We start from the raw sequence: 69,485 nt of genomic DNA on the forward strand, positions 1-69,485 counted from the left end.
ACATGGTGGCAACTGACTCCTATTCATCAGCCACGTGCTAATACAGTGGGAAGATCAAAATACATTCCATGCTAGTGCTATCATTACTACGCAACACTGGAGTAACTAATATGATCACTCGATTTTTCACTAAATGATGATAGGGTAGTAGCTCCATGTTTTATGTCATCTCATGACTTTCAGATGAGATAAAAGGCTTTGACGGCATCTGTAGATTTTCAAACCTCCATGTTAACATGTTTACCACCTTCGACATTGATGGTCGGTTTCTTGGGTTCCATTGAATGCACCATAGTGCCACAATGGCCAGTTTTATCAACTTTTCTTTCTCCTCTCCTATCATTTCCCTATCAAGTACCAAGTCCTGCCCGGTGATTACTTTCTCAAAGATCCACTTTGGGAGGTAGACCTCATTTTAGCTCTCAACACTTGGGTCCGGTGGCCGAGGCGGCTTTATAAGAGGGGGTGGGGGCGGTAGGGATGACCGGTGGTGGTGGCGGGTTGAGTGGGCGGCCCGGCGAGGCAGCGGCTCGCCGCCGGCGGTCGAGTAGACAACCATGGGCCAGGACTAGGGTGGGGACGCAGCAGCTCAACGGCAGTGGCGGGTTGCAGGGCGTCGTCTCCGGCGGCGGCTGCCGCCAGGGACAAGGAAGGTTGACGGTGGTGGGGCGTGGGCTGTTGTGGGCCTTTTGTAATGAGACTGCACGCAGTCGCGCGTGTGGATGTGAATAGCGAGGTTCCTATACATCTTTCGGAAGATTTTTTTTCTTCCCCACCTTTCAGTGTTTGAGATTCGTGCAAGCAATCTTGTCCTTGGATCTTTATCTATCACCTCCTCAACCCTAGCTCCTGCCACTGCCTCCTTCCTTTCCCCGTGCGCTGCAACCGGCCACCTCCGCCGCCGCGCCGCACCACCACCGGCCCTTCCCTGCCCATGCCGCCGCTCCTGCAGCCTGCAGGCGCGCCCCTATAGCCAGCCGTGCGCCGCCGCCTCTCCCGCGGCAGGCTGCGCGCGCCCTTGCAGCGCCGCCGCCGCACCCGCAGCCAGCCTCGCGCCACCGCGGCTGCCCTTGCTGCCGGCTGCCGCGCTGGAGCGCCGCCGTGGCCTCGCCGCGCAACCCTGCGCAGGCGCGACGCCGAGGGAAAAGATGTGGCAAATTTTGAAAAAAAAATTGTTGATCTAGGTTTTGATAAATGTTGAATCTATTCTCTTAAGATGTTGAAATAGTTTATAAAAAATATTGAAGGTAGTGTATGTGTTTCTGAAACATGTTGAATATACTATTTTTAGATGATGATCGATTTTTCATAAAATTTTAAATTCAATTTTTTTAAATTGTTGAATTCAGATTTCTAATGTGAGCCCATACAATATTTCTATTGTTACTGGATCTTAGTGGGCTTTATAGATGGAGAACTTATCTACCTTCCGGAAGAGTCCCTTCGAATAGCCCCCGGATGGCCCCGTTGCCATCCCAGAGCAAGGGCAACAAATTCCGGCACGTACACGCGTACATGGTGCTGATCTGCTGCCGTTCAGGGAGCGGGAAATGGGCTGGCCGGCCAAGCGGCACGACGACGGCACAGAAGCAATCGCAGCCTCTTGTATTGTTCCCTGACTCCTCCCTCCTTGCGCCCCCCCCCCCCCCCCCCCCAAGAAAAGCTAACTACCTCTATATTCTCTCCCTTTTTGTTTCCTTTGCGACGACCAGGAACTTTGTATCGATCCAAGAAACAGGCAGTAAAGGAAACAAGAAGAGAAAGAAAGAAACAGGCAGTAAATAATGCTACCAAATTCATAACCGACTAATCATCATCATTGAAAAAATAATATAAATCATCTTTGGACAAAGTGATAGGCTAATTGTACAAGTCTCCTTGACATATACCACCTCCCGCGACCAAAAAAAATGTTGACGTTCATGCATGATTATTAGCGGGAAAAAAAACCGTTCTGCTTGTGCAAAATGTCAGGCTTTTCTGGCCGGATCGGAGGGGGTAGTACTGTTCCTGGACTTGCCGTGCCGTGTCATGCATGTCGTCCATGCGCTAGCTTCTTCTAGAGACCTACAAGACGCGCGGTGGCCCTGCGCCGGCGGCTGGCGGGTCGAGGAGGCGGTGGTAGCCCCGCGGCGCGTGCGGCGGCGGCGGCGCGGCGGGGTGGTTGTGGACGCCGTCGTAGGTGGTGATGACGAAGCGCGCGTCGTCCCGCGCCCGCTCCACCCGCTTCTTCACCTGGCAACCCTCCCTCGAGCACCGGTAGTAGTTCCTGCACCCACCACCATGCGTCCATCACTGATCAGCACCTAGGAGTCGCGGGTGCTCTAGACTCTTCACTCTAGCAGTCTAGCCTCTAGCACGTAGTCGATCGGATCGGATCCGTACCTCGGGTTGGGGCTGTTCTTGACCATCTTCTTGCCGTACTTGCGCCACCGGTACCCGTCGTCCAGCACGTCCACGTCCGACCGCGTCTTGAACGCGATCTTCTTCTTCCCGTCCTCCCTCGCCGCTGGTACGGGGAGGCTCCCGGCGCCGCCGGCGCTAGTAGTGAAACATCTGAAACTTTCAGCAGGAGCAATACTTTATAGCAGGAATTAATAATATATAACTGAAAAGTTTCTAATAACTCTTACTTGCCGTGCCCCTCTGAGCTGAGCGCTGACGCGTCCGGCAGGCTCTGCTTGCCGGGCTCACCTTCTTCACTGCTGCTTCCGGCTATACCACTCACGCTGTAGTCAGTTTCGGCTTGGAGCGCGTCAAAGAGCAGTGGCGCCGGCTGCTCCGCATGGAACGCCGCTGGCTCCGTCGGGTGGTGGTAGAACTCTACGCCGATGTCGAAGGAGAGGAAGCTCGACGCGGCGGCGGCGGCTGCTGCTGCCCTGTCTTCGTCGCCGCCGCCGCCGTGGTCGTCCACGAACTCGCCGCCGCCGATCCAGTGCTCCGCGGGGCTCAGCGAGAGCAGAGATTCGTAAGAAGACATGGCGCGCCACACCCACACAAAGCGATCGAGATCGACCACTCTGGGTGACGGTCACCCCGTTGGCTAGCCGCCGCACAGCGTGGCCGAGCACCGGTGGGCTCTTCTATTATCGGGTCCCATGCTATCTTCAAAGTCAAGAACGCACGCGCGCGCGACCCTGTTCCCGAGTGAGTTCCAACGGGCCGGCCGTCCGGGTGACGCGCGCGCCAGCGCCAGCGGTGCGCACGCGACCCGGACTTTTTTTTCGCCGGGAAGGGAACCCCCGCAGCACGCCACGCGACAGGGCCGCGCGGCGGGCTCCGGTTCGCCGGCCTCGGGATCTGGGGCTAAGTTCCAGGCGGCGCCGATCGAGTTGGTGGTGGTGTCCTGTGCTGTGCGATGTCGGAGCGAACACGGACGAGAGCTCCAGCTGCCCAAGGTTGGGTTGGGTCGAGGTCGCCGTGGACCACCGGCCGACGACTTTGACGGTAGACGACGACGGACGCTTGAAGGCAGGCTGGTCCTCCCGAGTCTTGACGGCCGGCGCCCGGCGGGGCGGGAGCCACGGAGGCCGGCTGGCCCCGTGCACCCGGCGGGTCAACGGGGACAGCGACCTCGCTCGCTCGCGCGCTGGTTCCTCCGGGCCCGGCGCTGCCAGCTGGAGGAGATCGGAGTGTGGGCGTGCTCCCGCCGCACACGCTGCATGCCTTGACGATTCGTGGAAACTTGGCAGCGCGCAGCATAAGCCTCCTGCTACAGGATGAGTGGGGGCGTGCTCGCCCGGTAGCAGGAGTAGAGAGATTGTCACTTGGGAAGCTTGCTGACTCGTGCGCGTGGTGACTCGGTAACGTCAGCCTGCATCCACGTCAGCGCGCATCACTCCGATGATCAAATCAGACATTGTACTGGTATTGGAGTTGACGGTCAAATCAGAAGAACTTAAATGTTAAGGGAGGAAACTGTCAAACTGAAGTTGCTCAAAAGATTCTTGCCGCACGGGCGTCCTGCATCCGTGGCCTCTCGGATTTTTGCCGCTTCGGTTTGCTCTCCTGCCAATGCAAGCTGCCGCACGCGCTGGCTGCGCCTCCCGACAGCTTCTACGGTCCTGGAGACACTACCCTGAGCTGGAGTTCAGTGCCAGAACGGTGCCATTGGATGGACGACACACCTGTGCACGGGGCCAAGTGGCCAAAGATGTCATCAGGAGGATTGATGCCGCTCCACAGAACCGCACTGGCATTTGTGTGAAGAGGCTCAGGTTCGAGCTTCAGTTTCTCCGCAAGGTGCGTGCCGGTACTATCAACCGTTGGCTCGATGCAGCTGCAACCCTTGGGGTCCATGAGCTCACCCTGGATCTTCCCCTTGGTGATGCCAAGCTGAGATACAGATTCCCATGTGAACTTTTCTTCGATGAGAATGGATGCTCAATTCAGTCTCTCCGCCTCTCCGCGTGTTCCTTCTCCCCTGGACATGGATCTTGTTCCTTCGGAAGCTTGAGGAGAGTGGGTTTCAGCTGGGTGCGCATCACCACGGAAGAGTCATGGCTCTTTCTTTCCAATTCTCCTGCGCTGGAGCGTCTGGAGCTTGAGTACTGTCATGAGATAGCTTGCCTGAGGATACCTTCCACGCTGCAGCTGCTCAGTTCGCTGCGGGTGCGGCACTGCAAGGTGCTGCAGTCAGTAGAGACCGACGCTCCAAATCTCTCCATCTTTCATTACCAAGGGCCCATAATACAGTTCTCACTTGGAGAGGCACTGCATCTGAAGGACGTGAACATGTCGATTTACCCCTGCTTCAATTTGTTCGACTATGTTCTTAAGGAGCTCCCAAAACTTGGCCCAGATCTTGAAACTTTGTCCCTTATGTCTGCTGATGAGATCGGCTACATGTATCCGCTCAAAATCGTGCTGCGTGAAGAATTCACTCACCTCAAGCACCTGGAACTTGGGATTGTTGGATGGGCTTTCACTCTCAGTTCCGTTTCCTGGTTACTTCACTCAACGCTTCTCCAGCGCTGGAGACACTCACCTTGCACGTATGGCGTTTTCTCACAAAGCGGAATTATTTACTTTCACCCTTCGTTGTATTTGTCTCCTCACATTGATTTTTCTGCAGGTGGAGGAGTCTCCCGTGAAGATGCGTCTTGCAGACATTGATCCTTCAAAACCAGTAAAACTTCCGAGGCTTGTGAAGGCCACCGGCTTTTGCCCCGTACAGGACCTAGTTGAGCTAAGCAACTATATCCTCAACACCGTGGCATCGCAACAAAGTGCCTTGAATTTGGTGCCCCTCAATGTTTGATGGATCCAGCCCACGGTGCGGGATATGGATAGTTTATTTGGCTTGAAGAGTTTTGGTTTACAAGAGAAAACTAAAATAGAAATAAAATGGAATGCAAACCCATTCAACTATACAGAGTGCAACAATACAAAGGAAGCCATGACAAGAATAAACATTATATTTTAAAATAGAGGTTAGTAAGAGATTTACTTAATAGCTCACAACATATGTAGCCTTTGAGTTAGGCGCGTACAGTAGGATATAAATAAAGTGTGGGCAATCGAATCATATTGATTGACCAAACAAACTACTATTTCATCTAATCATAGATGTAAATCCTACTAGAACATGGACAATCTCTAATACAACCTTTTGCTAGCAAATATCTGTAAAAGTATGTTTTTTTTTTGTCTCCAGGGCGCTAATGGTCCACAGTCCACACCACACCACACCACACACTCGTTTTCACCAAAATTAGAACGCCCGGGGAACGAATAGCTAGGAGACTCATCGCAACGCAAGCGCTAGTGAAACCACCGGAACTTTCAGCAGTAGCAGAGGATTTGAGAGGATTCGAATATTTAGGACCCTAGTACTTGACAGCAGGAACAATAACCGACAATTTCTATCACCTGTCGTGCACCCCTGAGCTGATCGCAGATGCATTCACCCGGCTCACCTTCACAGCCACATATTGCCATTTGGCTGACTCGGAGCATGACGCCGTGGTGAGACACGATGACATCAGCCCGCGCCCGAATGATCTTAATCGTTGAGAAGAAACGCTGAGAAAGTATTTGCATGTAAATACACGTAATCTATCATTCCCCAGAAATCCATTGCAAATCGTATCTTACCCCAGGCCTCTTCTGTACTTCCGCGCCATACAGATTGTATTCAATAGCTCAACAACAAAACTGTGACGGCATAGCCTCCAGTAAAAAAAAGGAACAAAATTTTTCTGCTGGAACTCATGCAGCGAAGAACTGGCATTGCAAAAATGAAGGCTGTACAATTCAATTTTCCCTTTGTTGCTGATTTAGCAGGTTTGAGACAAAACGTAGCGAAACTACCTCATCCACCTGCCCATCTTCATGGCCATTATCTTCCTCCTCTTGTGCTCCCGGTGCTTATCTGCGATACGCTTCTTTCGCTTGGCATGCCGCTCCGGGTCCACAGCTGCAATAATCTTCTGTGCCCGCTTTCTACTGTCCCGCTTCTGTTTCAGGCCCTTATGAACGCTACGGTAGACTTCGGCGAATTTCTCAGGACCAAGCAGATCACGTAGCTTGCCCTGCACCCCCTCGGCCAGTTGCTTGACTTCATCTGAAACCATAACAGCAATATGGTACTCAGATAAGCTCAGACATATGGCAAGCTCTAGGCATTGAACATGTCCATACTATGCAACTTCTATATGCTGAAAATGAATAATATCACTGGGGAAAAAAAGACAAATGTTCATACCACTAACAACTTTCCCAGCCAATCCTTCAGAAACTTTATACAATGGGGCCAAGAGGTGATCAGCATAGGTTAATGATTCTTCAGAACCAAGAGCTGATGAAATCATACGGAAGCAATTGAACACGATCTTTGTCTACACATGGATAGCGAAAAGTTACCACATACAGAGGAACATACAGGCAAAACAACTGACTTATCTGATGGAATGGAGCTTACCTGTGTATCCTGCATTTGCATTGCAATTTTTCCCATCCTCTTTAGGATTGAAGAAACTAACAAAGATGTAGGCTCTTCACTACTGTCAAGACTTGATACAGATACATCAGTAGTTGTTGAAGTACAAAGAAGAAACATATTCTTTGCTTTTGTTGCACCAAGTAATTCAAAACCCTCAAGGAAGGCACCATGATCAGAAGAACTAATGTTAGACCAAAACTGATGTGTCGAGGTCGATTGCCTAATCGACATATGCAAGTTGCAGATCGAATATGCAAGATTCTGTACAATCAGATTATTTGCCGTAGTATCACTCAGTTCAGTCCTCAATTGTTTCAAGAAAGAAACAGCTATTATGAATAGCCTGCTTGGTTGAACTAGCAACCACGATGTAGCAACCAATTTCTGCTCTCGTTTCCTTTTCTCCACCGTAGCAAAATACGATGCTACCAGAGAGCTTGAAATACTACGCAACATCGAATGAGGATGGATAAGCAACTTGCATACTATTATCCATATTTCCTGCAAGTTATAACCATGTCACAAACTTGAGAGCGCAGGACACATCACCAGTTCAAAACAAATAAATCCAAGATCATAAGTACTAATAAGTAAATAGTCAAAAAGTGCCTCAATTGTAGAAATCATATTAAATGGGTAAATGACATGGCTGTGAATGCAAAAAAGACACAATATGATTGTTCGATGGCACTGAACATATTGAGGGTTGTTTTAATTTATGTGGAATCACATATCAAAGTTTGAAAAATCACCAGTAATTACTATAACACATGAACCAACAGGTGTGGCTTCTGAACTCCAATTCCGCACCCCCATCCCCAAAAAGAAAAATATCCTTTATATAATTACAAGGAAAGAAACAGGGCTGCCAAATTATTCCAGGAAACAATCAAACAATAAAGCTATCACAAATTGAAAAACATAGTAGATCTAGATCAGAAAACAAAATACATACTACATGTGCAATGAGAAATAGTAGGGCAAAACATTAATCATACCTCCATGTGCTGCTCAAAATATAACTCTGGAAAGCGAAGAAGTAACCTCTCCATCATGGCAACAGAGTCGTAAGCCTCTTTCCACAGTGGCGGGACACATTCATCAGATAAGCCTGATTGTAATATTCCAGAAGCAATGGCAGATGATTCCATTATTGTTTTAGCAACAGCCAGAATACTTTTAAGGTGTTTGCCCATTCGTAATGTATGGTCGTCAATAACTAAACCAATGACCTGTCAAGTACAAGAACCACTTCTATAGTTGGTGCAAAATGAGAATAGTAGTTGTAACATAAGCATGTACGGATTAAGGGAAGTACTTCAACGCCACCTAAACATAAAAGCAAATTGCAACCACCCACCCACTAGTCCACTGCTAACTGTACGTGTGTACAACAAATCCTTTTTTGTGAAATGAAATTTACTACTTGTGAAAATATAGCAATTACTGAATGGTAACCTGGGCTGAAGGACTCCACAAACTTTGCTTTTCACCAGTGTACCACGAAAGCGAATACTCAAAAATGGAATTCTTTCCCTGATCACCAATGCGTCCAAACAGCTTTTGGATCGCTCTAAGGATCATTGAGGACACATTCTGATGCTGTTCATTGGCTAAAGCAACCACAAGATGAAGAAAAAAAGTTTGACCCTGGTCATCAACAATCCTCTGAGGAAATCTGGTAAGAATATCATGGAGCATTTCAAGCACTGCTTCTCTTCCTGAAGGATGCTCGTAACTGCAATTTTCAAGAGTGTTAGCATACAGAGTAGATGGTGCTAAAGGTAAGTAGCCATATATATCCATACCTTAAGTTCGCCAGGAAAAAGTCAATATGTTGCTGTAAGCGCTTCTCAGATAATGGGTAGTTCAGAAAGAACTGTAGCAGAATTTGAATGCATTGCTGCCGTATAGATTCAGTTAGCGTTGTTACCATTAACTCTCCGATCTTAACTACAATATCATATATTTCATGGCAAACCAACTTCCGCCTGACTATTGCCTTCAGAAGTGATAAAGCAACGGGGGAAGGATTTGTCTGAAGATCAACAAACATAGGGGTATGGACAAGCATCTGGAGCTGATTATCTGAAAGTGAAATCCTAAATCCTCTAAGTAGATCAGCAAGTAGCTTCAAACAAGATGTGACCAAATGACCATTAGAGTTTCCAGCTCTCTGTGCAATGTCCATAAGCACATTTTTTATAATATTTGCATTGTCCCTGAGGGATGGCAAAGGAAGCTTCACCAACAAGGCAAGACATCTAAAAGCAACTGAGAGGACACTTTCATATTTGGAATTCAAACATTCTCCCAAAAGGTCTACAAAGGGATCCAGCATCTTCAGGAGTTGCTCATCTTCCTTATCTAGTTTGATGCTCTTCAGACGATTACGCAGCAAGTCAAGTGCAAACTTGGTAAGTACATAAGAATTCTGTGATCCACTCTCACCTAGGCCAGGGAAGTTCATTCCTACAGAACTGTCTTGACCAGGACCAGATTGTGTATTCTCTTTGCTTTCAGATTCACTTCCTGTAGTAGGATCTTTAATAAGCCAGTACACAATGGTGAACAAGTTCGATGTTTCAGTAGATGGATTGCACTCAATCCCTAAGGCTATATTGTGCAACATCATCTCAAGTTTTGTTTTCAACTTTGGAGTAAGTTGCTTCTGAAGATGTGAAGAAACAGGTGAGATTAGCTTCTTCAGCGAATGTTGACTGAATGTAATACTTTGAGCAATCAGCTTAAGAGTCTCAAATGACATTCTCTTCTTTGTCTCTTTCATTTTGGAAGCAATCTTTTCAACTTCCTTTTGTTCTGCAACGTCTCCAAATAAGTCACTGTCCACAACTGCCAAAAGATCTTCTAAACAGTAGTCAAGCCTACCATTCATATCAGCAGTTATATTTTTTGACAGTAAATAATGAAGTGTGTAGCCCAGAACATGTAACTCAAAGCCCCTTTTCAGTATAGCTCTCAATATCTTGACCACAAACTGCAAATACCCAATCCCAAGTTCCTTCAAAGAAGCAGCTAAAGCAGACCTAGCTTCATCACGTATGCTTTCAAGACGATTCTTGAGGAAGTTACAAATTCGATGAATGATGCTTGAAAGTTGTGACTCGAAATAATCCACAGGTAGCAACTTCAGTATTTTCAGTGCTACCAGGTTTATATTGACATTGACTTTCTCAGGATCTGCTCCCAATAACTTTTGCACTTGTGGAAACACTACCTTTCGCAGGTAGTCTTGCTTATCAGAAGAGACTTTAGTTAAAGAGAATGTAATTGAAGAATCAGTATCTTCACCTGTAGCATCAGAATTTCCCAAGACATCATTTGCAGGCTTCATGAAGTGGAATGCATCCAACACTGAGCAAATCAACCTCAATATGATCTTCTGCTTATCAGGCTTAAGGTTCAATTCTCGGAAGCATCTAGTCAGTATTGTTCTATAGTGCTCCCATTGGACTTTGGCAGCAACAGCAGATAGTGTATCCAAACATACATCTCTGACTTGTTCGCCCTTCCCAGCTTTTACATCAGAAAACATATTGAAAAATAGTGGAACAAAGACTCTCATAGTGATATCCTAAAATGAAAGCACAAGAAGTAACGTTAGTGAATAAACAAACAGGGAATAGAAGAAAATCAGCCCATTGGAAGCACTGAAACACAACTTAACATCAAGTTAATAGTAGTACGAAACAGAGTTCATATGAACTATAAAATCACAACATTCAAACAAAAGAACATGATTTTCCGCAAAAACAAGAAACAACAGTGGAAACAAAGACGCTATGGCCCTGTTCGCACAGCTCCAGCTCCAAGAATTTTGAAGCTGATCATCCCTAGCTCCAGAACGGAAATTCATTTGTGCACTGGGGTTCAGGGGTACCCGTTACACAATTATAGGTAACCAAACCAACATGTTGCAATGTTTCAAAAAAAAACCCAGGCATGTAGAATATACAAAGTTACATAAACCTGCAAAAATGCAATCTCAAATTCATCTTTGATGTAGAGATTCAAAACACACTAGGTTTATGATTGGTACATGATGAACAATGCCAGATTGATTGCTTGTCTTGTTTCTTGATATATAGGATGAATTTGAAACTGAATTGTTGCAGCTATACATATCTTTATGTGCAATACACCACAACATGATAAATTCACAATTAAGGAGAGCCGCACCCCTGGATGTGAAATCTGCACTAGCTCCAGAAATTCCTAGAGCTGGAGCTGTGAGCAACTGCGCATATAGAAGGATTAAGGGTGTGTTTGGCATGGTCCCAACTCCAAAAAAACTCATGGAGTTTTTGGAGCTGCTCATACCCAGCTCCAGAAATTCGTGGAGCTAGAGCTGTAAATAAATCAAGAGTCTTTTTGCTGAGTCATTATACTTTTGTTTTAGATTTAAAATAAAAATATAAAATGATCTATTTTACAAACTTCAGCTCCAGCATGGATCTCAGAGCTGGAGCCATGCCAAACAGGCCCTAAGTTGAGCAATTTTATTAATATTTCAAATTAAATACATCTGTTTAAAGCACTTTATTTTATCCTACAAACTCCAAATCCTGCATGGATCTCAGAGCTGGAGCCGTGCCAAACAGGCCCTGTAACCCAAACAGAGAGATATTTGTTTTTCTTTCTAAAAAATGTAGACACTTTGAACAAAGTCATCTTATAGGTGTCGAGTGCTTACTGGATGGCCATAACACATTAACATTCCTGTAGTCAACAACTACCATATTACCTTTGGACCACTTGTTAATACAATATTGGAAGACAGAATCCTACTGCCTGATAAGACAAAACTTCTTTCTGCTTGTGATTATAGGTCCGCTTACACGGTTTCAAAGAAAAGCAGGTCTGCCACTCTTATAAGGTCTTAGAGTAGAGGGATAAAAATAGGGTTACTGCATATCTTTAGCATTTTCATATAAAAATTTGTGAAGCCATATTAGTCCGACGAAGTAAAGAGACAAGGTAACTAATTACCAAAACGCAATAAACTTCTACTCCCTCCGTTCCAAATTATAGGTCATTTTGGCTTTTCTAGGTGCATAGTTTTTGCTGTGTATCTAGACATAGTGTATATCTAGGTGCATAACAAAAACTATGTACTTAGAAATGCCAAAATGACCTATAATTTGTAACGGAGGAAGTAAGTTGCATCACAGGTCCACAAAACAAGGACTTGAATTTTCAATTCAACTTAACTAATGATCAGTCTTCAGAAATTTATTTCATTCTATGCTCGTATCAGTCTGGCATCAAGTAGAGTATTATCTAACTTTTACCTCCGAAAAGTTGTTTTCCTTGATTCCCTGTCTGAAAAGTGACAATGCTTTTGATCTTTTACCTGCCTGCATTAGTAAATATAAATTAAGTTTTACAGTCCTTTCTCTGGCCTTTGGGATAACTGAATAAGTAAATTTACCTGCAAATGAGTTACGTTGTGGAAAAAATCCTCTTCCATATCCTCCTTACAGAGAGGCCTAAATGAGCTTAAGGATGCTAAATGATTAAAATTGAAGACCATCTCCCGAAGTAAAATAATCCATTCCTGAATACAACATCACTTTCAGCCTTTCGACCAATAATATCATAGGATAGGTATGGAAAAGAATAAATACATACGCACCTTTTGAATTGACACATCTTTGGTCATTGCTACTCCCATATTGTGCAGATATGTTTTTTCTAGTATCTTCTCAATATAGCTCATTGTGCAAATGTTTCTGGTGTTGTTCTCTCCAGATTTATCATCAGCAGTTTCAATAGAGTATTTGGACTCATCATTATTCATGACTGATGCAGAAAAATCCAGGAACGATTGCAGAGCCCTGGATGCACTTTGCCGAAAAATCAACTCTTCAGATGACATATCATACACGCAATGGGATAATATGGCACCCACATGCTCTTCTGTCAAGCCAAGAAACAACTGTGGCTTAACCTTATCATAGGCATTAAGTCTTGTGTCATAATCTAGTTCACCAAGTTCTGATGTCGAAACTGCGTTAAGATCTCGTATGAACCCAGCCTGTTAAAAATGCCAATTACCAAATAAGATAATTTGAAATAGGAACAGGCAAAGTATCAAAGTTGACATCAAAAATAGAGCAACAATTACCAGAAATGACATTGAAGATTCATGCAACGACAGCCCATCATAGATATCACAGATGCATAGCCGCTGTTCCAATCCAACAGTCGCGAGTAATGGGTTCAGTGCGTTTAGAACTTTTGCAGATACCTTGCATCTTAGATTTGGAACTATTCCCCTCACAACACGTAGTGCTTCCAAACACTCATCTACAATATAAAAGACCCATGGAAGATCATGTCAAGGTTGCTGGAAATTTGAAAATGAAATTAAAAAAAGAATAATCATTTACTATGCATGCATAATGTGCACAAAAATTTACTAAAACAAGGCTCACCAGAGTTCAAATCCTTCTTGCTGAAAAATGGAAGAATCAGGTCTATAAAATTCTCTGCAGCTGAGGGGTCTGTGATGTAACTTAGCAATAATTTGAACAATCTAAGTTCACGTTGCCCAAGCCATGTACCAGATTTCCTGTAAATATTGAGAGTGCAGGACATTAAGTCAAACTTTCAAAGTCCCAAACTATGCTCCTAAATGTGCAGTGAACACCGTCAGGAGAGATTGCCCCACCACAACAGAGGCAGTGTTGAAAACAGAGAATATAGCCCAAGCAGTTAAGAGTTACAAGAAAAATGATGCGCTTGCTTTACGAAACATACATCTATGAAAATGTCTTTGAAGTCCTAACTCTTAATAAGATATGTTTAACCACCATAATAGATGATAAAAACATTACAAAAGTTATAACTACAGTATGATTCATTTGTTGTTTTAGGATGTAGACACAACTTAGATCCATAACTCTGACAATTACTTTTTCTATGCATGGAAACAGATAAAATACTTATGAGATATAAACATTTTTAATAATGATTCTCATGTGAAAAATTTACAGGCTCCCTCTGTTTCATTATGTCTGTCCATGGCCCACCATGTGCACTAGCAACGAAAACACTACTCCCTCCAGTCATCAAAAGCTGATGTTTCAGACAAACAATATGACCTACTCCCTGCGTACCAAAAAGAGTGTTCTTTTAGGCTTGTCCTAAGTCAAACTATCTTAAGTTTGACCAAATTTATAGACAAAGGTATTGATATTTATGATGCAAATTAGATATAGTATGAAAATATATCTCGCAATGAATCAGATGATACTTATTTGGTATCAAGTATTGATAGTTTTTTGTATGAACTTGGTCAAACTTAAAATGGTTTGACTTAGAACAAACCTAAAAGAACACTTATTTTGGGAAAGAGGGGGTACATGCAAGTAAATACATTGTCTGAAACGTCAAATTTTATTGACTGGAGATAGTGTTTCCAAGAGAAAGTCAGTGTGAAATGACCATCCATAAGCATATTAAATAACATGGTACAACTAATCTTCCACCTTCAAGGCATTTAATTAGCAGTAGAGAGTGGAACAAATTACAGCAGCTTGACATTTGATTTTCAATGGACCTATTCTACAACGTAGTCCCCCAAAGCCATGGCAAATATAGTGAAACGGAGGGTGCACTTTGTATCGAGGTGGCTAAAGGTTTGCATTCCAGGACAAAATCTAATTTGCAGAGGTAGTACTATTAAAGAAATGGTGTGAGGAACCTGTTAAGCTCTTTGCGATGATTAACAAAATCATGAAGACTATGGATAAGAACATCCATATGTGGAACAAGAATTTTCTTCACTGAATGGTCATTTTGCTGCTCCAAATCAATATCCAACCTCAATAGATTCTCAATGAACTCAAGTGCATAGGAGGTGATGGATCCTGAAGCTGTCTTCACAGTTAAAATAGAAAAAATAGCTGGCACAAGATTATTTGATCCCAATAGTGGTGCTAATGTTGGGCTCCGACTCATAGCCATGAAGCAAGCAAATAATGAACTTGGCTTCTCGCTACTGGAAGCCTCTTGTGTGAAGCAGTTAATCAGAGGTTTTACAGAAGAGAAGAAAATATTCCAGAAGTTTTCTCCAAAGTCATGGCCTTCATAGTGACTAAGTGCTGAGGAGACAATTTTAATACATAAAGACCTCAGATCCTTCAACTGCTTGATCGATACACTTGCCTGAAACAGAATGAGGTTGCTGATGCAGTTAGTTCAGATGAGATATCAACACTTTGCCAATAAAATGCATAATAGCTATAAGAAGAAATAATGACATCAGTTTTTTTTCTATCCTATAATATCAGATGACCTGGTTGGTTCAGTAACTTGGCATTCCGAGCTTGATTACCAGAGTACCACATAGCTATTTTGGGAGGTCTTTGAAAGGACACAACATATGGATCCAAGTGAAACTGAAAGAACACGTAAAGGTGATAATATGACATACCTCCATATGGTCTACTGCATGGATTTCTTTACGGCATTCATCTGTATCTGCAGAATTGCCCACTTCCATGTTTGTCAAACAATCATTATCATGGCCATTTGATTGATTGCAATGATATTTCCCAGCACTATCACTTCTAAGATTCCGCATGCAACTCTCCAGCAAGCGAGCAACAATGGTTAATAAAACATTAAGGAATGGACTAATGTGTGCCATATCAAAAGTACCAAAAATTTCTTCAACCAAATGAAGAAAACCGTTTGACTTCTTCAATGTAAAGTTCTCTATACAAATTTCTGTTGAAGCTCCAACAATGTCAGAGACATTTCCAAGTAGGTTGTCAGACTGAGAACCAAAAATTTTAAGCTGAAGGCTGTTGGGGATCAAGGACTTCAGAAGTAACGAGAAAAAGAGCTGAAGTTCATTTGAATCAAACTGCAAAAGGAAACGAAGAATTGCCTTTCGATGATTGACACCTGCGTGCTGGCATAATGGAAAAAATAATGAAAAAGTCAGACAGCAGACAAGCAGCAAATGATACACTTCCTCAAGTCGTTAAAGAATAATGTTTCAGAGTTCAGCACACAGACTAAGGGACAATTAAGTGGCTGAATTTGTCTTAATTAAGCGCACATATCCACAAAATATTAATCTGAGCAGCTAATCCATGTTGCATAAATGGGCTAACAGCCAGTACTAGTAGTACAACGACACTATTGCAACCAATACCAGAGCCCAACTTGAATGCAAATTAAGAAGGCATGGATGCAGGTACACTTAAGAAGGGGGGAAAGCAGCCTTGAGACTGGGAGCACCATTCTTTCATGGGCTTTTGCATCAGGCCTCAAACGTCTTTTATTTTCGAATGATCGGCTCGAGGGAGTAAATAGCGTTATGGTATATAGATAAGCAGAAAGTAACACAAACCTTGCGAGAACCAAGTAGCTTCAACTTTCTTACTTTCGGTGCCAACACACGGATAACCAGAGGAACAACACTACTTCTATGGTCTTTCAGAATTGACAAGGAGTCATGTGAAACAGTCCACGTGGTCATCTCTTCACGAAGAGTTTTAATGTCAATCAGATTTTTAAGGTTTTGACTGTACGGGATCAAGAATTCATCCTTCCAGTTTAACAGGCAATCCAGTGCTTTTGCTTGTATGTCAGGATCACTGTCATCAAGGACCCTGGGAATAAATTGTCAATTAATACACAATTTATCACACAAAAAAGCTTAATTCACCTCCAGGCTGCAACAACAAATATATAATTCATTCGCTAACCTTTTAGTTAGTACTTCATGGAGAACCTTGCTCTGATATAACGACCGTGCATTGTGCATTAACTTCAATAAGTTCAACCATTCTTTTAGAATCGCTTTCCATTGCTTGCCTTTACATTTTTCAGGCATATATGAATCAGCACTGCAGAAATTCGAAGTTGAAAAAATGTATCAACATGGAACGAACTTCCTAATAGGTCTAAACTGCAGAAATAACACAGTGTATCGACTAAATACCTAAAGATGCTCCCATCATCATAACCCATAAATTTTAGAAATAGTGGTACAAGATGTCGAGATCGGGACTCAGCAACATCAGGAATCCTTTGGAGGGACTGAAGCAACAATGTAGCCATGGTCTCAACCGGTGTGCAATCGAAGTCCATAGCAAGATACAAGCTGAAGCAGTCAAAAATAGCTGCAATACCAAACATGAAGTAAGAAACTACAGTACAAATGGAATATACAGAACCACAGGAGGGTGGACACAAGATTGTACGTATACATCATCCACCCTTTCTGCTTCATATCTGTTGCTTTCCGTGATAACTACCAAGCATTTTAGGCCAATTACAAGGAAATCACAAATATGTGGAAGTCAACAAATTAACAGTTCATGATGTAAATCATGTTGCACAAAGAGACTACATTCTCAATGCATGCAAAACACTAAGTTAGAGAGTATACACAACTAGACAAAATTCAGTATCCTCAAATAGACCATCAGGTGTCAACTAAAAGCATATCATGCCAGAACTTCGTCGTCAAAACCATAGCTTATCTGACAATGGGACAACAGCTTGGCAATAATATAACTGCAGCACATCCTACAAACACAACCTTCAGAATCTGGTACAAATCCCCATTAAGTGTCAAGAACTTCTAAAGAGGACTAGTTGTACTACTGCACAGGAGATGAAGACATCAACTCAATGCACAAATGCATGCATGTAGAGAATGAACGAATACACAAACGGTAACGACTGAGGTGTTTTGGGTAAGGGCACTAAAGTATTGGTTTATAGTAGAACAGTGCCAAAAAGAACATTAGATAAATGCTTGATACATACACTGTGGTTGGCTTGCAGGTTCCAGCTTCTCCTGATTCTTCACAGTCAGGCCTTTTGATTGGTGAATTGCAACAAACTGAACAAACTGACTCCACACAAGCTCTTTGTGTTTTCTAACAAGGACAGCAAGACAATCCAGCGTTGGTGGCCACAGTTCACTAAATCTATTGTATAATATGCCAATAATACCATGTAAGAGAGAAAATATGTAATCATCATGAACCATCTTGGAAGATAGACTCATTTGTATCCGAGAAATGAAGATAGCGATTTTCCGGCTAGTAGATACTGAAATTGGAGTTGACTCGACAGTGAGAAGGGTATCCAAAACCTGATATAAAGGAAAACATTAGACCAACACCAGCAAAATAGCAAGTAAAAACATTAGCTGAAAAGACATACATTAGCGTATTTAGCAACAGTTTCCTCTCCAGAATCTTCTATTTTTTGTCTCTTGTGTGGTCGCTCTTCATTTGTGCCTAGACGTTGATCCATCTTCACAAAATATGATAGGATTCTCAATGTTAAAATCCGAACATCCTTGTTTGGACTGCTCAAGTTGACAGCAAAGATAGATAACAGATCCAAGAGCTTTTGTGGATCAAATTCCTCTGTCACTTCCAGGGATGCTACTCTGTTCACAGAAGCATAAAGGAAAAAAAATGAAGAATTTCCAGAATCAAACAAATTAAGAAGACAAGAATTAAACTGGCGAGTAAAAAATATATGTAGCTTTACCCTTGTAGGGAATCCAAATATTCGGCTACAGCAGACAGTACTTGTGGGCATGTACTGTGACTCTTGGCAAGCGATATGAAAAAACTTAATTCTGAATTTCTATTTGCATTAACCACTAAAAGTTCATGGTATGACGACAACGCTGCACCAAGTAGACTTCTCCAGGTAGTCTTTGGAAGACCATTCATGTTCTCTGCATGTTGATCAATAGAATTTATGCCTGTTAGAAAGGGCAGCTATGGTGCTTATTGTAAGAAACTAAAGAAATCTTCAAGCAAATCACCTTCTCCTACTTCAATCAGCCGATCAAAGTTGCAGATTAACTTCTTCAGCAATGACAAACTATCTTGATGTCCACCATTTATGTTAGGATAGCAGCAAATAGATCCCCACAGTATAGCAGCTTCCTCTTCACTGACCTGATTACTTGATCGATTGCCATTTTTGACTGTATCGTTTAACAACTCTATCCAGACAGAGAATTTTGATTCAAAGAACTTGCACACTTTTTCCACTGAATCCAGATGATTTGCATCAGTGCTATGAAGCATTATTTGCTTCTTTGATTCTTTAAAGAAATGCAGAAGGATAAAGAGAACATCCTCCGGTGAACTTGCAAGAAAATTTCCCATTGCACTACAAGGCATAAAATTGCATGGTCAAACCTTTTGCATGTGAATTTTCTACTGTACATTATATTGTAAGAAATAGAAGAAAACATATCACATACCTCAATATCTGGCTTTCAAAATGTTGTATAATTTGTGGACCTTTTACCAAAAGTTTCTTTACAAAGACTATCACACTGAACGCACAATTGAAATCAGTGTTAGGTGTTAGATCACTACCATTTGGTCAAAAGAGAAATGACCAGGAGTTATCAAAGTAAACAAATACGACCAGCAAGAACATTTTACCTCAGATTTGTTAGTTCAAACACTGGGGCATAAAAGGGTGATACGATGGATAAATTGCTAGAGAAGATTGGAACATCCAGAACACAAAGCAGAAAGTCCAAAATACTTCCAAGAACTTCAGATGAAGAAGCTTCTACTAGGTTGCTACCAGGCAACACATATCTACTAACCAGCAACTCAAGAAGTTTAATCATCTTCACCTTATCTGGCAAAAGATAAAAGAATTCACTAATTATCTAATCTGAACTAGCAATGAATTCAGGCAGCGAAAGCATATTGATGATGAAATGGTAAATCTGACCGAACACATTGTTTTGCTTCTTTTGTAAAGCAAATGCAAGAAAATCAATCAAGCACTTCAAATGCTCCAAACAGCCATCCTTAAGACAGTTGTTGATTTCTTCAAATAAACAAGTATATATCAATGGCAGTTCTTTTGGATCCACTTCATCGCATAATCTTTGAATCAGCCCTGTCATTACCTCATGAATAGTAGAAGACCCTGCATTTTGCACTATGAAGTGGTTACATTATTGAAGAACAGCAAGAAAGTACAAAAATGAACAGCTGTCAATATAGATTTTGACCGCCGGCTATGCTAAAAAAAATGATGTTAGGCCTCACATTATGGTTATGAAACATAATACAGATTTTTGTCTGAAATGATTATGCAAAAAAAAAATGATGTTAAGCCCTGCATTATTGTTACAAAAGATAGAGAAGCCTAAAGTCAGTTATGAATTATGGCAATGCCCTGATGAATTCAGCTAAACCATAACACATAACAAAGTGGGACAATGAAGACAAGCAATAGATAGAACATATGGATCGTAAGGGAAGTGCAACTGATGTACAAGAAAATCATAATAGTACATGTCATTGGTAGAAGGTTATCTAACCATCAGGGAATTTATCATGGATAGTGGTAAAAGTTGACTTGCTCAACAAGAACTTCAAGACTTTCCCAGCTCTTGAGTGGAGCTTTGTGGAAGTTCCTTTCATGACATGCCACAGCAAAGATATCACCCCGTCTGTCCTTACAGGTGATGATTTCTTAGCAGCCTCAAGTAGAAGTTTCATTAAACCTAAGAGGGAAACATGGATCTGAGCGTTAATTCGTCCATACATCAGTATTTTGAGAATTTGCCACTCAATGTTCGCCTGCTTGGTATATACTTCAGCAAAGGAACATAGTGAGAGAAAAAAATACCTTGTGCTAGCTGATTATTAGGTGCATTCCTCAGCAAAAATGAAACAGATTCAGCCATAAATGCTCTAACATAATCCTTCGGGAAGTATCTCAGCGCTGATGTGGTCCTTCAACAATGATAAATAAGTTGGCAACCAGTTAGATGGCTGAAGTTGGATATCAACAAATGCAACTGGTTTTATGGGCTAACAACAAATGCAAGTGGTTTATCAGATCATGGAGCAGAGGCCATTAAATGAGGTTTGAACCAATAGCATACGAAGACCTCACTTTTAAGTTTTAAAGATGCAAACTCACCTTAGAACTTGGACAATATCTTTCACTAGATACTTTTGCAAGTACATCATTATATATGACCAAGATGTGAAAACCTGAAAAACAACAGAACATATGACTTCTGCTACTAAACAACTGCAAACAAGACTTATGAACCACACTGAGCAGACCAACCTGCTCCAGGATTTCAGGGTCACGATCGCCTCCATCATTAAGAAGAGCTAACATGGCATTAGCATGTCTTCCTAGAAAACTGTAATCAATAAAACAGGCAAGAAGGTCAAAAAAAGGTGTATTAAGGACCTCCAAGACCTTTCATAGTGTATGAAAAACGAAGTCTCATAGTCAATTTTTGCAGCAGAACAATAGAGATTGCATTCCTCTTAGGTTGATTTAATCTAGGCCGTAGTAGAGAAAAACTAGGTCAAGGTAATCATGTTTGCAAAAAAACACAAAACCAAGCTAGCAATAATGACCAGGGTCTACACAACAGTATGATGCAGCCTACACAACAGTATAACGCTACAGACTAACAACCATGCTGAGTAACTGTAATTGATTTAACTAGAACTCACGGCAAAAAATCTTCTAGGATGTCCCTGGAGAGAGCTGTGATCAACCTGCATGTCAAAAAGGAATCCTTTAGACATCCAATAGTGGCTAAATCAGTAACAAACCACAGACCAAACATCTATTCAACATTAAACTCAAAGTAGCATTCCACTAGTGACCTAGTGAGATTGAAATTCCGATCCTACAAGTTATAGCGTATTGGAGCCCATTACTTGACGGAAGCAAAATAAATTAGTTAAAAAAAGGTTAAATTCAGGTTAATTGTGATTTCTTTTCAACCAAAAGAAATAAATAATTCAAAATTACGGATCACAAGAGTGCAAATAAAGATAATTAATCCAGTAGAATACCAATGAAACTATTGCATGTATGTAATCAAATAGTTGTCAATAAACTGAGACCCAACTACCTGTAACTCTCTACCAAAAAAGAAACTGCGGAGAGCTAATAAGGATCACCTATTATTAAGGTGGCTTAAAACTGGCTATCTTTAACTCATACAGGTTGTATGCAGATCCAACAAAACATCTATAATTAAGTACAGACACAGGCTATAAACATGCAGTTTCCATTTACTGTCCAACAGAACAATCAAGGATACCAATTCATTCATGTATAGAAAGTTTTGGCAGATGATCAGATATGAAGCATTACAAACTTGAGTCCATTTCCAATTTATTTTCTTATTATCTTATGAAGACAATATTTTCAAAATTGTGGAACACAGTATCGAACACAAACCCCAAACACCAGCAATCATGCATCATTCACATATGTGTGACCCAAACCAAACAAATAAGGAAAGGGAATGATAGCATAGCATTTTAAGTGCCACAAAGAGAAAGTAATTTCATTCAACTAAGTGCATAACTCCACGATAAACTTACATGAGTATTGGCTCCAGGGACAATCTTGCACTCATGTTCACTCTCAGTAGAAGAGCAGAAAAGAGCTTTTCACGGTGCAATACAATTTGAGGTAAGGTCTGCACCAATGGTATCATCTCCTCGTAAAATGAGATAAAATCCTCTGCGGTATTGAGCTCCTGGATTAACATGAAAAATGGAACAAAATTAGAAGTGGCAGTAATTGTCTATAACTATCCATTTGCAATAAAAAGAACTAAATTTCCATAGGGCCTAGATATAAGTCTATAACCCAAAACCCCTTCTAGATGTGCTCCTGTTGGGCACAAGCCATGCCCCCATGTCGTGCTTGGCCTACATCAAGGCCGAACCTCCATCAGTAGCCCAAGCAAGCCCAGCTAGGGCATCTGTTAGCACCAGAAAACTAGCAACAATTCAACTTAGAAGCCCTTACAGATATGTTCCAACCCAGCCCACATCGCGCCTCTGCTGAAAGTGCTCAGCCTATACCATGCATTCAGCTCCATCACTAGACCGAACGAGATGCGCTCGTGCATGTGTTGGACCTTCTGAACCATCATATCCTTGGCGCAATGCCATTCCTCACAGCGCACAACTCATGGTCATGTTACAATCAACTCTGGACTGGGGGTGGCATATCCACAATCTGCTCTATAGCAATTAAAGGAACCATGGAAAGGAACCTACACCGACTTCATAAATTGATGGTGACATGGGAGATGAACTCTGATTCTAGAAGTGTAGATTTGAAAAGGAATGGGAAAAGGAATTCTTTTGCTGAATCTGTTGCATTGCCTTACAAAACAGTATTACAATGTTGTAGAAATATATTCCGAAATGGATCATAAAAGAATAGCTAGTAAAAAAGTGCCTACTTTCCCATCTAACTCCTAACAGACTCCTTATGTCTATAAGGAAACATACTTACATATTCAGCTCAATCTTTTCAATTTTCAAAAAATAGCATCTCCTCTAAGCTCTATTCATGAGTTAATGGCCCTTGCCCAATTAGCCCCTCTATACCATGCATCGAGCATGATGATAACCATTGAACTGTAACATGCCAAGCGCAAGCCTAAAGTGAAGCAATGGTGGTGCCTGATTTAGCAGGTGGTGCAACGCAATAACAGTGGTGGGAGCAGTCAATGTAGAATTCCAATTGAGAGTGATGCACTCACCCAAGCCATGCATAGTAGTGGACGGTGGACCAAGACACAAGCCAGGAGAAACCTAGAAAACCATGGTGCTGGATATTGGCCAGAAAGGTGACAGGGGCATGATGCAGCTTAAGCATGGCAATGGAGGGTGATGGTAGAAAGAGACCAGCTCTAACAGGGTTGGGAAAAGTTGAGCCAATCAATATTTTGGGAGGGGGGTTGGCAGCAGGGAGTGGTTGAAACTTGTACGTTTTTTCATGCTTCTAGAGTTCCTACAGCACAAGATTGAACCTGTGTAGTTTGCTGGCATTGAAAGGCTTAAGTGAAAAAATGTTAGGTGAAAGCAAGAAGTTGGGGCATTAAAGCGTGTAAGATCATTTTCTATCCAAGCCTATGCATGAGAAATAAACTAACAAATCTAAAATTCTTGGGTAGACCCCCAACATTCTAGGTTTCTCTATCACAACCTTGGACTCTGCTAATTCAATCAGAAAAATAAGCAATTTAGATGGAACTAAGGTTCCATTTCACCCTGAGTGGAATTTTAAAAAGCACTTGTTTCTATTTTCTTGGATGTAATCCTGACTAGATTACACAATATAACGCACAGGACAGCATCAGCAAACAAGAGTTAAGGCGCCAATTTAAACGCTTTCTGATGCTTTAAGCACCAAATTAAGCTCCCCTGTTGATTCAAAAGTGGATTTTAAGGATAGAAAACTTGGAATAAACGAAGCAAGCGAAGGAGAAATCGCATACCCTCCACTCCACGAGGGCGTCGATGAAGAAGGACGAGCCGCTGGAGGGCTCAGCCTTCACCGCGTGGAGGCTGCGGTACACATCGATGTCGATCTCCTCCACCCGCTGCGAGAAGGTCTTGAACTGCACAAGCAAACATGGAGCCCATCAGCACCCGCAGAACCCGTCCGCGAGCTCGATTCGGTGTCAGCGAAACAGGCGTCGGGGGAGACGCCTACCGAGAAGCGCTTGCGGCTTGACGGGCACGTGTTGAGGCACTTCACCGCCGCGTACGACGGGGTCGCCATGGCCGCCGGCGAGGTGGGGGCGGCGGCTCTAGCGGGGGTGGTAGCTAGGAGGGGCCCGGGCAGAACATATGCGGGGGGCTCGCGGGTTTAAGCGAGGCGCAGTTTTGTTTGCGGCCTAGGGTTTTGAGGGAGGCGGTGGCGGTCTGGCGAATGGTTGGGACTGGGAGGAGGAAGACGCTTGTGACGGTTACGCGGGCCTTTTCAGGGTGGGCTTTTGCGAATGGGCTCGGAACCGACTTTGATCCGAGGCCCGTTTTGCTTGCCTTTTGCTTTTGGTTTTTCTGCTGCGCCCCCTCTTCTCTTCTGCCAGTATACCAGAATCTGGTAATTTCCAATCTCAAAAAAAAAGTCTGGTAATTTCCTGCTGCATTCCAAATAAAAAAATTGTACTAGAATCTATATGTTATAATTCTAATTTAAGGTTAAAATATCAATAAAACTCATGTTATGTGTTACTAAGTCAGAGCTGGATAGATATCTGTCAAAGGAAATCTCCGGCCGGGTGGCGGAATACACCCGCCTAATCCTAGTCTAGGATGAGTTTGGGGGAAGTCAAGGTACACTAGATCAAGAAGTGGATGAACACGAAAAGCACATGGTTCAGGCCGCCGGAGCGTAAAACCCTACGTCCACCTTATGTTGTATTGCTTGTGAGACTTCAAGGGCGTGAGTGTGTGTACTTGAGTGAACCTGTGTTCCAACGAGCGTGCTCCCCCTTTTATAGGCTCAAGGGGAGCGCGTACACTGCGCGGGGCCCCGACAGGTGAGCCTGGCTGCATATTAAATAACGTATACATTGGAGCCTTTATGCCATAGATTCGGAAATCTTTCTCTCCAGCTCCTCTCTGTAGTCCTCGATCAGGAAGCTGATGTGCATATCTTCTGCCAGGGTATGGCCGAGTGCCGCCTTACCGGCACAGTACCTACTATCAGTGTCATGCACAGTGTAAGTCGTGCTGACACTGGGTTCCTTCCCGCTGACGGGTGGAGGAGCCGGGTTAACCTGCCGTGTTGTAGCTTCCGTGCACACTGTAGCAGCGCACGCCGCAGCCCTCCTGCAGCAGATCATAATTACCCTCAGCTCACGCGCGCGGCGCTGTGACGTGACAACACGCCGCCCGCCCGGTCATCCACAGGCATAGGGCGAGGCTACGGATACTCTCACACCCTTCGGGCTGGACACCCTAGCAGGAGGTACTTTTTTGTGCGTATGTACAGACAATCTCTATGCTTGTAATAAATGGACAATTTCCTAAGCCCTATTGACTTTTGCACTCCACCTACCTGTGAATCCTGATCGGCACCTATCTTGAAACTGCACAAGATCTTTGGCTGAACAAACTCTGTTTTCATCGAAAACCAAGACTTGCAATTTACACTGACTGGTGCATCAAAAGATTCAAAACGGCGACGGCAAAGCCAGAAGCAAAATCTGCCGATGGTCATCCGAAACATCTGCCATAAGCAACGTATGCATCGGGTAGCCTCTCTGGCGAAAACACTGACCCAATTTGAAATTCAGATTAACTAAGGCAACAATCTATAACTAAGCCACGTAGGTAATCCACATTTCGTCCACTGTTCTGGTTGCGTTATGGTCAACAGAACAAGGCTAAACAACAGTGTGCCAGGTTTACGTACGCAAGTACTTGCACTGAACCACGATATAGCAATGCATGCCTTTAGGTCACAAACATCGCCAAAATTCAGGGTCGTTAATTAAACGAGATGAAGTGTGAAATCTGGGTAAAGCATATAAAGTTAATAAAGAGCACAAAACAAAACTCGCCGTGTCACAATAGCGAACTGAATGATATTGGGAGCAGCAGTAAGCTGGTGACTAGAAAAACTGCTATGCTGTTCAGAAGAAACTGTCAGAACTCATGTTTTCACATATTCATGTTAGCATACAGAATCCGTTTAGAAAGTTCAAAGAAAAGTACAGGACAGAGACCTGACAGTTGCTTCTGAAGAACAGAAAAATTGTGGCAAGAAAGCAGATCACAAGATGTCAGAAACTGAATGAAGATTTTCAGCTGCTATACCTGCAAAATTGTCCTACTGAAGGATCACATTTTATACTAAAGCAGCAAGCAACCTGAACAGGATTAACATGAGACAATCACAAAGTGTACCAAAGGGCATAAAGAAATTGGTGCCAACTTGAAAGAATATCAGAAATTCAGTGGAGGTTTTCAGTTGCGATACTTGCAAAACATGGGAGCCCTCCCATACAACTGCAATTAGCATGTATTAACAAGACCAAATGTTTCAGACCTACTCAGTACGACGAACTAAAGAGGAGAGGCCGGACGCAATGCACAATAGCATCCGAACATCATAGCCACGATTGATGCCATAAATCGTCAGGTCAATGGAGCCACCAGGTTGGGGGAGCGTTGTCAGACGTGGTCGGGTAGAGACCCTCAGGCCATGGCGCGGTGGCAACCTCATCCATGTCGTACCTGCCCGTGTCAGTGAAGGAGTAGAGCCTCCTGTCGCCATGCAATGGCCCGGAGACCATGTGTTCCTCGTCGAGGTAGTAGATCATGGAGTCCTGGAACCCCTCGTAGTCAGCGACCTCGAAGGACCTGGAGCAGCCCCGCCCCAGGAACAACATCTGGCCATCCAGCTCCTGGCCGAGATTCACCCAGGTCGCGCGAGGACGCGGGACGTCGGCCGTTGCTGGTGCCGTGACAAGGAGCCCAAAGACCCGGAGCGTCAGTGTGCCATCGTCGTAGATGTATCTGACCACCATAAGCAGGCGGCCCCGGGACCCGACGAGGTAGCGGTTCATCATGCCGTGGCCCTGCACGAAGACGAGGTCCTCGGCGTAGTCCTCGCGCAGCTGCATATCGTAGTCCACGAGGGCAAAGCTCACGTTGCCTTGGGGGCCATGTACCGGCCAGAACGTGATGACGCCCTCGTTGGCCCCGACGGAGATGAAGCCGCCGTTGAAGAAGATGACATCCTGCGGCCGCATCCTGCGCAGGCCCCCCGGCGAGAACCAGCTTTCGCTGCCCGGGCTCCAGAACGCGGCGATGTTGCCGGAGGCGGCGAGCACGATGGCGGCGACCATGTAGGGGGTGTCGGGGGACGGCGCGCCGGAGAGCGTGGCGGCTCGCACGACGAGCGGGAACTGGGCGTTCCTCGCGGTCCTGAACCCCGGCGGGAGCGGGATGCGCTCGCCGTTGTCGAGGTTGTAGAGCGCGTACCCGTTGCGCGAGCCGAACGCGAGGACGAGCCAGCCGCCGTCGCCCGAGCCGCAGAAGCGCGCGGCGCGGACGTCGTGCGGGAGCAGGCGGAGCCGGTGGTAGCGGCGGGTGATCGGGCTGTAGAACGTGGGCGTCTCGGTGTTGGGGAAGATGAGCCACGGGAGCAGGGGCGGCAGCGGCGGGAGCGGGCGCCCCACCCCCCGCACGGCTCCTCCACATCGAGTTGGCGCAGGCCATGTGGGCGCGGTCCGCGCGGCAGCGGAGGAAGGCGGAGACGCGGACGAGGATGTTGTCGGGGACGTCCGCCCACGACGGCGCCGCAGCTTCCGCGGCCGCAGCGCGGGGGGAGGTGCGCTGCTGCGGAGTCGCCGCGAAGGTGAGCTCTCCTTCCTGCTCCATCCTCTCCTCAGGCGTTCAGGATTTTGAATTTTTCGCCTGCGGTGGTGTGCCCACGAAGCGGTTGCGCCCGGGGCGGTCATGGTTCGAGAATTTTATACGAGGGGACGGGACAGCGGCGCCTTCGGTGCTCTGAGAAATGGAAACGCCCACAAACTCGCTTGTCCAAATCAAAGTCGGGAATAATTTTCAGTACATTGTTATTTGATGGATTTCGGTATTCAGTTCGGTAAAATCTACAAAAACTATGAACATTTCGGTACTCCGTTTAACGTAGTTTGGTATATTTTTCTTGACGTGAGAAAGCCGATGATGATGATGACGATGACGACGAGAAACGATAATTAGTAAACACTCATTTTAGATGGTTAAATTAGGAAACAAAAGGAGAAAATGAATTGTTCAGGGGACTGAAGCCTAGCATCTCCCTAATTTATATTACATGCTCTTTTGGCGATAATAACATGATTAGCAATGGGACTAATATACACCTTGTCCACAAGACCTCCCTCCTCTGTTCTTTTGTTCAAACACTTCGGTCCCCAACTGACATCTCCTGAAGACAGTTCTTCTCAGTAAGGATTTGAGTTGGATAACCTTTCTTGAACGTTTGATAAAAGAATGATGGAAGATATAGCTTTGATGAAGAGTTCTCTTTGATTCGGGTGATGCTTGTGTACTCATTTCTTCATTCAGGGAGGGCACGGTGGTGGATACCCATCCATTCAGGAAAGGCGGCACGGTTTCAGATTTCTTTGGGAACGATGCGTGTTGCTAATTGATACTGCGTCACACTCAGCAAGTGATAGCCAAGAGGAACATCAGCTTATACGGGCCTTCTTTTTATCCAAAAAAAACTGTCAGTCGGAATAAACAAACGTGATTAGACGAAAATCACGATTTCTGTGACTAAGATGCCACTACACAGAGAGCATGCTGCAACGTGTAACGAATGTAAAAAATGGATCAGCATTTTGATTTCAGTAACGAATTAACCTGAAGAAACTACTACCAGTACGTACTTTTTACAGGATTACGATGTCCTCAATCAATGTGAGAACATGAGGCCATGGCAATGTACCAAAGACCACAAAATACTTGTGCCAAACTGTCAACATGCAAATAAAAGAACATTGGAAATTCAGTTGGGGCTCTTCAGCCGCAACACTTGCAAAATCCGTTCTCTCCAACTGATCTTCAGTTGCAGGACCTGAACTAGAAGTGGCTCGAGTATACTTAACTCGCAATCCTTTGACCCTGTACATGAGACAATGTCACAATGACAAGGTGCAGAGAGCACAGAATTGTAACATGCCAAGAATGTTAGAAATTTAGAACCAGTGAGGGTTCTTCAGCTGCAAATCCTTTCAGAATCTGCTATTTATACAGCTATTTTTCAGTTGCAGGACCTGAACAGATTTTAACATCACAAGAGAGAGAGACAGAGAGCGAAAGCGAGCTAGCATCATCCTTCTCTCATAGCATCTCACATACCACAATTAACCATACCAAATGTCTCAGCACCTCGCAGTACACATGGACGAGAGGACACAACAGCCACCGAAATACGCCAGCATAGTATGCGCAACAAAGCGTGCAGTGCACGATTGATCGTTAAGGGAAGATCGTAAGACGAAGGATGCAAGAATCGTCAGGTCAATGGAGCCACCAGGTTGGGGGAGCATTGTCGGACCTGGTCGGGTAGAGACCCACAGGCCATGGCGCGGTGGCAATCCCCCCCATGTCGTACCTGCCCATGTCGGTGAAGGAGTACAGCGTCCTGTCGTCCACCGATGGCACGGAGACCAAGCCGTCGTCCAGGAAATAGATCATGGACTCCTGGAACCCATCGTAGCGAGCGACCTCGAAGGACCTGGAGCAGCCCCGCCCCAGGAACAGCATCCGGCCATCCAGTCCGGTGCCTAGGTGCTTCCAGGTCGCGCAAGGCCGCTGGCCGTTGCCCGCCGGAGGCTTGACGTGGAACTCGAAAACCCGGATCACCTCCGTGCGGCCGCCCTCGTAGTAGAAGCACCTGACGACCATGAGCAGGCGCCCCCGGGACTCCACGAGGTATCGCCTCATCGTGCCCAGGCCCGTCTCTTCGAGGAAGCCGACGTCGTCGGCGTAGTCCCCCCGCGGCTGCATGTCGTAGTCCACGCGGGCCAGGTTCACGTTGTTGTTCCAGCCGTACGTCGGCCGGAACGAGACGACGTCCTCGCGGGATGTGACGAAGAAGAAGGCGCGGGCGCCCCCGTGGTAGATGGCATCCTGCGGCCTCGCATCCAGCAGAGCCCCCGTCGAGAACCAGCTCTCGCTGCCCTCGCTCCAGAACGCGGCGGTGGAACGGTTGCCGACGAGCACGATGGCGGCGACCATGTACCGGTCGGTGCCGGACGGCGGGGCGGAGATCGTGGCGGCGCGCACGACCAGCGGTAAGTCCTGGTCCGCCGGGGTCGTGAAGGTCGACGGGAGCGCGATGCGCCGGCTGGTGTTGAGGTTGTAGAGCGCGTGCGAGTGGCGCGAGTCGAGCGCGAGGACGAGCCAACCGCCGTCGCCCGAGCCGCAGCAGCGCGCGCGGCGGACGTCGGGCGGGAGCCGGCCGAGCCGGTGGTGGCGGCGGGCGATCGGGCTGTAGAAGGTGGGCGTCGCTGTGTTGGGGAAGATGAGCCACGGGAGCTGGGGCGGCAGCGGTGGGAGCGGGGGCAGCACGAGCGGCGGCGGGCGCCCTAGCCCCCGCACCGCGGCGCTCCACAGCTTGCTGGCGCAGGCCATGTGGACGCGGTCAGCGTGGCAGCGGAGGAAGGCGGAGATGCGGACGAGGATGTTGTCGGGGACGTCCCTCCACGACGGCCGCGCCGCCGCGGCGAGCGGGGAGGTGCGCGGCTGCGGTGTCGGCGTCGCGCTGCGCCCTCGTTCCTCCATTCCTCCTCCCCGGAGTTCTCAGGCTTTGAAATTCTCCCGTGCGGAAACGGTTACGGCGGCTTGCTGATTCGAGAATTTATAAGGGGTAAATGCAATGTCACGCCGGGTCGGTTCCACGGAAATGCCCAAACGATCTCGGTGGCCTCTTTCTTGGCCCCCCGCCCCTTGAACCGCGGTGCCGCGCTGACCTCTTTCTTGTCCTCGTCGCCCCTCCACTTATACGTGATGACTTCGTTCCGCCGAGGTCCTCGCCATCCCGATCGCCAGCCGCGGCATCGTGCCGGAGGGAGCGGCGGTGCTCCGGGGACGACCGCCAACCAGGTGTTCGACGAAATGGCGGCGCCAGCGCGGGGCGTCGTGGCGTGGAGCCGCGTGATGGTAGTGCCTGCTGGTGGTGGTGACAGGCGTGTAGCGGGCTGGTGGAAAGGAAGTTGATCTGGGCCTAATACGGCCAGTTTTGCAGGTCTTAATTCTTAAACACTCGAGGATGTTCCACCGCCCCCCGCGTCCCGCAGGTGGCACGGGGGAACCTCGCAGCACCGCCGCCGGGCTTCCTCCCTCCTCCCCCTCCTCCTCGCGGTCGCCCGAGCTGGGGACCGGAAGCCCGGCACCAGCAAGGAGGGAGGCGGCGGGGCGTCTCAGCCGGGAAGCGTCCTGGCGCGTTGTGCGGGCGGCGGCGGCGTTCTTCTCCGACGGCTCCTAGGGGCTGCTCCGGTGCTCCATCGGCCGGATCCGTGGCCCCCAGGGACGGAGCCGCTGCCTCCTCGGGCGGATCTGCAGCCCTGAGGCCAGGACCTGCGCGAGGGCGGGTGGAAGGCGGCGCGAGTACCGCGCTGCTGCCTGGCGGCTACGGACGACAGCGCATGGCGGCGGCCGCGGAAGGCGGCGCGAGGCGTGGACCGCGGGCGGTCGGCTGCGGAGTGCGGCGCGATGGTGTGGCAAGGTCGTCGACCGGGGGTCTGGGCGGTGGTCCGGCTGCCGGCGCTTCACCTTGCAAGCCGCGAGCTGAGGGACCCGGCGGTGTCCTTGCCTGAGGGAGGCGTGACGCCTCGGCGGCGGGGTGCACCGACCGGCAGTGTTGCGTGCACGGCAGGGGATGCCCGGTCTCCATGGGTAGCCAGTCGGAGGGGGTGGCGGTCGACGCGACTACGCGGCTGCAAGGCGCAGCCGGCGCGTCGATTCCCCTCTGGAAGGGCTGCTACGGGACGTCAGGGCAACGACGGTGGTGGTGGCGGCGAGCTAGGGTTCCGGCATCCTGGCGCGGCGTTTGTGCCGGGGGACCTTGGCCGAAAGCCTCGACGACAGTGACGCCCGTGTGCGCCGTTTTTCCTGTTGAGGGCGTCGTATCCCTCCGGCACATCTATGGTCTTCCATAGGTGAAAACCCAGTCCAATTTTGGACGAGTGGCGGCGGCGCTTTCAGCGTCATTTCGTTCTCAAAGGCGTCACTGTTAGAATTCGTCTCAGGGTCCGTTCGTTTCCGGTGTCCAGTGTCTAAAGGTGTGAAACATAAAGTTTAGAGGTTTGGCACCGAACCGGTCTCTAATCCGGCCTCTAATCGCGCGAGTGTCCTTCCCTTAGAGGCCGCGATTCTTTACAGGGAGCGAGCACTCTAAAGTTTTTTAGAGCCCTCTAAGGGGAAACGAACACACCCTCAGTCATGATGTCCTTCCTTCATGATGTCCTTCCTGGTGAACAAAGCATCCCGTTGACTTGAGGAGGTGGAACTTAGCAGCGTGAAGTCGGAGTTGCTGTGTTGGAGGCATGGCTCGGCAACAATAACACGAGGTGAACCCCAATCTTCAGCGCCTGTTTTTTCGCTTGGGAGATTTGGCATTTGCCGGGGGCGGGGTGTGGGTCCTGGCAGAAAGTTGGAGCTGCTTTGTCTTGAGCTTGGCAACGATGATCTGCCGTGGCTTCTTGCTTCGAACCCGCTTGTTTTGGCATCACTAGTCGTCTGGGGTTAGTCCTGGGGTTAGTCATGGGGAGTTGGAGCTGCTAGATATTTTGCAACCATGCTCGGCAATGATGACCTAGAGTTGTTATGTGCCCTGTGGCATTGCGTGAGTGGTTATTATTCGAGTACCCAGTAGACCTCTCGTTTGGTTACCCCTTTTCTTGTAGGGATGGACTGACTCCATATGCGCGAAAGAACTGAGATCTTCAACGAAAGGGTTGCCCGGGACTCGAACCCGGAACTAGTCGGATGGAGTAGCCGCTCCGCGAGCAAGGAGCGCCGCGAGGAGAGCGAGAAGGCGAGTTGGGCTGACTCCATATACAGTTTTCATTAAGGTGAGTTGGGCTCAAGTTGGAAAACCCTCATATCGCCTAATAAATCGAGCTTTCTTGGAGAAGGCGCGCGCGCAGCGGGTCTGAGAAACATCACTGTTTTCAGTCTAGAAAATCAAATCTTTACATTGATCATATCCAGCAGCTGCGGATTCCACACAAAAAAAAGACCAGGATTACTATCTTAGATCACTAACTCAGATAAGCAGAATTGAAGACAAAAGCATCTGGTTCCATCTTTCTTTCATTAGTTAAGCCACCTTTTTCAAATCAATGCTCGGTGCAGCAGGTAATGTAACTTAATGAATATCTCCGGTAGTCAGTCTATTTCCATCAGAAGTAAATAAATTAAATATATTCCCCAAGTTCATACCAAAAGGATTTGCGTTTTGTGAAAGAAGAGACCGGATCAGAAACTCTCAAACTGAAGGGGCAAGAAAATAGGCCGGGGTCGATTTCCACATTTCTGGTTTTCACAGTTTTAGCTTGTACATTCATAATGATACCATGAGTGCTTTAGGCCGTCCCCAAGATATGTTTTCGGATACCCGATCTATCCGAGCTATCTATCTTTGATTGAAGGATCTTCACAAGCTTTATGTTCGGCGCTGTACTCATACTGGAACTTACGAGCTCACGAGCTGGGATCGAACCAGCGCTTTCCGGATTCGTGGTCCGGAAAGATACCATTCTGATCGTGAGACCCTGGCACTACCGGGAGGGTGCCTGGCCGGGGTTAGTAGCTGGTATTCGGATTTCGCAGTTCCGTAAAAGGCTCTCTCTAAGGAACTCGGCAAAATAGCCCCGTAGCTTCGGGAGAAGGGGTGCCTTTTTTAAGCTTGGCAGGAGTCGGAAACACACTTGACTCACCAAATCAAGCAACAGGAGAAGTCAATCTATAACAATTGATCGTATTTGCTCCCTTCCGGATATGCGCCAAATCCTCATTGAATTGGATTTTTCCATTCGAGGGGCAAAGATCACTTGAAGATAGAGAGTCATGGGCTCGAACCGCTGACATCCGCCACAGGGTAAACCACCGCCTCTCAGGCCAGTGGATTCGAGTGAAATGACCGTACTACAAATCGCAGAATCAGTCTATCCGAACCGCGGTCGGTCCTAAAAACGGCGGCAGCTAGCGAGGAGTTAACGACCGGCACATTATGGCAAAAAAAAGTTTGATTCAGAGGGAGAAGAAGCGGCAGAAATTAGAAAAAAAATATCATTTGATTCGTGGATCCTCAAGCAACATCTGTCATTTCCTATAGAAAGGAAGGAAAGGATCTCAGTGGAAAGGGATGCTAGTCGGCTTTGGCGAAGTTGTAGGCTCCCCTCGTGTCACCAGTTCAAATCTGGTTCCTGGCACAGAAAAAGATAAAAATTGGTTAATTCCGTTATCCTCGAGGGGCTGATTGCAGGTAGGTCTTCTTTTGGTTAAATCTGAAGAACCCAGCAAAACAAAAAAGAATAGTAACTGATCCTATAAATCTACGCAGTTGCTTAAGAATTCACTATTTTTCTCATCTTTCGTCTTGATTGAAAGGCAGAGCTCCTACTATTTTACTTAAAAAAAAAATTTTGGACCGAATTTTCTAGCCTATGGGCGGCCTACTACTGGATCTAATTAGACGAGAATTCCTATATATTTTCCGGAAGAAATAAGCATACACGCCTACCAATATTTGTGATTCCTGTTGGAACCGTGAATGGTTGAGATTCCACGCGGATGTAGGCGCACGGCCGCACGAGGCATCGGCCATGCACATTCTGACGCTTGGGCTTTACACGTGGCAGACTTCGGTTGGAAGGATAAGTGAGCACCGTTAGTTTGTTTTCAAACTTTAAAAGCATTTATCTCTTGCACCGTTTATCTAATTTCAAAATCGTTTGAAATATAATGTTATTTAGAATTAACATAACAAAATAAGATCCAATATGAATATATTTTTTATATTTTTAATATTCAACATTTCCAATTAACCGTTTCAACATGTTGAATATATTACTTCAACATTTAAATGAAAATATCGAAATGATTTTTGCAAAATGTTGGACTAGGTTTGAAGAAATGTTGGATCTCATATTTCTAAATGTTGACTACTAATTACATATTAATCAACATTTTAATATTATTTCAACATTTTTATAGAAATGTTGAACTAGTTTTCTAAATTGTCGAATGGGGTTCTAAAAAGCTTTTGAACCCAGTTACTCAAAATGTTGAAAGCACAGAATTATAAACATAGCGAGTTAATCACAAAGACTAAAAATAACAAACACATTAAAGGAAAAAATAGAGTAAAAGAATAAACCGGCATGCACAACAAGCCACCGTTGCAGCCAGGGCTTAATTCTATTTTTCTGCCATCTTGCGGGCCTGTTACGGAGGTTTGTACGGTTTTTTTAGCGCAGCCTAAAAATATCCGGTGGCTTGCTGTTGATTGGGCTTTGTTGGGCCGTAGTTGGGTTTAAAGATACACCGGCTATCCATCTTTCACGAGATAGATAGGAGTACGTCCCCTAATCAGGCAATCCTTAGGGGGAGCGGGCGAGAGAGAGAGCTGTCGTTACTTGTTAGGCGAAGTGGTTAAATGATCCAGACAATTTTGCTTCTGATCTGTTGTAGAGGAAACATGATTGCATTAGTGTAAATATCTATTTGGTGCAAAAGTGCAAACACCAAATGCACATGTCGTGTGTGTGGGATCCTCTCACTTATTAACTTTTATACAAAGATGGAATTATAAACTTTGTCTCAGAGAATCTTGACACGTATATATAATATTTACTATGTCGGTTCAGAATCTACTCTAAAAGAAAAGTTATCACAAGTATACCGCAAAACGTGCAAAAACATTGTCTAATCATGATTAAGAAAAATATGTGGAAGATTGTGGTAAGAAGTTTTAACATTTAATTCAAACTTGCTATGCACATAGGAGAACGATTTCAATAGTATTAGTTGCCCTATGTGGCTATGTGAGTTTTCAAAGGGATGGAATCACAAATGTGTGAGTCTATGAACACCTAAGCAATCCGGCCTTCTTAGCTTGAACTAATATCAGCAGAGAATGAAACAGACTGTAAGCTGTTGTCATGTTCACCTAAAAGAACCAAGAATGTTTTTCTTTTGAAAAGAAACCAAGAATGTAAGTACGTACATGTTCTACTCCTACTTGGTTCTCTAGTTGTACAAATCGAGGCACAAAAAATCTCGAGTTATTAATCTATTAGTTTTGTTTTAGACCAATAATCAACCTATTAGCTTAATCACCTATGCGCGAGTCTAATTAGGAAGCTGTCGGTTCCGGAAATGGCTCGCAGCTAAACCAACTCGAAATGTGTATCGCGCATCATGATCGGATGTGGCCTAGTACATAGTGGCTCAAGATTTATACTGGTTCAGGCAATCTTGCCCTACGTCCAGTCGGTTGCATTGCTCGAGCCCATGTGCTTGTGAGAGTTTGGGAAGTTACAAGCTTACGAGTAGATGATGTGGTACGATCGAGATCTATCGAGATCTAGCTTCTCACCATCTCCTTCCTACGCGAATGACCCTCCCTTTTATAGTCCAGAAGGGGGTCATCCATTACAGGGCAACTAAGGGTAGAAAGACTGAGGTAGAAAGGAAGAGTATTCCTTCCTTCGCTGGTCGGGGTCATTAGCTCCGTCATTCGGGGCCACCAACTCTATCAGCCGGGCTGTCCGAAGACCACCGCCCAGGTCCTCCGTCGTGGGGCGGCCGTCTTATCTTGTCGTTGTGCATCATGCTCCGTCGGTCGGGGATGAGAGTGCGACGATAAGTAGGTACGGTAGTCACGCTTCGTCCCTGGCTCTACGCCTCGTCACTCCGTTGTGATGGAGGCGTGTCTGCCGCGTTGTGATGACATTGTGTACCGTCCCTTCACGAGGACGGGCAGGTGAAACAATGTCCTCCTGCAGCGGCAGTAAGAGGGACTGTAACCCCCCGTGGGGAGAGTGGTTGGCCCTTTACGGTAGTGTCAGACCCGGGGCCACCGGACTGGGCACATTACGTAGTCTAAGAGATTAAGCCCGTCTTATCTCTTATTCATTTTATTTATCTCTTATTTATCCCGTTTAAATAGGAGATAGAGCTAACCAACACGGAGAGGATCTACTCGAGATATGCTCTGGTATGATCCCTCGACGGAGGTTGGTTAGCATCTTTATAACCCTGACCTCTCGGATATATAAGGGAGGTCAGGGACCCCCCTAAAAACAGAAGATCATCAGGTCATTCTACACCAAAGGGAATACAAACCACCATACAGGACGTAGGGTGTTACGTTCCGTGCGGCCCGAACCTGTCTAAAAGTCTTGTGTTCCTTGCACCTTCGAGTTCCCGATCTCGACGTCTCCTCACCCAAAACTTACCACCTTGGGTATATCCCTCGGTGGGCAGCCGGTTAAACACCGACAGCTGGCGCGCCAGGTAGGGGAGCGCGTCGAAGATCCACCGGCGAGCTCGATGGCGTCTTTCAACTTCATCAGGTCAGTTCCCTCTCAGGGTACGACGTTCGTTTTTGGCTCGTGGGTCTGCATCGCAGATGGTGCGGATAGTTTTCGGCGATTCCTCGTCGACATGAAGCCAAAAACCCTCGCTGCGGATCCTCGCAGCGGCCTCGACAAGTTCGTCGACAAGCTCGACAACTTGCCGCTTCATACTCCCGCAGCACAGGTCGAGGTGGAGTCTGCTCCAGGCTCGACTTCTTCTGATGTTGCGACAACTACCCCTGGTTTGGACTTGTTCCAATCTAGGGATTCGCATGGTTGGACTCAACTCGGCTCATGCAAACCGGCCACTGATCTTTAGGAGGCCAACGCATCTGGGTCCCTCTCCATGTTAGAGAAGGAGCTAGACTTGCTGCTCCAAGACGGAAAGCCTGAAGCCACCGCGTGTCGGGGGGCTTCGGGTTGTTCTGGCCCCGGTGATTTGGTGATTACCTCTTTGCCGAAGGGGCGCATTGTGCATTGGGGGGGCATGATGCTCTCCGATCTACTCGAGACAGAGGGCCGGCTTGTGGCTCACCTCGAGCCATTGCCCTTCCAAGAGGGCAAGCCATTGGCTGCGGTGGCGGAGGGGTCGACTGAACTAGTCGACGAAAGCTCTCATGACCTCTCCTCCCGCCAGGTGCTGATGGCCGAAGAAGGCGAGGACGGTGGGGACTTTCCCATCGACAACTTCGAAGCGATCTCCGAAGATGAGATCACGGCCAACGTCGATGACAAGAACGACGCCGATTGTGAGACGCGGAGGGCTAGGAACAGGGCCCGCACAATCCGGCGGAGGAGGGCTAACGAGCGAAGGCGATCTATGCATCGCAAGCTCGACCCTGAGTTTGCTGCTGTAAGCGAGCGGGGTTTCAGGACTCCGGTGGCCAACATCGCCAGGGTGACGGCCATCCTCGAGCGCAGCCACGATCCGGAGGTACGTCAAGCACTCCTCTATGCGCAGAGGGCTTGGATCCAGCTGGATCAACACAATCTGGCATCCATCATCCGGGAAGAACGCGTGGATGAGAGTCGAAGTCAGGCTCGCAGTCGAACGGCTGGTGGCCGTCCTCAACACCAGATCAGCAACGACAACGCACGTGGGAGCCAGGCCCCTGTCGGGAGGCAACAGCCACCGCAAGGGGGTCATCTGCGACAGGCCAATCGACGACCTCCCCCGGAGGACCTGCGCCAGCACATCAATGAAGGTCGCGACGCGCGCACCGTGATCTCCTCCAGGCGCAAGACCCGCGAAGAAGTCGAAACTGAAGGTACTGACTGTAGCGATCGATTTCCTGCTTTCTCTGCTCGTTTCAGCAGCTACAAGTACCTAGAGGGTTTCAAGCCGATCGGTATCACCAAGTACGACGGCAAGCAGGCTCCCCAGCAGTGGCTCCGTTGCTACTCCATGGCCATTGAGGTCGCAGGGGGCTCAAATATCACCAAAGTCGTCTACTTCCCGATGGCTTTGGATCCTGCACCGCTCACTTGGCTGGAGAGCCTCGGCAGCAACTCCATCGACTCCTGGGAACGACTTAAGAAGGTCTTCATTTGACTCTGGTGCATCCGTCCTTATCCTCAGCACCTAGCCCCGAGGACGGTTAGTGTGCGAGGACTGGACGGCCCCGACCTCGTCGGTCGGGGAAAGTGACACGTGCATGGCAGAGTTCGATTGGCGTCTTAGGTCAAAACCATAGTACGGACCTAGGCCTCGGCTGCCCCCTCGGTCGGGGACGCGGGCCGAGGCTCCAGCCGACTGACCGGTCAGTCGGGACCGTGAGCCTGGACGGCCTGGAGAAAGTCATGGCCCAGGAGGGCGCCCGTTTGACCCACGCGTGGTCTTAGGCCATCCAGAATGCCAGCACGAAGTGGGCCCGGGTCCCTGGACCAGTCAGAGGCCCCCGAGCGGCTTTGCGATTTGTTTAATCATGAAGGCGCCATTTTCACCGTGCCGTGCTTTTCTTCAGAGTGAGAGGTCGTATCGCTTTGCCTCAGTTGCAAAGAGACACCATGTAGAAGAGGCTCCCCTTGTGACTGCGAGTCAATCGGGGTTGCCTTGATCTGATCGCACAATAAGTGTGCCGCAGCGGTACCAGCTGCCAGCCTTTTGGTTTGGAACATCGATGCCTGCCCGATCCGTCGCGTCGGCCTACCGCAGATGGGCTCCTCCCTATTTCCCCGTGAGGATTTCCATGCTTTTGAGGCAGAGCCGCGATCCATGCGGCGAAGCTGGCTTTTGGGATAGGAGGTGCCCGAGCATCTATAAATTTTGGCCCCCGGGACCCAATTTTTGAACCCATCCACAACCTGAGTCGTGGGCAAGCCTTGTCTTGTATAATGGAGTTGCTCTCAGCTGATGTGCGTCCACCTGATGGAGCCGGTGGTTCCTCCAGCATATGGTGCTAGAAGAACGCTTGCGAGCGGTAGAGGATAGCGCGTGGGCGACGCCGTGTGCCCGGGCTTCTCCCAAGCTTGGTCCTCCGAGTGCTTGGCTTAGATGATCGAGGGGAGCGGGTGCACAAGTAGGGCACCATCTCTGTTGGGCAATCGGTGCAGCTTCCCCAGGTGCCTTGGGCGACCACGGGGGAGGCGTAGGCTCCCGGGGGAGGATGTGTCAGTGTTTCCACTGTTCGGGTCTAGGTACGGGGAGGAACTCCTCATCCCTTCCCGATGTGAGCTGTGCCTGCGGGAGCTGCCCGGGAGATAGAGCTCCTTGCTATCACTTGAGGCGGCGAGGGAGTTTAGTTGGCGGCGGCGGCAAATGGACTGCTCGCTGGCGTCCCCTGCCAAGGTGCCCTTGAGGAAGGGGGCTGCAAGAAGAAGGCTTGCGAGGAAGATGCTCCTCCCAGTCTTCCCGCACTTGCAGCAGCTCTCCTCAAGGCTTCCAACGTTACCACCCTTGTGGTGGTAACATGTTTTTTTTTACTTTGTAGTGGCCATGGGCCGACTATACTTCGTAATGTTTATCTGCCAGAAATAAAACGCGTTATTCTGGAGTGCTTTGTATCTGCCGCGCCCGACCACAAGTCCAGTCGGAGGCTAAAGGTTTGTCATTTTTTCGGAGTATGAACACAGTAGCCCAACTTGCCGCGGCCTTTGTCATAAAGGAAGGCGGTCAGGTCGAGGTATCATATGCGTGCACGCGTGGAGGTAACCCTGTCCACGGTCTCCACAACTGGAGGGGCTGAGCAGGCGTCACTTGCCTCGATGGCTCGAGTGACGGGCTCAGTGAGCTCCTGACGGGTGTGCCCGAGCATAATTTCAGGCATCCGAGTGGAATCCGGTTTCGCCGTTTGTGATGGGATCGGCATAACCCGCAGGTGGCATTCCACTGCTCCACGACCCACCTCCCGGCAGATGTCTGGCTCGTCCGACCGACTCAGGTGCCCTGTTGGCCTTTCCTTGATGGAGATTCTGTGAGCATGGCTTAAGGTCCGGATCGGATGAGAAGGTCAAGATGACCCGAATTGCTGCCTGAGCAGGTCGGGCGAGGGCCACTAGGGCTCATCTGCGTTTTCTCCCTAGGCTCCATTTGATGTGAGGCGGCCTCGAGTCCTTCGTGGACCAGCCTTCAAACCTTGGTCGGTCGGGTTCCCGAGTTAGGACCCATCGGCGTGCTTTCTGTGCCTTTTTGGTTTTAGGGCAATTTGAAAATCGATCAATTAAATGCGAATATCGAATGAGGACGTGGCCTATTGAAGCTTACTTGGGAAGTCAGAGTGCTTGTGCAGTTTTTTGGGGAGCGCACCGGAGGCAATACTGCCACGGAGGCGATGGGGCACTTGCTCCGCCATGATTTTCGAGATCGGCGGGAGTAACTGCGCCTGCTGACTTTCCCTGTTTTGATTTAATTCGAATTGGAGGGGGAGAATTCATACCTTTTCCTCTCCCTGGGGTCGTGCACTGCGTGGTGTTAGGGTCTCATTTTAAGGCTTCTCCATCCCGGCCAGATGCTCTCACCAGCGAAAGTTAGCTTTTCGTTTAGAAGAGAAGGAGAGGTTCTCCTGTTTTTCTTACCCTTTTGCGAGATGGTGGGAGAGAAGCACCCGGCGGACGAGGGCTCCAGTGCTCCGCCTCGAGGGCCACCGTGCCTCCGGGAGATCCTACACCATCAGGGGTAAGCGTTGTTCACCCTGTGGCTGTGCTCTTGCCCGTGATTGGTGATGTTTGGCTCTGCTTTTGTGCAGAGCTATCTCCACGGGTCCTCGGGACTTCATCACCGCGCGTGGAGCAGTTGTAGAACCCTCCACCGCCATGGCGTCGGTGTCGCCGGGATCGTCCTCTTTCTCCGAGTCCAACTGGGGTCAGCGTAGAGAGATTCGGGACCTTGTCCGCGAGGCGTTCGAGGCCAGGGGCCGGTACTCGGATGCGATGCGAGAGATTGGCAGGCTGGAGTCCGACCTCCCGCCGTCCAAGCCGCCCTTCGTGGTTGGAGGAGGAGACGACTTCGGCCTTAGCTGAGGCCGCAGATGCCCACGCTCGGGCAGCAGGTGTGTCCCGTATGCTGAGGGCTTCCATTTATTTTTATTTCCAAAGTGGTTGTAGCGTTCTTAACCCTCCGTGTTTTCGGTTTGGAGGAGGAGGTGGCTGCTTCTCGTCTTGAGGCGGAGGATCTGCGCTGCCGCCTGAATGACCTGGAAGGCCGCCACGAGGCTCTTGCCCGCGTGGCGCTTGATGCGGTGAGGGTGGTGAGGCCGGAGGGGCAGCTGCTACCCGACCGTTTCCGGTCCCTGCCGCACCAGGTCAGGGGCGCGGTGGCGTTAGGCGTTTTCCAAGGGGCCGCCACAAGTTGGCCTCGGCGCGGGTTTGGTCCGGCAGGAACTCAGGTTCCCGGTGGAGACCAGCCACCAGGAGCGGAGGGCGCTCGTCATTGTGTTTGCTGGAGCCGCTGCTGCCATTGCTATGGAGGTCGACGTCGATGACATCCTCACGAGGGGCGCTGACTCGGGCCAAGACGGTGTCTAGGGGGCTCTTGCGGTTGATGTAGCGGCGGTCGTGTCGACCTTGGAGACATTTTGTAGATATGTTTTGAACAATGTATGAAGGGCCCCCGAGTGAACAATTCTAGGTGTTTGTAATCATTCTTGCTTTAATGATATTTGGGAGGCTTGTACCGCCCGCTTATTAGATGTTGTTATTGATCGGGGGCGAGGCCCGAGGAGACATACTTGGGAAGTTAGAGCGTCGCCTCGTTTCTCCACCCATGCTACAGTCATGGTGGACCCCCGCGCCACGCGCCATGCCCTGTCGGTTGGGCTTCCACTTGGCGCCCCTTTAAAAGGGGAGAGGGGCGGAGGTCGTCGTCTTCCTCATCTCGCCCTTGCACCATTCCAATCTGCCAGAGCCAGCCCCTTTACTCTATTCCGCCTGCGCCGCTTCCCCCCGACCCTTTTCCGCTCTCACGTGGAGTGGGTGAAGGAGGCCCGTCGCGCGGAGATGGAAGTGACTCTGGGCAGAGGCAGCGTCCGATGTACTGAGTCAAGAGCTGTCCTGACCAGGCCAGCTCCCGATCATGGAAATCCTCCGATCGACCCTACAGTGCAGCTCCTCCCGTCCATGTCGTCAGCCAACACGGACAAGGGGCCGCAGTAGAAAGATTTGTTGCATAGTTAGCTTTCATTTCTAGAGTAGTTTGTGTGGGGTCTTGAAGGGCCCCCGAGTGAACGATCCAAATGTTTGTAATCATTTTCATTTTATGGGTTTTTGGGAAGCTGGTCCCGCCCGTATCCCTTTGTTTCCTGGAGTGATTTCTGCCTTCGCACTTTTCCTTTCAAACCTGCTCATTAACCGTAGGCTGCAGCATGTATCCGGGGGCTGGCCCGTGTGGCGTCAGCTGCTAGTTCACCGTAGGTTGTGACGAGGGTTCAGTGCGCTAGTGGCCCAACAAAAATCACTTAGGTTGCGCGGGAGGAACGGGTCGCCCTTTCGCTCGGTCGAAAAAAGTTGCCTTTTTGTGCGTGATTTGCAAAAGGAAAGAGGGGGTAGCAGTGCATGTGGCGGTGTACCCCATGGGGCCCCCGAGCAACCCGGGCCAAGAGTGCTTGGGCTGGGTCGCTGTAGGAGTTGTCGTTTAAAGGAGCGCACGTGAAGGAGTGAATTTAGGGGAAGAAACGACGTAACTGCTCAATGTTCCAAGTGTTGGTGAGGATGTTGTTGTCGCTGTCCTTCAGTCGGCAGGTTGCTGGCCGGACCACCTCAGCTATCGTGTAGGGTCCTTCCCAGGGGGAAGTAAGCTTGTGCTTGTCCTTGGTCGACTGGGCGCTCCGCAGCACCAAGTCGCCGACTTCGAGGGTTCTTCCTCGGATGTTCCTCTCGTGGTACATGCGAATAGTTTGCTGGTAGCGAGCAGAGCGGATCAAGCCCGTCTCCCGGGCCTCATCCAATAAGTCAACCATATCGTGCTGAGCCTCCGTGGCTCGGTGTCAAAGGTTTTACCCTTGGGGCGCCATAGTCTAGGTCGGAGGGAAGAACCGCTTCTGCCACGTATGTTAGGAAGAAAAGGGCGAACCCCATGGACCGATTTTGTCCTTAGGCTCCAGAGGATGGCTGGGAGCTCCTGGACCCACCGCCCAGCAAACTTGTTGAGCTGGTCGAAGATACGAGGCTTGAGCCCTTGCAGGACCATGCCATTCGCCCTCTCCACCTGCCCATTGGTGCGAGGGTGTCCGATCGAGGCCTAGTTGATCCTGATCCCATATTCGTCGGTGAACTCCAAGAACTTCTTGCCTGTGAAGTTGGTCCTGTTGTCTGTGATGAGGATGTTTGACACACCAAATTGGTAGACGATGTCTAGGAAGAACTTGATGGCCTCTTGGGAGTTGGTTTTGGTGATGGGTGTCGGCTCAATTCACTTGGTGAACTTGTCCACCGCGACGAGCAGGTAAGTGAAACCACCAGGACCTTCCTGAGAGGCCCGACCATATCGATACCCCAGACCGCGAACGGCCAGGTGAGGGGGATGGTCTGAAGCGCCTACGCTGGCAAGTGGATCTGCCTAGCATAGAACTAACACCCCTTGCACATGCAGACGACCTCCTCCGCGTCGTGCAGTGCTGTCGGCAAGTAGAAACCTTGGCGGAAGGCCTTGCCCACTGGCAACCTCGTGGCTGCGTGGTGTCCACATATGCCAACATGGATCTCCACGAGAAGTTCCTTGCCTTGATGGGTCGGGATGAATTTTATCAACAATCCCACCGCCGATGGGATGCGCTTTAAAGCTCGATCCTTAGGGTTCACCAGGGTAGTCACCATCCACAAAATCATAACCTCGAGCCTACCTCCATGGTAGCACCGGAACGTAAGTCTACCACCACGGTAGCGCTTACACATCCACTATCCCAAATACTGCTCCGGTCAACATCTCATCTCATTTACAAGTTCAGCTCAGAATATTCAAGAACAACCAAACATATCATCATGCAAGACATCATAACAATATGCTGTCAAGGTAGTGACAAGGTTCATCTCATTCACTCGGCACAATATCGGTATCATATGCAATAACCTATACTAAAGGCCGTAATGGGTAGTTCATCACAATAGGTGCAATATGATCAAGCAGGGGTCAATAAGACTTGCCTTCGCTGGCGTAGGAGTCCTCTGCGTCGAACTCCGGTTTGTTCGGTTCCTCCGGTTTTCCTTCATGCACGGGTTCTATTTCCGATTCGCGATGCGCAAACAACAATCATTCAAACATACAAACAAACATCAGCACATCATACAAACATTGGTTTCATTTGATAGATTTTGATTTTATATGAATTTGGGAAGAAGAATTGGGTCAATCGGAGTTAGGATGAATGAGATATGGTCTAAACAGTATAGTGGGTTTGGTAATTACGAAAATAAAGAGGAAACATGTTAGTACGGGCCTGCTTCACGTGGTTGGGCTTAGGGGGACTTGGTCTCATCTCTGGTTGGCCTGGTTGTGAAGCACGCAAGCTGATTGGTTTAGTTGTGTGGGTTTCCGTTAATCTTGGCCCATCACGTTTGGTCAACTTGCCTCAACGCAGACCAGTGAAAAGGATAGAATTCGTTCGTTCTTCTTCTCTGTCCGCCATGAACGAGCTCGGGAAAGCTTTGGCTAGCACTGGGGAAAGGGGGAGAGGCAACCAGAGAGTGGGGGAAATGACTCCGGGGTTCACGGCTTGACCATTTGAGGTAGCAGTTTGGGTGGAGGCCATGGGGAATAGCTGCTGCATCGGGGGTGGCGGCCATGGCAGGCAGAGCTCGGTGACGGCTTGGGAAGACAATGGAATCAACGATTCAGCAGGCGAGGGAGGTAGAGAGGATGCCGGTGGTGCTCACCTTGCCTTTGGTCGGTTCAAGAAAGGTTCACAGGAGCAGATCGACGATGGCAGTGATTTCGGTTTGGGGAAGAAGCTTGAGCTCAGCTTACGGCAGCTGCGACTGGGATGTGGCGGTCAAGTGGATTAGAGGCGCTGTGGTGGCCGTGGGTCTGCTTAAATAGCGGAGGAAAGGCGGTGCTTGCCGGGAAAAATCTCCAGTGCGCTGCTATTCGTGTGGACGCTCTCACAGTTCGCTCGTCCATCTTTCCTGCTATGCTGCCCGACGAGTCATGTCACGGCCGGCAGCACGACGAGTGGGCACAGCTGGGGCCAAAAGGTTGAAGCCTCGGTGCAGCGACAACCTCCCCGGCATGGTTGTGCGAGAAAGGGCAAAGGACGGCGGGTAAGCTGTCGGCTCAGCGCTGCTGGCCGTTTACCGGAGTAAAGTCTGCGTACGGTGGCTTCGGGAGACTTCTGTGCATGAGCGGAATTGATGGGGAAAACGAGGTCAGGACACTGAGCCGCGTTTACCTGGGTTACAATGGTGTACGATGAACTTCGGGAGAGTTCTAGGGAATGTGAGAAGGAACGCTGAGCTCTACTGCTGCTGCTTCTGCAATCTATGGTGGGTGGCTTTGTTATTTGCACGGAAGGAAGAAGGAGAAAGTCACTTAGGCCACGTTGGCCTGGAAGGGAATCGACACGGTTGGGTTGATGGGCTCGTGGGCCACGGTAATAAAGGAACGATTGGTCACGTTAGGAAACAGAAAAGGAAAAAGAAAAACCTTGTTGATTTTATTATTTAGTCTCGGTTATATTTATAAATTATGTAGTTACTTCTAAACGATGATTTTAAGCAAGCAGAAAAAAATTGGGATGTTACAGCCGCGCACCGAGGGCGCCGGATCAAGGCGAGGCGTAGCCGGGGCGTCGCGACCCGTCTAGGGTGGGCGCCTTTGCTGTTGGTGGACTGAGGGGTTTGGCTGCTGCGAGCCTGCCACCCCCTCCTCCCCCCCCCCGACTGAGCAGGAGGCCGCATGTCGGTCACGTGACGTGAAGCTTTCCACCTGCTGCACGGCGGCACACTCCACCAACATCCGGATGTTGCGGTAGAGCTCCTGCTATTGTGGGTCTGCAGGCTCGAGCAGGTTGCGCAGGAGCATCACTGCGGCGGTGATGTTCTACCTGGCCCGCGCAAACAGCGGGGGGCCGCCGACGTCCGCGATGATGGCCTGCTGGACTTGACGGGCGCGCGCCCGCGCGCCGCCCACAATGTTACGAGCATTCGACTTGGAGTTGCGTCAAGGGTGCATCGATACGGGCGGCGACCTTTGTTGTCGTCGCTGGCGTAAGTTCTCGCCATGCACCTAGGCATTAGCATGGGCCAGTGCGCGCAGGTCTGGCGGGGTGTGCGTGTCCTCGTTCTCCACTGGGACCAGTTTTCGCCCCTGCACGTCTGCCATGGCGCATTCCTGCAGTGCGGGGCAGCCAGGGGACGACACGTCACCAATGCCGGAACCCTCGCTCAGGAGGTCGTCGTCGGAGAAGAGGTCGTGGAACGAGGCAGGACTGTACCCCGTGATGCCCACAAACTCAGTCACGGGCGGGGCTGCGGTAGGCCCCTCCAGAGCTCCCTGGCGCAAACGCTTGCGGCGTTTGTGAGGCCAAAAGTGGATCGACCGCGCGGTGAGCGAGGTGGGGACAGCGGGGTGCATCCGGAGAGCTAGCGGAAAATGTTGCGCAACGAGAACAGTAGCAAGTCCATGTTACTCGCTGAAGGGTTGGCACCGAGCATGAGCTCGATGCGCCATGTAAGCCCTCGGTGTTGAGGTCAGCCAGCGGGTTGATCGAGGTGGTATCTTCCTCGAGCGACATCAGGGGAGCGGCCTCCTCGAGGAGGCGGAGCGTGCCGAGACGATCGGCGATGAAGTCCAGGCTTCCGAAGCGGAAAGCCTGGAAGGGCGTGAAGACGTGGGGTTCCCACGGTCCAAGGCCATGGGAAACTCCAACAAGTCGAAGCGAATCGTATCGCTCAGACTCACGAGGCTGGACGTGTCAGAGATGAACGCCATCTGATCGCCGGGACGGCGGATGCACGATGTTCTCCCCATGGACGGCGCCAAACTGTCGTTTTCGAAAATGGCCGGTAGCTAAACCAACTCGAAGTGTCCTTCTATAGCGGCAGTAAGAGGGGGGAGTCGTTGGTCCTATATGGTAGTTGACTCTGGTGCGTCCGTCCTTATCCTCAGCACCTGGCCCCGAGACGGTCAACGTGCGAGGCCTAGCCGGCCACCCCCAACCTCGTCGGTCAGGGGAAGTGACACATGCGTGCCGAAGTTCGGTTGGCATCTTATGTCGCAACCATAGTACGTACCTAGGCCTCGGTCGTCCTCTCAGTCGAGACGCGGGCCGAGGCTCCAACCGACCGGCCGGCTGGTCGGGACCGTGCGCTTGGACTTGGACGGCATAGGGAAAGTCATAGCCCATGAGGGCGCGTGTTTGACCCATGCGTGGTCTTAAGCCATAGAGAATGCCAGCAGGAAGTAGCCCTGCTGGTCCCTGGACCCGTCCGAAGCTAATTGTCAAATCGCACATGCCGGGCACCCAAATCGATATCTCCAATTTTTTATCCTGCCCCGGTTGAAATGAAGGAAGCGGCGTGGTGGCACATTCAGGGTAGTTACCAAGGAGAGACGAAGATAACCATAGAAGTGTATTTCTTTTGTATTGGAAAATAACCATAGAAGTGTATTTCTTTTGTATTGGAAAATAAAAATGCAGGTATCATCCAATTTTACGATCTATAAAACTCGAATTTAGTTACCAGTATTTTTAAATTGCTGCAAACGCTAATAACAACAGATCTAATAATGGGAAAAATGCTTAATGATATCATTTTTGTGGCTACATAATACACCACGTGTTCATATTTGCCACATGGCATTACCTCAAGTGTTTTGCTGTACTTGCACCATAATTTAGCTCACGGGTTCTCACTTAAAAACCCCTTCTTAGCACTAAACAAGATGTAGTGGAATTAGGCCCACATGTATGTCAGCCAAAATTTTCTTCGATGCATTATTTTTATGTAAAAATGCATGCATAGCTGCCATCTTTGCTTGGCACCAATTTTGCATTATGTTTGCTAGACTTAGATGCGTTTTTCAGAGTGAGTTATGAATGAAGCGTTGTACCGGCGGCATGCCCAAACTCCAAAATTTAGGGTTGCTTCTCAGTTCTAGTACAAGGATTGTTGTGTGAGTGTGACATTCCACATGGTTCCCATCAACCTAAGATAACCTATGGATGTACCATGATTCATCTTTAGTCTAATTCTTGAGCCTAGTGGCACAAAGCGCAATAGTTCGACTAAAACATGGAAAGGGTGTAGCAAATTCTTAAGCCTAGTGCAATGTTTTCAAGCGTGGTTCCCTTGATCATTTTTATAATAGAACTAGGAGCCAATTCCTGTACGCCATTGAAATTTGATCTATTTCCTTGTGTGCCACTTAAATTCTTCACTTCCCCTGTGTGCCATTGTTTGAAATTTACACTCCCCACAATACCATTGACATTAGTAAACTGTTATATTGTAGTTAACTTGCTATGGAAATGACTCTTTTACGCCTCCTATGATAGTGAAGTAAATTTTGGCTCGTTCCCTGCCATTGCTATCTCAGATTCATTTAAATTTCTGACATTCACACTAACACATGACAAATGGTTTACTGAATTAAAAATGATTAACAAAAATAATGATTTACAAACGGCTTACTGGATTACAAATGATTGATATAATAACGATTCACATTGAGACAAATGACATAAATATCTCACATACAAAGGCTCAGTATCAATTTGTCACACATTAAGTCATGCAAAGCTGATTACACAACCATGTCATACAGACCTTACAAACCGAGCAAAATAATACCAAAAGCCAAAGCTAGAAATTTAGATCAGAATTTTCCTCTTGCTTCTATTGCAGGACTATTAGGTGGTGCCATGTTTTGCTGCTTCTTTGCCTTCATTGCCTTTGTCTTCCCAGCCTTTGCCTTTCCTTGTGCAATTTGTTTCTCTGTTGAATGCATCTGGAGCCGCCATGATTCTAGCCACGCATGTTCGCACAGCACCACATCCCCCCTCGGAGCCTCCAGCCGTGCCTACGACCCATGATTCTAGTGGACCCAGCTTCAGGGGCGCTCCCCGCACCCGCGCCCTGCCTGGCGCTCAAGCCGCCTCCTGGCGCCCTCCCGCGCCCGCGGACGGCTCCTCGCTGGCGCGCGCGGAGCCGCCACCCAGGCGCTCAAGCCGCCTCCTGGCTGGCGCGCTCTCGCGCCCGCGACCGTCACCTGGCTGCCGACCAGGACGCGCACCAGCCTCCTTCCCAGGTAGCGCGCCCCATCGCCGCTCGCCGCCGTGCTAGGGTTTCTAAGCAGCTGCTGCTCGATTTCGATGGGAAGGGGATTGATTTGGAAGGGATGAGTCCGCCTGGGTCCTGGTGGGATTAGATGCCTGTACATGGGCGCATCTTGTTAGCATAATGCGGGGGCAAAATTGATATTTCCTATGGTACTTTGACGGCATCTGCAGCGTAACGGTAACCGCTTGGTACAAAATTGACGTCGATGACATTGAAGGGAATGCTGGAATTCTAGTGGGCTTGGTCCATTAGCAAATTTAGAAATTCTAATAAATTTTAAAGATTTATGGGTGCAAAAGGAAGTGGTATAAATTTAATCCCACCTTACTAGTGGAGGAGTGGAATGACCAACATAATATGGAGGTTGTCTCCACTCCTCCAAGTTATGTGATGGAGGAGGGAAGATAAAACACTACATGCGCGCGCACGCCACGTCTCGCTTCGCCGGGCTCAGGCTGGGCGAAGGGTGCGGGCGCGTGGCACTTGCGTGAATGGTCCGTCAAAATCCGGCCCCTCACCTTGCGGGGGCGTGGCTTCTTTTTGCAGTTTTAATTTTTGGTGACTTGGTCTCTAAGTTGCGAGATATGGAAGTCTAAACCCTAAACCTAATCGATTTAGATCCCGATCACAACGCGAGGTCGGTTTGACTTCTTTATATATATGACTCATCGGCCTCCACCAAACATACACCAAACCCTAGGTTTTTGCCTCTTCTCATTGCTGCGCCGCCACCGTAGTCTTCTCCATCCCGAGCGCCGGGGTGCAGCGGCAAACGGGAGAACAGGTCTCCGAAACTCTTCGTCTTTGAGATCCTGCACCGGGAGAGGGCAAATAAAGTTTTTGGGAAGCGCTTTTGCGCGACTGCTCAAGATCTTCACCATGGCGTGTCTTCCACCCAACTCTGTTGCCTCACGGGCCAACCGCCTTCGTCGTCTCCAGCAGCGACAGTTCATCGTCGTCAATCCTCCAGCCATGGCTGAGTACGTATTCTATGATCTGATCTGTTCCTTAACCATATATCCTGAGTTTCTGGTTATGTTGTTTATACTGACTAGGATATTACACTTATGCATGTTAGTTCCTGTATTTATCGTGATTTATTCATACAGAATTTAATATTGCATCCACCTATATTCTCAGTAGGGAATGCAAATTTCAAACAACGGCACACAAGAAAAGTGAAGAATTTCAATGGCACATAAGAGAGTGGATCAAATTTTGATGGCATACAGGGAATTCTCTCTAGAACTAGCATCATGTGAGACTAAGGCTGCGTTTGGTTCAGCTTTCTGAATCTGTTTCTGCTTTTAGAAAGCAGAAACTGAACCAAAGGGGTTCAACTTTTCTACAACTGTTTTGAAAAAACTGCTTTTCTATAGTATAAATTTGAAAGCAGGTTGTACCCTACTTTTGCAGCTTTTTCGAATTTGTGAAAACTACGCACCTACTATTGATCACATATATACCCTTTCAATTCTTTTTTATATATAAGAAAATAAATATTTTCATATATAGAAAAATAAAAATAAAAAAGAATACAAAATGTTAACTCCAAATATTTTCAAATCTATGGCGTTTATGAAAATAACAAAATATTACAAAGTGCGTGCATTTCATATAAAAGAAATAGAGGGAATATCTACTCCCCTTAGTTGAGTATTGTTAGTCATCAGTACGCTAATTTAACTATAAAATATTACTATTATGCATAGGTAAAAGACATCGAGATATTTAAACTCTTCGAGATAAGTATACCTATACCACTATACTAAGAGTTTATATGGAGAATATATAACCGATATCGTAACTAATACCAATGATTATGCATGACGAAACCATGGTATTGACATTGAAAACTGAATCATGAGGCATGGTTTTGTGACCGTAAACTGACAAAAAATAGGCATCCTCGCAATCTCGCTTAATTTGCTCCCAACACATCGTCCAGTGTAAAACGACCAAATAAGTGGGCGGCGAGCCTGTGAGCGCGAACCAAACAAGCCACTCGCTTAGGCCCCGTTTGTATCACATTCAGATTTTGGAAGAAGCTAGATTTTGATGGATTGTGAAAATTTGGATTTGAGATAAAATCGGAATCCTGCCGTTTGGATAACTAGATTCCACTAGTTGATTTTATGGATTTTTGGAGCATGCCTTCCTTCTATGCCCTTGCTACTGGCCGAACGGGGATGGCCGCGCCTGGCCGTGGAAGGGGCGGCACCTGCCGGCCCCTGGACGGGTGGCGCTGACGGGGAGAAGGCAGGCGCAGCCGGCGGGGAGCAGGCGGTGCCCATGGATCGACACCGGCAGGGAGGGGCGGCCGCCGATGGGGTGGACCGGCGGCTAGGCACGGACGGGCAGCCGCCGGCCGGGAGGAACGGCGCCTCGCCGAGCGTCTAGGCGGGGACGGCCGGCGCCGGGCTGGAGCCTGGGCAGAGCCGGACTGGCCATCCTTGCCCGTGGCCGGCCGCGCGTCTCCTCTGCCCGCGTTGGAAGGGGCCGGGGACGGGCGCCGTCGGGCTGAGGACGGCCGGCTGGGCGGCCGCGATGGCCAGGAAGGCTGGCCTTGGAGCCGGCATGTCACGACCCAAAACTAATAACATGATTAAAATTATTAAGCAACATCATCTTGAGCATAACCCAAGCATCATCAAGCATCATGTGCATATTTTCGAATTGAGCTATTTAATTTTTCTTGCATTGTTTGAGTGTATGTTGGGAAGAAAGTTTAAATTTTGTTATGTGAATGTGCCTCCAAATAATTTATTAAAATACTGGATTTCAAATTGTGAATTATAAATATTTTTGTGCAATTTTTGGATGCCTAACCCGAGCCATAAAATTCTTGAAAAATCTGAAAACTGCAATGTTGTTTGATTTTTTGTGGGCAATCCATATTAGATTTTTATGATCTTGTTGTTCCATTGTGTTCTTGATGATTTAATCTAGCTTCAGTAAAAATTTGGTAGTTTTTGGAGCCCGGGAAATGCATGTTTTTGATTTTGTAAGTTGAACCGTTGCCTTTTTCTTTTTCCTCTCCTCCCGGCCCCACCCGTCAGCCCTCTCTCTCTCTCCTCCGCGCGCCCGGGCCCGCGCGTCAGCGCCTCCCTCCGCCTCCCCCGGCCATCCGCGCCCGCCCGTTGGGCGCCCGCGCGGTGGCGCACGCCGGCGGCCACTGGCCCGTCCAGCATGGCCGCCGCCCCCTCGTCTCCCGTGCCGCCCGCTCTCTCTTCTCTCCCCGCCGCTTCGCCTTCCTCTCCCCTCTCCCCATTTGAACCGCACGCCCCTGCCTCCGCCTCTTCCTCTCCCGGTCCGAGCCGCCGCCGCCGCAATCCCCCGCCGTCGCTCCACCTCCGCCCGATTCCCCGCGCGCGAAGCTTCCCCTCCACCTACTCACTCGACCCCGGCCCCCAATCGCCCCTTTCCTTCACCGCTGCCGCTCCCCGACGCGCGCCCCGTCCGCCGCCGCCACTCTCCACCGTCCTGTTCTCCGCCGCCCCGCCTCGCTCGTCCGCGCTGCGGGTGAGCGCCTGAAGCGTCCCCTTATCCGAGGAGACTTAAATGTGATATACAAATCAGTCCCAGGAGGCTGATACACATTTATTACATCAGATGGTACATTACCGTACAAACCTCCGAGGAGGCGGGCACTCGATACAGACGATAACTAGTAATAAAATAGCTATGGTAATACACCAAAGCGTGACCCACGCGGGATCCAACTCGGGCTCAGAGTAACACGCTAGCAGAAGCATCTTGCGGAGGGCCAACACCACAGGCAGAGTTGGGCGCGGACACGACCCTTATTCGTCGTTTCCGATCACGTAGTCCGGGTCTTCCTCTGAGAAAACCACATATATATATAGGGTGAGTACAAAGGTACTCAACAAGTCCAACCACACCCGCGGAGGGGGGTGATAACAGAGATCATGCAGGTTATATCAAGGGTGGGGTTAGGGTTGATTTGCGATAAAGCAAGATTTTACACATGCAAGGGTTTATTTAATAAAAGCACTTTCTCAAAACATTTTTATAGTAATCAAATCTCAAGTAGTGTTGATCCTGCACGAAGGATCCAAGTTTTAGTGTCATCGGACTCGGCGTCCACAGTAGCTTACTGCGCAACTGCCGAGTACTTTCAAAACAACCTATGCCACAAAACCAATCATCCCGAAACATCTATTGAAGTGACCATGCCGTAACGCGTCCAATACCGTGGACACGGCTATTCGAATAGATTTTTACACTCTGCAGAGGTTGTACACTTTACCCACAAGTAGGGTACCGCGCTACGAACACCTTAATGTCGCGGCGGATCCTAACAAAGCCATTACCCACCTTAGCTGAATCTAACTAGCCAACACGGAAGCTACCATGGGGTTAATGACCCATCCATGAAGTCATAACCGGAATATCACTCACACAGATCGTATCCCTTCTCCATGGTCTCCCGTTACTCACCCGCTCTCCTTTTTGGCTAGTAGAACAACCAGTGGGGTTTATGCTAAGCCGTTGCCCACACAACGGTCGAGTGGTTGTACGAAAAAGGGTTAGGCAAGATGACACCCCAGTTCATCCTTATACCGACCAGACGGACATCTCATGCCCAACCACAAAGGTACAAGCACGCAAGCGGCATTTCGCACCGAAAACGCCGTCCATCCCGCCAGGTCAAGCCTTTCTTTTATTTCCCCAACATTCCATTCTGATCTTCTAAAACACCCGTACCCTTATCCTTAGTAAAGCGCTTGTAATCATGGTTTACAATATAATGAGAGAAAAAAATAGGTAACAGGTTTCTCTGTCATGTAGTTTACGCCTAGCCTAGCAAATCCTAGGTCTATCGGGGTAGGGTTATAGCAATCAAGGGGTGGCTATCCAACCAGGTCTTGCAATAAAACAATGCACTTTACAAAACAGGCCAATAGGTTGTATTTATAAATCTAGGATAAGAATGCATCAAAGGATGGGATTGGACTTGCCATTCACAAAGCCTTCCGGGAAATCCTGATCGAGGTACTGTCCTTCTGGCTCACGGCACTGGTTCTCAGACTCTTGCTCGTAGTACTGCTCGTCGACGGGCTCTCCCTCGGGCACCTCGTGATCTACGGCGCACATAAACAACATTCAATAAAGAAAAGAGGTAAAGGTTTTATCTACAAGCCCGAATCGGAAATAACTTAAGAAATAATGGTAGAAATAATATTTTCGGGGGATTTCTTGATGGCACGGCCGTCATTATGCTAGAAATACCGTGGTAAAGTTTCAGGGCAAACGGGGGATTTTTGGCGCATAAAATAATAGGCCGAACGGGGTTTTAGGGAAGGAAATAGGGCCTGAGGACCTATTTGTGATTTCTGTCGGGGAGAGGAGGGCTTGATTGTAATTTCTAGAAATACTCAGGGTACTCTAAAAAGGGTCAGGGGCCTATCCATAAATATCTTGTGCAGTGGAGGGGTTCATTTACTAAATAGGATGAGTAGGGGGGTTATTTGGGAAAAGGGTTTAAAGGGAGGTGTGGTTCTTTAGGGAATAGGCAAAAGGGCAGGGGGCTCAGGGCAATTGTGCCTTTCTTCTTCCTCTCGTTACCAGAACAGAGGAGGGGGGGGGGGGAACAGGGGCCGGCGGCGCCACCCAATCCGGCGGCCCTAGGGCACGGCGGCGCCCGGGAACAGAGCTACACGGAGAGGGGAGTGGGGGGAATCCATTCCCCCATTCACCTTGTGCCGGGGCTGCGTGGGGCGTGCTGCCCACGAGGGCCAGGGGGGTGGCGGGCGGAGGTCCTGGCGGCGGCGGGGGAGCAAGGCCGGGGAGGGGCTGGGGGTTGCAGGGGGAGCTTGTGGCGGTGGAGAGGCGCGTCGCGGGGGGGGGGGGTATTTGTAGGCCGGCGAGGGGCTGGAAGGAGGGAGGCGCGGTGGAGGCCGGTGGCGGCAGTAATGGAGGTGGGGCGGCGGTGGTACGGGGTGCCGCTGCGCAGGGCGGCCGGTGGCGCTGGTCGTCGCTGCGCAGGGCGGGGGTTGGCGCGTAGCGGGGAGGGACGGCCTGGGGGCGTGCGGCGCAGGAGCAAGCGGCCTGGGGGCGTGCGGCGCAGGAGCAAGGAATTGCTCTTGCCATTTGTTTGTGAGTAGGTTCGCCTTCGGGCTTAGATTTAAGCATTAATCGCGCTTCGATGTGTTTTGCTTGCTCGCTTCCTTGCTTTGAGTGGTGCTTCATTCCAATCCATATCATATCATCTCATTTCATGTCATCAGCATCATTCTAATGCACGCATATCATTCATGCATTTTAGTGACCGAGACTCCGGAGGACGAACCCGTTGAGCCTTCCGCAACCGTCGAAGCCGAGCCGGGAGTAGAGTTCGTGGTCGAGTCCGAAGAGAATCAAGGCAAGCAGCTAAGCATGATTCCTTGACCTATTTAACTTGCTTAAATTTAGTTATTTCACTTGGGATATCTATGCTTATATTAAATATTTATCTATTGCATCGTCGGTCCTATTTTCATGCAATGCCCTCTCTTGATTTGTTTATCCATGCCCTTGGCACACGTAGCCACTTGCAACTCATTTAAACTAAATGCTTAGTCGTGTCTAGGGTTGGTAGATATCTTGTAGGGAAATTTGGAATAGGATCATTTGTTTCACCCACTTTGTGTTATCTTAAACATGTTGTCCGGTGTCGGAATGTTGGTTCGGATCGGTCTAGTTGGAAGTGTGGTGTTGGTTCGAGCGGAAGGTAGGGCCTAGAGAAAGGAGTCTCGGAGGTTTAGTCCGCTTGAACCGATTAAGGACCGTCCGTGGATGACCTTGAAAATTAAGCACTTATCGTACTACCACATATCCATTCATGGGGTGGATAAGCCGAATACCCTTTAGTTCTAATCGTTGATGCACGGTCCTAGATGCGTGGCCGTGGGGCTTTGTAGAGAGGCTTAGGGGTGTCCCCGGTGGACCTAGGTTACTCTCCGCGCAAGTTAGGCGTGATGTTCAACGGTTATAACTCGTCGGGAATGGTTGATGCGAGTACCCCCTCACCCAACGTGATCGGTTGGGCGAGTCGCATGGTCCTTGTGTCGTGTGGGTAAAGTTGTACACCCTTGCAAGGTTAATGAATCAATTCGAATTGCCGCGCTCTCGGTTATGAGCAAGCTCAAGTTTCGACGAATTCTTCGTAGTTGTATCGATCTTGGTCGCATGTGGTGTATGATGCTTATGTCACCTCTTATGGTTGGTCAATGTTTAACTAAAATTTTATGGTGGGTTGGGCAAGATAATAAAAATTCTAGAATGCTAGAATGGTTTTGGTTAGAAAGTTCATGCTTATGCTAACAACTTAACCCTAAAGCTTTCTTGTGAGCCCTCATTTGCATACTCCTTGTTTACTTATTCGCGTAAGTCTTGCGAGTACCTTTGTACTCATGTTGCTATATTTCCTTAACTAAGTTGCAGGTGAGCCGGAAATTATTTTTGGCCACTTCTACCCCGCCGATCCCGGTGCGGGCGAGGAGTAGGTCATTGTGGTGTCGACAGCATCCTTGAGCAAGACTCCGTCTCGTTGCGCGCTTTATTTTTCCGCTGCATACTCGTCTTTTGGGGAATTATCATGTCACACTAAACTTCATGAATTATGTCCCTTTTAATTTGGATTGTGAGCCCAAGGCTTGTAACTTGTGTTGAACCTTAACTTCAATTCGAACTTGCTATTTAAAATTGCTCTTTGTGGTACAATGGCGAAATACTAGATTGTGAACGGTACGTGTATATGCACGATCTTGGGCATATGGTGGAGCACGTACCGGGACTACCGGATTTAGCCTCATTTTGGGTGAATGTCGTGTTGGTCGTCGTGATTTAGATGTGGGTTAACACGTGGCACGCCGAAGCGCGAGCGCGTGTTAGCTCTCCTCTTAAATATAACGACCGGCGATTCATTTAAAATGGTGTTAAATTGGGCAGTTCTCACACGGCATGGGATGGAGGCGGCCAGATTGGAGCAGGGGCGGCGGGATTGGAGCAGGTCAGCAGGGACAGCTTGCGACGGGAAGTCGGGAAGGACGAAAGAGATACGTAGGAACGAGAGGTGGTAGATTGATGTAATTTCTCAAAACGTACAAGGGTAAAATTGTAATTTTATTGGGTGGAATCCACCGGAAGCTCACGCGCTCCAGCTTCCGGGATTTTAAGAATAGAATCCCACAATCTAGATTCTAGAATCTACCCCAAAATCCAGCCCGTTTGGAAGCTGTTGAGCTTCTAGCTTCCAGATTGTAAGGCCATGTTTGGATGAATGGGAAAGAGAAAGAGAAAGTGCAAAATTTTTGCTCTTTTACACTTTTAGATCCAAACACTCCAAAGTGCAAAAGGGCAAATGCTACCGTAATTTTGCTAATTATGGATTAATTAGGCTTAATAGATTCGTCTCGTCATTTAGTCCTCATCTATGTAATTATTTTTTTAATTAAACTATATTTAATAATTCTAATTAGCGTCCAAACATCTGATGTGACAGGAGTAAAAATTTTACCATTTATCCTTTTACCATTTAGAGGTGGATTCAATCATAGCCTAAAATCCTGCAGGCTTCCAAGTTTCTCGTTGCAGCCACTCGGTGCACTTTTGATCACATGATCTGCGTGCACGGAGGATGGGCGGCGGCGGCCCCCAGGCGGCGTGGCCCCCACAGCCAGCTAGAAGCAGTCGCCGCGACATCCTGGCCTCAAAAGCAGCTCCAAGCCCTCCAGCTTGTCCAGGGCGGTGCGACTCCCCAGCGACCGCGTATCCCATGCCACACCAATAGGCCCGAGGGGTAGTTTCGTCACCGCCGCGAGAGCACGCAGCCGGAGCTGCAGCGCCCGGTAGCCGAAAGGGCGCCGCCCTCACGGACAAGGGGGAGAAAAATATTTGTGCCCTACGTTCCGGTGCCTGATCACAAAATTGCAACTTGAGCTCTCTAATAAAATCGCTAAAGTCGTTTCTTTTTTCTTTTTTGACACCACTAAATCCGTTTCCGATATGCAGTACCTACTTGGTGTGGCTCTAGAGAGTACTGCTGCTGTGTTCTATTTCCAATTCTGCCCCTTCTTGCATGCAATGTTACCAGTTGAATTTGTCGCAACAATCTTTCCAAAGCTGCACCAGATATCATTTGTACAAATGGTTGCACCAGATATCTCGTTCATTACTCTTCCAAATCTAAGCTCATTGATTTGGTAGATATTTGATAAGCCTGAACATGATCTCTCTAAAAACTGCCAATATTGTTTTGCACTCAGGTCTTTGAATGTAAATCACAAAAGGGCTTCGACGAAAATCAGCAGAAACATAGGTCCTTGAGGCAAAAGCGCAGCTATTTAATTGCCTTTTTGCCGTCCGGAAACAGCGCATTTTAGGACCAGAGCAGAATTCCTCGATTCTTTCAAACCGCAAGAAACCAGAGCAGCACGTAATTACCATTTCTGCCCTCCGCCGTCTCCCCCTCCCCTCCCCAACTCGCCGTCGCCGCGCACGCACGCACGGAACCGCCGTGCTATCATCGCCGGCGGCAACCACCACGTGCGGGGTGGAGTCAATCTTGAAGCAACCTCGCGGAAGAGAAAGGAAAAAGAAAAGAGAAAGAAACAGAAGGACCGCGAGAAGCAACAGCAAGCAGGAGCGTGGGGGGTAGGTGGGAAACGGAGCAGAGGTAGCCCAATTCGCCGCCTCGACGGCCGCTGACCTCGCCGGCGGCGGGGTCCCCTCTGCCGGAGCTGACGGATCCCTGGTCCCCTCTGATCCGAGCCTGATCCGCCCATGGTACTGTTCCGGATCCTTTGCTTGTGCGGCCCTTTGCTTTCCCAACTACTGCTGCTAGCTTGTGTGCTGGGCGCGTTTCGCTTCGGATGGCTGCGGATCGCATCATGTTTTGCCGGGTTTTGCTGCTCTGGATTGGTTATCAGGGCTTAATTGAGATGCGTGGGCTGCTTGCGCATTTGGAAGCCTTAGTCAATAGTAAAATTATCAACCCTAGTCTTGTAAGATTTTTTTTATACAGCATGCTTCTGCTAGCAGTAGAGTTCTTACAACTTTGGAGCGAGCTTTGCTGCTATTTTTGGAGTTTGCTTTACTTGCTGTGCATGCCGCTTAAAGAGGACCCTTTTTTTATGTGGAATTTGGATAGTTAGCGGGGTTGGATAATGAATTGCTTCTACCACATTCACGCAGCGGTATTGCTATCCTTACTTCACTCTATAGGTGAAAGCGTCATGCCTGCGTCTCCTGAAAACTACGCTGGTGATATAAATCGTAGCCCTTGTTTGCAATTAAGTTTGTTTAGCAGTAATAATAGGAAGACTGTGTTCATATTTCCCCTCTCTGTTTGAAGGCTTTCTGCTAAACAGACCTTAATTTTAGTTTAGATGGGTCTTTGTCAAGATTGCTAGCCGATATGTTTGCACTGGAAATGGAACTACACTATTCCATAGATGATTGATGCATGTTTCTTGTAGGTTCTGTATGAAGTACCTTTTATATCAAGTAGGTGCCAAGGATTTGAACTCAATTGTTCCTTAATAAAGAGCTAACTAGAGTTGTGTGATAAACCATTGATGTTTTGATGAGCAAGCCATAAGGATTAAATTAGTTATTGGTAGTTTCATGAATAGTGTTGACACAAATTTTATGAGCCATGATATTATTTGAAAATTTCAATACCAGGAATCTTGTGATTTAAAGTTGCATTGCTCAAAATTTGTATAATATTTTGGGTAGTAAACTGCATTTGTCCTATTCGTTTAGTGGTTTGGAATCTAAATGATCACTCAAGTTTATTAATGGATACTTTTGACTGTTAAATGCATGATTGCCTGAAGATTGTACCATGTAGTATTCTGTTCGTATTTGTATCACTTACTTGATGTAAAGAGTACTTATCAACATCGAAGTACTTATCAATCTGCATGCTGTCTTGGTATAATTACTATAGAGAAAACAGTGTATTTGGGGCCTTCTAAGTTGTAACACAACCTTGTACTGTACTGAAAATTGCACTGCTTTGATATGCTTGGGCTGTGGGCCTAACCACTGTGCTAGCTGTAAGCCTGTAACTTCTCGCTACTGATCTTCAGAATTTGGTTAAGTGCTGAGGTACATAATTGATGCATAAAGTGGAAACACAAATTTCCATTTGTACTTTTGTGCATGGCAGGGGACTGTATTGCATAAGTAGGGTTAAATGAATTGTCAGAAAAAGAACTACAGATTTTATTTTTTACCTCTATGAAAGAAAACATCTAGCCTCCTCAATATGTTTGGGAATAAAGAAAGCAATTTTTTCATGAAATTTAATTGCATCCCACAATTTCTTTTGTTAGGTGTAGCACAACTTTTGTTGGTAGTAAGTCTGTTCTGTTTGTTTGCCAGATGACACAGGGGTTGTTGCGTGCCTATCCCTTTCCTTATGTTGTTAAATTTCATTCCCCTGCAAGCTGGATTGTCCATCTTCCTCTATTCCCCTCTAAGTGATGCTTTCAAACAAAGTTGGTCTCACCTTTGGTCCAAATCCTAGCTTCTGGGCTTCGAAGCCTGGTGATGGATATAATATATTCACAGGGTTCAGAGCCTAACTCATTGTGCTGTTAGAATACTGTTTCTTTCATTATTTAAATCACAGCATCACACACTCATTTCATGGAAAACATCTATAACAATTCAACAAGATGTGTTGAATTCACAGACATAGTGACATGAGGGAAAGGAAGTGATAGTCAAGCAATGCTTTATCCATTAAGTTATTCCTTAACTCTGTTTTCTCTTGACATCTCTTTGATTATTTCACCATTTGTCTCACAGGGAACTCCAGTTAACATCATCGTTGGTTCTCATGTTTGGGTAGAAGACCCGACTCTAGCTTGGATAGATGGGGAGGTTGTTAGCATAAAAAACAATGAAGTACATGTGCAGACATCAAATGGGAAAAAGGTACCATTTACTTTTTCTTCTCATGCTTTCTGCATAAGATCTACATCTTCCTCTTGCTATAAAAAATTCAAATTATGTTGGTTTCTTTGTACTTAGCATTTCCTCAGGAATATTGGTGTTATTCTAAAAAGGAAATTTACAGATCTGTTCCAATTTTTTGTATTCTTCTGGACTCAAGATGTAGGCTGTATCTTTTTGACAGAAAGTGGATTCTGAATTTCATCGCACTTAATGCTTTTGCACAGGTTACCACAGACAGATCAAAAGTTTTTCCCAAGGATATGGAAGCTCCACCTGGAGGAGTTGATGATATGACAAGGCTGTCGTACTTACATGAACCTGGTGTTCTTCAGAATCTTGCTACCCGCTATGAACTGAATGAAATATATGTGAGCTCCTTACCATCTTTGCCTAAAATCTTACACCAAATAAATTGCATAAGTTGCTCATGAAACAATTCTGTTGCACTCAGACTTACACTGGCAGCATTTTGATTGCTGTAAATCCATTTCAAAGATTGCCACATCTTTATGATACCCACATGATGGAACAATACAAGGGTGCAGATTTTGGGGAATTGAGTCCCCATGTCTTTGCTATTGCGGATGTTGCTTACAGGTGAATTCTTCTAGTGTAAATATTTATATATATGGCAATATGGCATTCATTGACTAATTTACATGACTGCACTACTCTGATGCAACCTGTCAATGTGAGAAACCAGGGCAATGATAAATGAAGGGAAAAGCAACTCTATATTGGTCAGTGGTGAAAGTGGTGCTGGAAAGACTGAGACAACAAAGATGCTTATGAGATATCTAGCACACTTAGGTGGGCGATCTGGAGTAGAAGGACGTACAGTAGAACAACAAGTCCTAGAGGCAAGGCCGTTTAACCTTTTTCATTTATCTCCTTGCTATATGTATCTTTTAAATCGAAAATATTTGTGTTGGTTGTCAGTCTTATAGTGTTATGCCATACACAATTTCAGTCCAATCCAGTTCTTGAAGCTTTTGGTAACGCAAAAACTGTGCGAAACAACAACTCAAGGTAAGTCCTTCTCTATCTCTATTTCTCCCGTTTTGGATATTATGAAATGGTTGTTTGATGTTGACATTTGTTTAATTTCTGGTAAAGTCGCTTTGGCAAGTTTGTTGAGATCCAATTTGACAAGACTGGACGGATCTCAGGAGCTGCTATCAGAACTTACTTGCTGGAAAGATCACGTGTGTGCCAAATTAATACCCCGGAAAGGAATTATCATTGCTTTTACTTCCTTTGTGCTGCACCACCTGAGGTACTTTTCAGATTGACTTCCTATTACTATGTGGTTTTTGATAATTGGTATTTTGGGCATGTAACTCAACATAGTTGAGAAGGCTTATTTCTTATGTTTTGATCTTTGTAACCTGCAGGACATTCAGAGGTACAAGCTGTCTGATCCTAGATCCTTTCATTACCTCAACCAGTCAAGCTGTATCGAGGTGGACGGAATTAATGACGCCGAAGAGTATTTAGCAACAAAAAGGGCCATGGACATAGTTGGAATTAATGAGGAAGAGCAGGTGTGTCTCTTGTTAGTCTGAAGTTCCTATAATGTTAGTTTAAGGATTACCAACAACCATCATAATTCATTTATTTTACAGGAAGCTATATTCAGGGTTGTAGCAGCTGTACTTCATCTTGGAAATATAGATTTTGCCAAGGGAACAGAAATTGATTCATCTGTAATCAAGGATGATAAGTCCAGGTTCCACCTTAATACTGCAGCAGAACTTTTGAAGTGAGTGCATGTTTCTCCTTACATAGAATGCTTAATTTCCTATATGTTCAGTGTGACCACAAAAAATGCTAAGCACTAAAGTTTCTTGCAGATGTGATTGCAAGAATTTGGAAAAAGCGCTGATAACTCGAGTAATAGTCACGCCTGAAGAAATTATTACTAGAACACTTGATCCTGCTTCTGCAATTGCTAGCAGAGATGCATTAGCCAAAACAATATACTCCCGATTGTTCGATTGGTAATGATTCTTTTCCTCACCTGTCTGAAAATTACATGTAGATTCCAGTGATCATATCCTGACATCTGTTATTACTGTGGTCTTGTTCACAGGATTGTGGAAAAAATTAATGTCTCAATTGGACAGGACCCTAACTCAAAACAATTGATTGGTGTCCTTGATATCTATGGTTTTGAGAGCTTCAAAGTTAACAGGTTAGTGTTTTCTAACTCGTGAACTGGATAAAAAAAACCGCATAATAGAAAATGTGCTAAACGGAGCTGTTGAATTGCTCTGAACAGTTTTGAACAGCTATGTATCAATTATACAAATGAAAAGCTGCAACAACATTTTAACCAGGTATGTACTGAATTTACTCTCAATGATATCACTTTATTCTTGAGATTCCTGACCTTAAATAAACATGTGGCATTTGTCTGCAGCATGTGTTCAAAATGGAACAAGAAGAGTATACCAGAGAAGAGATAAACTGGAGTTACATTGAGTTTGTTGATAATCAAGACGTGCTAGACTTGATAGAGAAGGTACATGCATGGCACACAAAATGCACAAGTGTCATAATGTAACTTAAAGAGTATATATCACTAAAATGCAAGACTTGGTTGGTCTACAGGCTAAAAACTCATTTATGATACTTTTATTATTAAGATGAGCTAGAGTTTGGTGAAACAAATTTGGGTATTTGGTAACGGTCTAGTGGAAACTCCGAAATAAAATATTTTTAGTTTCAAATCTTGTTTTAGAATTGTGTATGACACTAATAACATGTATTCCTATTTTTTCAGAAAGGTGGATTGATTGCACTTCTGGATGAAGCATGGTATGCTTTGGGAATTCCCACTTGCAAGCAACATAGATTCCTTCAGTTACTATGGCAACTGTTGTTAGCTATTTGAATTCTCTGTTATCTGACGCTTGTAAATTGATTGCTTTCCCTAAAATTTTCTGTGCAGTATGTTTCCTAGATCAACACATGAGACATTTGCGCAGAAGCTATATACAACATTTAAGAATAACAAGCGGTTTGCCAAACCAAAACTTTCACGTACTGATTTTACAGTAGTCCATTATGCTGGTGATGTAAGTCTTCTTCATAAAAGGATATGTAAATTCTTGTATAAAAAATGTGAGGATGTTATCATTAGAAGTTTTTTGTGCCATACACAGGTGACATACCAGGCTGATCAATTCTTAGACAAGAACAAAGACTATGTAGTGGCTGAACATCAGGATCTGCTGAATGCTTCTTCATGCCCGTTTGTAGCTGGTTTATTCCCTCCACTCCCTCAGGAGACAGCAAAGTCCTCAAAATTTTCATCCATTGGATCACGTTTCAAGGTGTGAAATTCTGTTTTATTTTGTTGCTTATTCAAACATCATACTTTATTTTGTTGCTTATATATCAATAAAATAAGTTTCTTTAGTGGCTATCATTTTCACCTTATCTGTATTTTTGGAAGCATCAGTCCAGTCATAGAAGCTATATGCACCCCACTGCATTTTTTTTTTGCCCTTAGAATAACATTTGGTGCCATTGTTGAAAGATGCTATCCATGCCGCTGTCACTTCAATCCATGCCTGGAGCTCTTTATTAGGCTTTGATCTATGCCATATTTCCTATTCAATGTTCCCCAATACATAAACAGTCGACACACTTTTGACATTCCTAGCATGGCACCTGATGACATTGTATGGCAGACTATTCAATATTATGTTAGCTACAGTTGAACAAATCCCAGGTGTGCTTATAGTTGGGCTACTTCATATGGGCTCAAATCAAATTCAATTTCTTCTCTTCATCATGATTTCATCCTGCTTTCGATGGTGTTTACCCACGATGTAGAAGTGTACAACAGCACGGCACACCTGGTCAGCATGTTAAGCTAGCTGGGCTGGATGCTGATCTGCATTTTTTTCAAGACTGAATGCACAAAAGATCATACTGGTCTGGGCTATATAGGATGGTTTGGCTCCTGCATTGCTGCCTGAGCAGAGAGTTTAGCTTGGAGGGAATCTGGGCATTGGATAGGAATTTGTAAATTGTATTGGGATTAGAAAATAGGCTAATTCTTTGTTGCTTCATTCCAATGTTTACAACTTCACATCACTGTCTCTTTAATGGGTCAAAAAATCTGGATCTGGCCAACTTATCACTAACACTGTTAGTAACTTGTAGACTCTGCACTAACTTTCTCTTTAAATTACAACTCTATCTTTGTTTCTTTTCTAACGGTCCCTTCTTTGTCATATATAATGCAACTATGCAAACACTTATAAGGTTGACATTTTAGACCTTATGTGTGCCATTGTATATTGCACAAGTGTGGTCTCTATGAAAAGAATGTTTGAAGCGCATACAGTTTTACCTTGTGACGTTGCGCCTGATATGCGAATAAAAAGATTAAAGATATAAATTGATAAAGCCTTTTTAGTATGTGAATGCACCAGGGTGCAACTTAATCCATGTGTCTGTATGCTCCTTTTGGTATGCGTATATCTCTCACTACAATAGCGTTTTTGGAAAGTCGTGCTGCCTCCCAGATGGTGTATGGCAGTGATGGACATGGTTTCTCCTTGTGCTACTTAGTGATATAGTAGTGCGGTCATAAACTTTAGCATTTCTTTATATGACTATACTTATTGCTTTATTCATTTTGAATGTTTTTTTGTTTTTACCCTCGGTACAAATGTTTGTTTTTTATGTACTGGTACATAAATTGGGAAAGCAAGTTTGTTGATTCTCCTTAATGTTCTCTCTATTTGTTGTTGATAACTGACATTCTTGTTGTACCAATTTCAGCTGCAACTTCAATCTCTCATGGAAACTTTGAGCTCTACTGAACCCCACTATATTAGATGCGTGAAGCCAAATAATCTCCTCAAGCCAGCCATTTTTGAGAACACAAATGTTATACAGCAACTACGATGTGGAGTAAGATTCTTAAACTCTGTTAGTATAATAGATGCTAGAGTCAATTGAACTAATTAAGACGTATCACAGGGTGTTCTTGAAGCTATCAGGATCAGCTGTGCTGGATACCCCACAAGAAAAACTTTTTACGAATTTGTCAATCGTTTTGGTGTCCTTGCTCCTGAAGTTTTAGAAGGGAGGTAGGAAGTTCACAAAGAAAGCAAAATGGAGTTTTCTGTCCTTTTCTCCAGCATTTACTTTTGAAATTCAATCTATTCATTTACTTTTTTTCCCCCTTTGTATTGGTGTGCATAGCAATGATGATAAGATCGCGTGCCAGAAGATTTTGGAAAAAATGGGTCTGGAGAACTACCAGGTGACACACGGAAATGCAACTATGATCTCAATACTGCTGACTTTCTCATGTCGTTTCATTTAGCATTGGAACCTAATATAGGCATCTAATCACAACAAACGTAGGATTTTAGTGATCTGAACTAGAATTTTTCTTACCTGATTTTTTTTGCTCTTACAATTTTTCATGCATCCTAAAATAGTCTAATATTGATATGTTTCTTAAATTGATCTTTACTGTTGTATCCATGTCAACCTTTTCTTGTACCTTTGACAACAAAGAAAAGAAATCCTTGAGACTTGATAGCTGCTTTTGTCTTTTAGAAGTGGATTTACTTTTCAGGCAAATGCCTATGCTCTAGATTTCAGGCTTGCATTATTATGTTTGGGAAACATATGTACGAATTCTGTCCTTCATATATGTACTTTTCATTGGTGCTACCCTTGGTTCATAGCTCTTAGCTTGTCTCTTGCTATTTTTTCCAGATTGGAAAAACAAAGGTGTTTCTGAGAGCTGGACAGATGGCTGATTTGGATGCACGTAGAGCTGAAGTATTAGGAAGAGCAGCAAGAATCATACAGAGACAAATATGTACATATATTGCAAAGAAACAGTTTGTTGAGCTTAAAAAATCAGCAACACAACTGCAATCTTTTGTCAGAGGTACCCATTCCTCTCTTTCTTTATGTAAAATGTTAGACAGAAGCAATGCTGATGTTGATTTTCTTTTCCCAAGTATATTATAATGTTGAATCCATGTGGTTTTCTATGGCATTTACCAACTTAACACACCTATCTTTTTTCCTCTTGCAATCCAGGAACCTTGGCTCGTAAGCTGTATGAGTGCATGAGGCGGGAAGCAGCAGCAGTGAAAATACAAAAGAATATGCGTCGCCACAAAGCACGAGAGTCTTATTTACAACTGCAAGCAGCTGTAATCACACTGCAGACAGGCTTAAGGGCAATGTCTGCTCGCAAAGAATTCAGATTCAGAAAGGAAACAAAAGCAGCTGTCCACATCCAAGTATGATATTTTCAATTAAGTTGTTATTCAAATTTCAGAATTTCTACACTACTTGTTTCCTTCTTCAGTTATTTCATTTCGTTTAATGATCATTTCATTGACATGATATTTTGAACACAGGCTCGATGGCGCTGCCACAGAGACTACTCACATTACAAGAATCTGCAAGGTGCGGCTCTTACTTACCAGTGTGCGTGGAGACAAAGGCTTGCAAGAAGAGAGCTCAGAAAGCTCAAGATGGTATATTTACATCTCTTATCCTCTGCAGTCCTTCAATTTTCTATACTATAGCACAAACATCATCTCTGTGTACAATGACCATCTGCAGGCTGCGAGAGAAACAGGGGCCCTTAAAGAGGCCAAGGATAAACTTGAGAAGCGTGTTGAAGAGCTAACCTGGCGCTTAGGATTGGAGAAGCGATTAAGGGTTATTTCGCTTCTTATCACAACACTGCTTGAAATTTGGTAATTGTGGGCCAGTTCTAATGTTCTTTACTTGCAGACTGACCTTGAGGAAGCAAAAGCCCAGGAAATTGCTAAGCTGCAAGAGACATTGCATGATATGCAGCTTCAAGTTGAAGAAGCAAAGGCCATGGTTGTTAAGGAAAGAGAAGCT

The 69,485-nt window shown here is 46.9% G+C and overlaps 4 protein-coding genes and 1 pseudogene across 7 annotated transcripts in view; 2 read left to right on the forward strand and 3 right to left on the reverse strand.

Moving 5' to 3' along the window:
• Positions 1–1,795: 1,795 nt before the first annotated feature.
• On the reverse strand, positions 1,796–3,368 carry LOC112894370 (probable WRKY transcription factor 50). 3 transcript variants are annotated; one of them, XM_025962058.1, is made up of 3 exons: positions 2,634–3,368; positions 2,386–2,541; positions 1,796–2,269 (listed from the first exon to the last, which is right to left on the reverse strand). In XM_025962058.1, exons 1-3 carry the CDS (start codon positions 2,978–2,980, stop codon positions 2,068–2,070), a joined length of 705 nt encoding a protein of 234 aa, XP_025817843.1. In that variant the 5' UTR covers positions 2,981–3,368; the 3' UTR covers positions 1,796–2,067. The 3 variants fall into 3 exon arrangements, with proteins under 3 accessions (XP_025817843.1, XP_025817842.1, XP_025817841.1); XM_025962057.1 differs by having other exon boundaries at positions 2,386–2,556; positions 2,634–3,366; XM_025962056.1 differs by having other exon boundaries at positions 2,386–2,562; positions 2,634–3,366.
• A 593-nt stretch (positions 3,369–3,961) lies between these two features.
• Positions 3,962–5,260, forward strand: LOC112892518 (annotated as a pseudogene).
• Positions 5,261–6,035: 775 nt separating this feature from the next.
• On the reverse strand, positions 6,036–24,713 carry LOC112891875 (U3 small nucleolar RNA-associated protein 20). Of its 2 annotated transcripts, XM_025958871.1 has the most exons (31): positions 24,494–24,713; positions 24,276–24,398; positions 22,360–22,517; positions 21,475–21,519; positions 21,074–21,152; positions 20,921–20,994; positions 20,624–20,730; positions 20,313–20,498; positions 19,715–19,915; positions 19,414–19,618; positions 19,227–19,301; positions 18,780–19,132; positions 18,497–18,689; positions 18,161–18,392; positions 17,759–18,089; positions 16,926–17,106; positions 16,690–16,830; positions 16,332–16,593; positions 15,405–15,887; positions 14,673–15,136; positions 13,402–13,538; positions 13,092–13,273; positions 12,600–13,001; positions 12,396–12,521; positions 12,256–12,321; positions 8,752–10,538; positions 8,402–8,681; positions 7,942–8,175; positions 6,923–7,444; positions 6,707–6,839; positions 6,036–6,565 (listed from the first exon to the last, which is right to left on the reverse strand). In XM_025958871.1, the coding sequence occupies exons 1-31, from the start codon at positions 24,560–24,562 to the stop codon at positions 6,309–6,311; spliced, it is 8,088 nt and encodes a 2,695-aa protein (XP_025814656.1). In that variant the 5' UTR covers positions 24,563–24,713; the 3' UTR covers positions 6,036–6,308. The 2 variants fall into 2 exon arrangements, with proteins under 2 accessions (XP_025814656.1, XP_025814657.1); XM_025958872.1 differs by lacking the exons at positions 21,074–21,152; positions 21,475–21,519; positions 22,360–22,517; positions 24,276–24,398; positions 24,494–24,713 and having other exon boundaries at positions 20,624–20,719; positions 20,921–20,939.
• Positions 24,714–29,658: 4,945 nt separating this feature from the next.
• LOC112894821 lies at positions 29,659–31,998 on the reverse strand. Its single transcript, XM_025962640.1, has one exon. The coding sequence runs from the start codon at positions 31,093–31,095 to the stop codon at positions 29,830–29,832; it is 1,266 nt and encodes a 421-aa protein (XP_025818425.1). The 5' UTR covers positions 31,096–31,998; the 3' UTR covers positions 29,659–29,829.
• A 27,999-nt stretch (positions 31,999–59,997) lies between these two features.
• LOC112893522 (myosin-17) overlaps positions 59,998–69,485 on the forward strand; it is a 13,394-nt gene continuing 3,906 nt past the window's right edge. Inside the window, exons 1-24 of the mRNA XM_025960899.1 lie at positions 59,998–60,395; positions 62,430–62,558; positions 62,804–62,947; positions 63,031–63,176; positions 63,283–63,439; positions 63,550–63,608; positions 63,696–63,855; positions 63,974–64,123; positions 64,205–64,341; positions 64,433–64,579; positions 64,672–64,773; positions 64,861–64,918; positions 65,002–65,103; positions 65,365–65,399; positions 65,533–65,659; positions 65,747–65,917; positions 67,380–67,511; positions 67,581–67,690; positions 67,806–67,866; positions 68,331–68,508; positions 68,664–68,869; positions 68,990–69,109; positions 69,198–69,296; positions 69,372–69,485. The exon at positions 69,372–69,485 is cut by the window's right edge and continues 108 nt beyond it. Of these exons, the coding sequence (XP_025816684.1) occupies positions 60,393–60,395; positions 62,430–62,558; positions 62,804–62,947; positions 63,031–63,176; positions 63,283–63,439; positions 63,550–63,608; positions 63,696–63,855; positions 63,974–64,123; positions 64,205–64,341; positions 64,433–64,579; positions 64,672–64,773; positions 64,861–64,918; positions 65,002–65,103; positions 65,365–65,399; positions 65,533–65,659; positions 65,747–65,917; positions 67,380–67,511; positions 67,581–67,690; positions 67,806–67,866; positions 68,331–68,508; positions 68,664–68,869; positions 68,990–69,109; positions 69,198–69,296; positions 69,372–69,485 (2,847 nt within the window). The 5' untranslated portion in view covers positions 59,998–60,392. The remainder of the gene's footprint in view (positions 60,396–62,429; positions 62,559–62,803; positions 62,948–63,030; positions 63,177–63,282; positions 63,440–63,549; positions 63,609–63,695; positions 63,856–63,973; positions 64,124–64,204; positions 64,342–64,432; positions 64,580–64,671; positions 64,774–64,860; positions 64,919–65,001; positions 65,104–65,364; positions 65,400–65,532; positions 65,660–65,746; positions 65,918–67,379; positions 67,512–67,580; positions 67,691–67,805; positions 67,867–68,330; positions 68,509–68,663; positions 68,870–68,989; positions 69,110–69,197; positions 69,297–69,371) is intronic.

The sequence above is a fragment of the Panicum hallii genome, chromosome 5, assembly GCF_002211085.1.
Source record: "Panicum hallii strain FIL2 chromosome 5, PHallii_v3.1, whole genome shotgun sequence".
Classification (NCBI taxonomy): domain Eukaryota; kingdom Viridiplantae; phylum Streptophyta; class Magnoliopsida; order Poales; family Poaceae; genus Panicum; species Panicum hallii.

Bases quoted from the DNA above. Each gene is read 5' to 3' on its own strand.
- LOC112894370 (XM_025962056.1), bottom strand. From the start codon at position 2,980: ATGTCTTCTTACGAATCTCTGCTCTCGCTGAGCCCCGCGGAGCACTGG. The intron at 2,563-2,633 runs GTAAGAGTTATT...TCCTGCTGAAAG, and splicing joins AGCTCAGAGGGGCACGGCAA to TTTCAGATGTTTCACTACTA. The intron at 2,270-2,385 runs GTACGGATCCGA...TGGTGGGTGCAG, and splicing joins AAGAACAGCCCCAACCCGAG to GAACTACTACCGGTGCTCGA.
- LOC112891875 (XM_025958871.1), bottom strand. From the start codon at position 24,562: ATGGCGACCCCGTCGTACGCGGCGGTGAAGTGCCTCAACACGTGCCCG. The intron at 21,153-21,474 runs GTGAGTTCTAGT...TATTGATTACAG, and splicing joins ATCCTAGAAGATTTTTTGCC to TTTTCTAGGAAGACATGCTA. The intron at 8,682-8,751 runs GTATGGATATAT...TGAAAATTGCAG, and splicing joins TTTTTCCTGGCGAACTTAAG to TTACGAGCATCCTTCAGGAA.
- LOC112894821 (XM_025962640.1), bottom strand. From the start codon at position 31,095: ATGGAGGAACGAGGGCGCAGCGCGACGCCGACACCGCAGCCGCGCACC.